The sequence below is a fragment of the Monodelphis domestica genome, chromosome 3, assembly GCF_027887165.1.
Source record: "Monodelphis domestica isolate mMonDom1 chromosome 3, mMonDom1.pri, whole genome shotgun sequence".
Taxonomy (NCBI): Eukaryota; Metazoa; Chordata; class Mammalia; order Didelphimorphia; family Didelphidae; genus Monodelphis; species Monodelphis domestica.
This window is the reverse complement of record NC_077229.1, coordinates 26,944,115-27,014,402: the sequence shown is the minus strand read 5'-3', so window position 1 is coordinate 27,014,402 and position 70,288 is coordinate 26,944,115. Positions and strand designations below refer to the sequence as shown.

Sequence of the window (70,288 nt, the reverse complement as noted above, 5' to 3'; positions counted from 1 at the left end):
AGGAGGCTGCTGGGTCTCTCTCTCTCGGTGGCTGAATTTAGTTCAGCTCAGAAGCTAAGCTGGGGGGTCTCTCTGAACACTAGAGTTTTGCTTGGAAAAGATCTTGTGGTGAGTGGATTAAAGACTGGTCTCTCTTAAGGCTTTGGCCTAGGCCATTCATACTATATTTCTCTCTCTCTCTCTCTCTCTCTCTCTCTCTCTCTCTCTCTCTCTTTCTTAATTCCTTTATTTGTATTAATTAAAACTCCATAAAACCCCAGCTGACTTGGATATTTAATATTTGGGAATTTTTCCCATGGCAACCACTTTTATTTTTAATATAAAATCAAAACACTGTCTTGAAACCATATTTTCACGGTCACAGTTTAAGCCAACCACTCTTATCTGTCACACTATCCATCCATCCATCTATATCTATCAGTCTTTCTGTCTATCTATCGATTTACCTCTTGATCAATCTATTAATCCATCTATCTATCTATCTGTCTGTCTGTCTGTCTGTCTGTCTATCTATCTATCTTTTCTATCTATCTATGTATCCATCTATCCATCTGTCTATCTCTCTCTATCTACCTATCTTTCTATTTACCTCTTGATCGATCTCTCTGTCTATTTATCTATCTATCCATCCATCTATCTATCTGTCTGTCTATCTCTCCATCTCTGTCTATCCATCCATCTCTCCCTATTTCTCTGTCTCTCTCTCTCTGTCTCTCTCTGTCTCTCTCTGTCTCTCTCTCTCTGTCTCTCTCTCTCTCTCTCTCTCTCTCTCTCTCTCTCTGTCTCTCTCTCTGCATGTATGATACGTGATTCTATTACTTCCATAAGGTAGACAATTGCCTGAGTTTATTTTGCGTAGAGAGGAAGCCAGTTGAAGGCCCTGCCTTCATCCGTGGCCCACAGCGAGTATCTGCCCCCTGGCTAACTGGATTGCTTCCCTCCTAGGTATAAGAATGCTGAAGTCTCATTAACAGAAGCCTTAATTGTCCAATCCTGAAGACAAAAGTCCTGCTGCTCTCGTTTGCTTCCTGCCTCTGCGGTTAGGTGCCTGAAAGGCCACGAAAGCTGCTTAGTATTTCGAGTCCAAGATGGGGAGACGCTCTTGTTGGTTCCTAAAGGGAAGGAGAGTCGCTGTGGAGGAGGTTGAAGCCAGAGCTGGCCCTTCTGAAGGCTCCCCAGGGCTGCGGAGAGTTCTCTGTATTCCCTTGTTGTTGTTGTTTTAAGTGAAACCCCTCATTTCCCCCCACTTCAGATACCTTCAGCGGCCGCAGAGACCATCACCTTCCTTGAGCATCTGACCGGGCTGGGGTGAGGAGGGAGGCTGGCCTTGTCTCCGTGGCCTCTGGACCTATCTGAATTGGGACTGTGCCCATTTCTCCCTGTTGGAAAGATTTGAGTTTCCACGGGGCACGGAAGGACCAGTGGGCTTCCTGCCATGCCCGTGGCGCCAAGGGCACACGCTGATTCTGTAATATAGTGTTTTTTGATCAATACTCCCACTGGTTTCTTACCCTCAGAGATTTGCAGGCCTGATTGTAAAATGCACCAATGAGCGGAGGGCCAGCCTTGCTGCGTGGGGAGCGTCCGTGGCAGCAGAGCTTGGCCAACCGCATTGTTGGATGGCCATTTTCTGGTCTTCAGAGGTGAGGGAGGGGGACAAAGCAATAATCCCACTGATTCTCTTTCCCGCCTGATGTGTAGATAGATGGGCTTTCTTTGTGAAAAGAAGGGAAGGCATGCGTGGTGTAGGGCTCGGTCTCATGTCTTCCAACACCTCAGGTTCTTCCCACCCGATTCTTTTGGTCATTGTCTTTGTAAATACCTTTTGCTTCCTTCCCTCCTGGCTCCGATTTTGGTGGCTTAACCGATCTCCCTGGGGTCTCTAGCCTTCTCCAGAGGAACTGCAGACTAAGCCACATGGGTGTCCATTTAGCAAGAGGGGAGAACGTTGGCTGGCTGGGTTCCCCCCTTCTCCCTGGAGCCATTTCCATAGTCAACATGTCTAGAGACTCCATGTTAGTTATACTTTGGGCTTCCTCTCTATCCTGCCCCCACTCTTTTTTTTGTTCTACTCTGTTTAAAGAAAAAAAAAGTGCTCTTTTCAAAGATCCAAATGTAAGTAGAACGAGCTTCCTGAAATTCCCAACCTCTCCCCGGACCAGAGCCAAGACAGGGATGGAGAGACTGGTCTAGAGGATATGGGTTTTCTTTGTCTACTCCCTTTCTAAAGCAAAGTGCCCACGAACTGCCTTCTTCCACAATCTCTAGGGATCCTGGCTTTCCCCCCAACACCTCTGCCTTTTGGGTAGCTCAGTTTTCTCCTGGCATCCCCCTCTCCTGATGCCCAAGATCCCAGCTAACCATCGGGGACTGCCTATACCCACAGCCATTTTGTGGGCCATGAGTGGCCACAAACTTCGTGCCAACCCCATTTGAAGGAAACCATGGAGAAGCAAAGGCTGGCAACTGGCACAGTCTCAGAGCATCGTGGGGCCGAGGTCTTCTGAGAAGCCCTCGAGGAGTGTGAGGTCTTCTCTGGCCCCATCTTGAGAGTGGAAGGAGACTCCAGACCGCCACATGGATAACTTGAGCATACGTGTCTCCGCCTTGTCTCAGGGTAGGAAGACAGAAGGTGCCAGGAAGTCTGAATTTATCCCATCCCCTCAAGTTCATTCATGGTCATTGAACTCTCAGCAAGGAATTCCTGGTGAAACCTTCCCCCGCCTTCCATCCCTCCTTTCCAGTGGAAGAGCCTCCAACATCGACACTCTAGACTTCCAGTCAAGGCCAAGAATGTGGGATGAGATCATTCCCTTTAAATCCTCTGCTGGACCCGTTAAGTGGCACTGTTGACTCGTCTTTAGATTCATTTATTTCTGGACCATTCATTAGCCATTGGCTTTATGGGGGCCAAAGTTCTTTTCTCACCCCGTATAGCACTTAGCTTGGTGTTTACCCAACAACCAACTGCTCCAGTGGCCAGCTGGTGTATATTTAATGGGGATCGCCCCTCAAGGGACCTCATGTTGGAGTTGACCTCCATGGAGGATCCTGGCTCTGAGGACCCTATAATACAGAAATAGTCTGGATGCAGAGAAGGGGGGCTGCTTAGTGAGGAGTCTCACCCCCTGCCCGCATTCCCTGCTCCAGCCAGGTGATCATTTTAAGGCCCAATTTGTATCTTTTCTCATGCATCACTGTGGAAATCATTACTATAGGAGGGCTTTTCCACAGTCAACAATCCCATTAAATGGCTCCCACGTAGCTCCTCAGAGAATTATCTTCCTTCCAGGCTGGGATGAGATCAAGGGCCATTTGGCTGTACAGAACCCTCATTGAGATGTGACCCTCTGTGTTTGGCCAGTTTGGCCACCCACTGGACAGTATTTTAATTGAGAGTGAGAAATGTTAAAGCATGAGTGTGTCCTTCACTCCAGACCTCACTGGCCTTCAGAGTGAGATTCATGGCCAAGAAAAAACAAAACAAAACAAGAAACCCTCCATTTTCTTCTTGGGCTCCACCATCTAAAGTCACAGTAACCGAACTGTCCTTGGGGACTTTACCTTGAAGTCCTGGGTATCGACAACGTTCTGTTTTCAGCCTTCCCTAGTGCTGCGAAAATGGCTCACGCTGGAGACGTGCCCTTTTGCTTTCTCTTAATTTTTGTTCTTTGCTGATACAGCAATGGTGATATTTAGAAATCCATCAAGAACTCCCCGGTGACTGATCCATTTCTGCTTTTGCTAGGACATACCCAACTTTTGCTTAACTTGGGCTTCAGGGCTAGACTGAAACTCTCTCTCTGACTACCCAAGAACCCCCACCAGTGTCCAGCATGAGCCCCCTTTCATGTAGATTTGGAGCTCCGTTGCCTTAATAGCTCTTGGTCATTTGCAAGGCAATTTAACTATTTTCCACTTGACCAACACTTCCCTATTTGGTAATTCTTCCAGGAGCCCATAAGCCATATTCAGAATGTAAAATTATTTTCGCTTACAAGCTTTCTCTTCCCTCTTTTCTCTTCCACCTTTTGGCAGCAGCCAGCTGCTGGAGGCTCCCGGTCCTACTGAGCAGAGATCATTGTCCTTTACCATCCTCTACCACCTAAACTCTGGAATTCTGACTTGGGAAACCCCAGTGGAAATCTCCAACCTTGCAATAACATGGATCACAACTTCCAGTTGGGGCTCTCCATTTTCCTGAGGAATTCTCCCCAAACAGAAATCTGATTTAGTTTATTTTGAGCCCAAGAGCTTAGGTTTATTAGTTGCCTGGTGGAACAGCCATCAACTTGGAATAATTTCGAAGCCGCAGGGACCAACGGGATCTCTTTTTTGGTAGCAGTTCTGCTTGTCTCTTAAGTGGCCTCCATAAATGTCATCAGGCAGAGAGACAGAGAGAGAAAAGAGGCCAAGCCAGGGGCCTGATGTCCCTAAACAACCATTTGAGCAAGCGATTCCAAGAAGCCGTAGAAATAAATTATCCAGAAGAGACGTCAGCCCTTCAAACTGTTGCTGCTGACTGCTTTATCAATTTATGGTTTTAATCTTTTAGCAGAGTCTCTCTGGGGCTCCAGGACCAGTACATAATTACAAATATGCAGATCCTTTAATTGTGCAATAGATAACCCCAGAAACTCCCCCTCTGGGGCCCAGGGAGAAGAGGGGAAACATGACTAAATTCTGACCTAAATGTCTGCACCAAGGACTCCGCAGCCTCTTGGACCAAATTGGGAAATGAGTCCCCGGTGAAAGAAAAGCTATAAATAGAATAATCCTTCTCCTTCCCAAATGCTCCCAGTGGCCCAGCCCAAGAGCAGACGAGCCCATTGGTTCTGCCGCTGGACTCTTAACTCCGTTGTTGTCTTCAGTGTGTGATTTGGGGGATCAGGAAGGAGCAAGATGGATTAATTCCATCTGCACTCTTTGGGAGATCACCTTTAAAAACTGGCCACATTTAGATGGGCCGAAGAAGAGACGTCACCTAAAAGCATCTCGGTGTGCCTTTTTCTTTAGAGTCCACAGCTTAAAATCCCCATGGTGGGTGGCTGTATCATGTCAGGACAACAGTATTGCAGAGGGGCTAGAAATGAGTGGTTGACGAGGGGAGGGAGTTGAGTGTAGCTTTCCAGTATTCTCAGCAGGAAGCCAGGAAGGGACCCATTGGTGGGCCGCCATCTTTGAATGGCTGGGAGTCGGGGGCTATCGTGGGATGACAAATGTGCCAAGAAGGCGATGCCCAAGTCAGAGCAGCACCTGTGCCCAGCGCAGGCAGACCCAGAATCTTCCCAGTCGTTGCCGAGTCATTCCTGTTCCTATGGGAGTAGCTGCTCCATCCAAACAGAAGAGGCTGTGAAGAAGTCCATGTTGGGCCTGACCTGGCCGGTTATTTTTGACTTTGATTTCCAAGCCTGGCTCTGATGGTGTCCTGTGGAGCAAGAGATGAAGGCGGGTGGGAATAAAGCCCAGCGCTAACCTCGGGAAAGGTACTGGAGGAGACTTCTCGGATGTTAACTCTGAAAAGCCAGAAAAGCCCGGATCCACGGAGACGTTCTCCCCATCTCCCTTCTCTTCCCCACTCCCCAAAGCACTGGGGAGCTCATGTCCGGAGTGGCCACTCCAAAGCCCGGATCCACGGAGACGTTCTCCCCATCTCCCTTCTCTTCCCCACTCCCTGAAGCACTGGGGAGCTCATGTCCAGAGTGGCCACTCCAAAGCCCGGATCCACGGAGACGTTCTCCCTATCTCCCTTCTCTTCCCCACTCCCCGAAGCACTGGGGAGCTCATGTCCAGAGTGGCCACTCCAAAGCCCGGATCCACGGAGACGTTCTCCCCATCTCCCTTCTCTTCCCCACTCCCTGAAGCACTGGGGAGCTCATGTCCGGAGTGGCCACTCCAAAGCCCGGATCCACGGAGACGTTCTCCCTATCTCCCTTCTCTTCCCCACTCCCCGAAGCACTGGGGAGCTCATGTCCGGAGTGGCCACTCCAAAGCCCGGATCCACGGAGACGTTCTCCCTATCTCCCTTCTCTTCCCCACTCCCCGAAGCACTGGGGAGCTCATGTCCGGAGTGGCCACTCCAAATTCCTGGGAATGAGAATTAACCGGGTTTCTTGGTGGGGAGGAAGGAGGGAGAGAGCAGCGACCCCTCTTTTGAGCAGACTGGGCTCTCCCTGCCAGCATATTACATAGAGTGACTGTACAGAGCATCTGTTGTTTTTAATAATCTCATTCCAGATAGCCTTATAGTCCCTGTAAATACGGAGCCCCCCCCCAAATTAATATATTGTGTTATAGAAAATATTTTGTACCACATTGGTTTCCTAAGTAATGCCACCCTCCTTGGTGTTGCGTCCTCGTATGAATATGACTCCCAAGAATGCTTTGTCGGGTTTTTAAAAATATATATTATATATATAAAATATTTTCTAACATTTCTGCTGTGATCATTCCTCAGATTTAGGCAGTGATGGCAGACAGAAATTGAGTTCTGCTAGAAAAAAAAAATCTATGCTCCCAGCACCCTCACTTTGTATTGTTGCCTTATGGGTAAGCAGGCTAGCTCTGTGAGCTCTGAACAAATCTAAGCCAGATTCTGGGCACTTTAGTCTTCCTCGAAAGGACCCCCGGTCAGGTGATAGAGAACACATCCGTACACAAAGGCCTATATTTTTAATGTCCAATCAGAAGAGAGTATCTTAGCTTTGGGATGCCAGCAAGTTGTTCCCAGGAGTTCCTTTGCCCCAAAGAATTGGATGTAAAGAAGACCTTTTATATTTTACCACTGAAGAGTTTCCTATTCGTAGAAAAAAAAGCTGCTTTGAAAATGTGATCCAGGACTGCAATAAAGAGATGACCAAGAGAAATGATGGCCTCATCCTGTGGGTCTTTGCATGTGTAAAAAATGTTGCATTTGAACTCTGAACATAGAAAATAAAGCTTTGAAGCCAGTTGTATTTCATGAAGCTTGGATGTGGTTTTTAAGCAGTCGACTCACAAGGGAAGGGGGGGGCTCCACAACAGCCCACCCTTCTCCCCATACCCCTGCCCAGCAAGCTGACAAGGGCTCGTGTTTGCCCAACAGCATCTGAAGAGAGAAAGAGATCTGGACCTCAGTCAGAGACGTACTTAGGAATCCCAGCTGCCCACCCTCAAGTCCAAGGTTCAAATCCTACCTCCAACCATAGTAGCGGAGTGACCCTAGGCAACTCACTTCATTTCCTTCATTGCCCCCCCCCCTCCGCCCCGCAATACCCTAAGACTAAATTGTGGGAGTTGGAGAAGGGGAAGATGTTCATTCATCTGCATTCATAGGGGAGATTTCTGGGGGCTCACAAATCAATGAAATCGCAGATCTGGTTAGATTTTTAAAACAATGATATAAATGTAAGGAGAGGTTTCAAATGTACAGCCCAGATTAAAATATAATTGGAAAGTAGTTTTCATAATAAAATATAGATAATGTTAGTATGTGGTTTTCTAAGTGGCTCTATTTCCATTTGATTTAAAAAAAACAACAACTCTTACCTTCTATCTATCTTAGAACTAATACTGTGGCTCCCATTGCCCGCTCTTCTGTCTTGAAACCAATACACAGTGTTGATTCTATGAAAGAAGGCGAGGGTTAAATTTCTTTTTAAATGTAAATAGCAGTGGTAAGTAGCAGAGTGGCTAGAGAGCCAGGCCTGGGTCCTGGGTTCAATCTGGCCTCAGACACTTCCCAGCTGCATGACCCTGGGCAAGTCATTTCATCCCCAATACCTAGCCCTTACTGCTCTTCTACCTTAGAACCAATACACAGTGTTGCTTCTAAGATGGAAGGTGAGGGTTTAAAAAAAATACTATGTAGTGGTTCTGAGGCAGAAGAGTGGTAAGAGCTAGGCAATGGGGATTAAGTGACTTGCCCAGGGTCACACAGCTGGGAAGTTTCTGAGGTCAGATTTGAACCCAGGACCTCTGGGGAGCTGCTCATTCCATTTGAATTTGATACTACTGTTTTAGGTAACTCAAAGACTTAAGATAGAGATTTTATTTTTTTAGTCAATTTAGAACATTATTCCTTGATTACAAGAATCATATTCTATCTCTCCCTTCCTTCCCCTCATCCTTCCTGTAGCCAACACGCAATTCCACTGGGTATTACATGTTCAAGACAGAGATTCTTAACCTTTTTTCGACACCACTTCTCTAGGCAAGGGGCAACTAGGTAGCTCAGTGGATAGAGTGCTGGGGCTATAGTCAGAAAGGCTCTCCTTCCCAAGTTCAAATGTGACCTCAGACCCTAACTAGCTGTGTGACCCTGAACAAGTAACTTAACCCTGTTTGGCTCAGTTTCCTCATCTGTCAAATGATCTGAAGAGAGAAGTAGTAAACCACTCCAATATCTGCCACGAAAACCCCAAACGAGGTCACAAAGAGTCCGACACAACTCTTGGCCAACTCAAAGGCTCAAGACAGGTTCTTAACCTAGAAGACCCCTTTGGCTGGCTTGTTTAAGCCAGTGGTGGTTGCCTTCTCACCTCCTAAAATAAACTACGTAGCAATTCTAGGAAACAAGTTCTACTGAAATCAATTTTCAAAACTGTTTCCTGAACCCCAGTTGAAGGGTTTTTGCCCTAAAGGGAGCCAGCCTGCACCGGGAGAGGGAGTTTCCTTGGTTGGGAGTTCCCCCTGCTCATGAAATCTCTGGTCCAGTCCCTGTCTCCTAGAAAGATGAGCCATTGTGTAGCAAGTAAGGTTTTCCAAGCACTTTTCTCGTATAATATGAGATAAGGGTTATTATTCCCACATTATAAAGAAGATCATTTTTTTAAACCCTCACCTTCCATCTTGGAATCACTACTGTGTATTCCAAGGTGGAAGAGTGGTAATGGCTAGGCAATGAGGGCCAAGTGACTTGTCCAGGGTCACCCAGCTGGGATGTGTCAGGTCAAATTTTAATCCAGAACTTTCCATCTCTAGGTCTGGCTCTCCATCCACTGAGCAACCCAGTTGCCCCCTACAAAACCTATCATTGAGAGACCTTACACAAGTCCCCCAAAGTCACTCATTTAGAAGGTGATGAACTCAACCCAGGTCTCCTTGTCTCCTGGTCCAGGCTTCATCTCAGCATTTCAGAAGAGCCCCTCCTCTCTCACTGCTGTGAAGAGTCAGCTAGATTGGATTGGCTTTGGGGTCCCTTCCTGCTTCACGCTCCCAACTAACCTTCAGAAGAATCCTCAGTCCAATAGGACACACCTTTCTCCCTCTTTCAGTTAATATCAGCCATGTGCTTGGGTCCTGAGCAGTTACAGAGCTGAGCATGTTGGCTTACTGTGCCCCTGCCAATGGGCCTTGCCAAGGAGGTGCCCCCACTTGGTCTTATTCAAACTCAGCGAATAGTGATTCTCAAGGACTAAGAAACGTGAACCAGAGATCACAGAATATGAGGGAAAGTTTGACTAAGAGTTCAATTGCTAGAGAGTCTCCCTTCTGCCACTGCCGGCCCGTTGCCCTGCTACCTTAACCCTTTCTTGGAGTCCACTTCCTTCCACCAATGCCATGGAGGCATGAGGACTTCCTAGACTGCCACAGAGAGGAATCCCACTCCCCAAGTGGAAGCACGCCCGCCATTGAAAGACCCAAGACCCAGGTTTAGCCACTCAAAAAGGTGAGCAGAAGCAGAAGTTTGTTGTCTCTGTCCGAGTTAAGGGCAAGATGGCTACCTCAATCCTGCAGATCTTACAAACGCAATCTGACCGATGTATGTTTATCGCAAAAAGGTTTAATGATGCTAAATAACAAGGATTGGGTGAGGGAGGAGGGCCACGGAGGTCCCTAGTCTGTAATAACTATGTCTATCCCACAACTAAGAGGTCTTCCCAAACCTTTCTTCTTTTTCTTCCAAGCTATCTCACGCCCTACCTGGCTATGCTGTATCCCCCAAACCCATGACCGCTGCTTCCCTAAACTATGGCCTCCAAACAGTCTCCAGAAGAAAGTTGGCTGGATCAGGTTGGCCTGATCGCCAGGTAGAGTGGATAGTTTATGCAAAAGCTTGTGACTACGTAGGGAATGTCAACTATAGGTAGCAACAAGAAGGCTGGGACAGAGTACAAAGGGGGGAATTGTGGGATTATGATTGAATTTAAAGGACAAGCTGAGGAATTTGTTTAATAACCAATTAACAGTATAAAACCACCAAAGACTCTGGAGGAATTACATGGTCGGAATTGCATTTTAGAAATCATAATTTTCCAGTTGTGTGGCAGGATTGAGGATGTGAGAAACCAGAAAAGAGTAACCAAGAAACTGCTTTGTAATGGGAAAGAGGACATGTAAGGCTGTTACACAAATATTCCGTGACCTAAGCACTGATATCTCCAAAGTTGTGTCAGTGGCGATAGATAGGACACCAAACAATGGTGGGGAAAAAAGTCAGATTTGTCAAATTGTTTACGGAACCTATTGGACATCCGATTGTGCCTTTTTTGTTGTATTATCCATCAGGAGGCTTTATGTGCCAATGCAGGATTCAATGCATAAAGCAATGGCTTTACTCACAATTTTTCCCTCTGCACATTTTTGTGAGACCTTATTCTCAGTGTTAAATAATATCAAAACAACTTAATGTCAGTTGTAATAAAAATAATTAATTTAATAGCTGCTCATCCCCTTCACAAGCGAGAATTTTCTGCACTTCTACTGGAGGTTGATTCCACCTATAGTGGACTGCTGATGTACAATAATGTAAGATGGCTGAGCCAAGGCAAAGTTCTTGAGCGCTTTGTGGAGTGCTTTGAAGAAATTAAGGGATTTCTTGAGGATAAGGATCTGGGAAACTCTTTGGCTCAATGATGATAAGTGGGTCAACACCCTGATGTTTTTTTAGATCTCTGTTCATATTAATGAACTGAACTTAAAGTTACAAGGTTTTGGCAAAAATATTGATATGACTATGTTTGGATACATAAAAGCTTTTGAAAGAATACTTAAAAATTTCAAGCGAGATGTAGAAACTAAAACTTGTAAGTATTTCCCTTGAGTAACAAAGTATTTTGAGAAGGGCAGTGCAGCTGTACAAAATGAAAAGGAACCCTTGCATATAAAGTACTAGCATGTTTTAGACTCATTACGTGACCAGTTCAGTGATAGATTTAATTAATTCAGAAGCCTAGAACAGACCATAAAAATAATTAAGTACCCTGATGTAGTAGTCTACAGTAGTTTGAAATTAAATGGTTTCCGATGGATGCAAATTGATGATTTGGAGATGCAACTTGAAGAATTTCAAGACAGAATCTAGGCTCAGGTGTTTGTTGACATGAGGTCAAAGCTTGAGAATCTGGAATGGTGCCTCTTGGAGAATCAAGAGGAGTGCCACTACAAACAGGAAATTTGGAGTGCCTGGAACTGATTGCCAGACACCTAACACCCTGAAAAGTATAGCAATGACTTTACTCACAATTTTTCCCTCTGCACATTTTTGTGAGACCTTATTCTCAGTGTTAAATAATATCAAAACCAACAAAAGAAACAGATTGACAAATGAAGTTAGTAGCGCTTGCTTGGGCTTAAAATGTACAAAATACTAACCTTCAATTAAAGATTTAGCCAATGAAATTCAGTAACAAAAAAGTCACTAATAGGTAAGGTAGTTAAAGAATTCCTCCTCCTCCTTACTTAGTTCATGGCACCCCACACAAGTTAAATAATATCAAGAACAACAAAATAAACTAATTGACAGATGAACAAAGAAGTCACTAAGCGGGTAAGTTAAAGAATTAATTTTTGGTTTATTAAATACAGTTATATATTACAATTATATGTTTTTGTTATTTAAACTATAAATATTGTGAAATTATGGTTTTTTTTCTCAAAGTGACATGCCACCTGAGTTACTCTTTTTTTTTTTTTGGTGAATTTTGACACACCACACTCAAAAGGTTGCCCATCATGTGGCTAGGCAAGTCAAGTGACTTGCCCACGGTCACACAGCTAGGAAGTGTCTGAGGTCACATTTGAACCCAGGACCTCTTGTCTCTAGGCCTGACTCTCAGTCCACCGAGCCACCCAGCTGCCCCCATTAATTCACTCATCTTATTTAATTCAACCCTAATAATTATACTAAAACAATCACAAAAGACCTACTAAAATCATCACGTGTGCTAACATTATTTAACTGTCTTAGAATTATGATTATGATTGGTTCAACATTACTGCTCACATTAAAATCTAATCCTCATAAAAGGGGGGAGGGTTTTTTTAATTCATACTGGTTAACATTCTGGAGAGCAATTTGGAACTATGCCCCAAGGACTTTCAAACTGTGTGTACTCTTTGATCTAGCAATGCTTCTACTGGATCTGTATCCCAAAGAAATACAAGGAAAAGGCAAAGGCACCCAGATGTGTACCAAAATGTTTGGTGTAGCTCTTTTTGTGGTGGCAAAGAATTAGAAATTGATGCGTTACCAATCCATTGGGGATTGGCTGAACAAATTCTGGCATGTGACTGTGACGGAATACAATTGTGCTGTAAGAAATGATGAGCAGGACAATTTCAGAAAAAACTGGGAAGAATTCAAGGAACTGAAGTGATTGGAACCAGGAGAACAGTGAACACAGTGACAGCAATCTTGTACAATGGTCAACTGCAGATGGCTTGGCTCTTCTCAGAAGTACAATGATTCAAAACAATTCTGAAGGCCTATCTATGACAAAGAATGCTATTCACCGAGAGAGAGAGAGAGATGGAGAGAGAGAGGGAGAGAGAGAGAGAGAGAGAGGGAGGAAGGGAAGGAGAGAGAGGGAGGGAGAGAGACAGAGACAGACAGAGACAGAGAGAGGGAGAGACAGAGACAGAGACAGACAGAGACAGACAGACACACACACACACACACACACACACAGAGAGAGAGAGAGAGAGAGAGAGAGAGAGAGAGGATTCTAAGAAGGTAAGGGTTAAAAAAACTCAAATATAATTTAAAAAAAGACAATTTAATAAAAAAAAAACAATTCTGAAGGCCTATCTATGACAAAGAATGCTATTCACTGAGAGAGAGAGAGAGAGAGAGAGAGAGAGAGAGAGAGAGAGAGAGAGAGAGAGAGAGAGAAAGAGAGAGAGAGAGAATAGAGAGAGGAGGAGGAAGGAGGGAGAGAGTGGGGGAGGCAGAGAGGGGAGGAGGGAAGGAGGGGGAGGGAGAGGGAGAGAGAAAAAGTGGGAGAGGAGGAAAGAGAGGGAGAGAGAGGGAGGGAGGGAAAGAGACAGAAGGGAGAGAGAGGCAGAGAGGGGAGATGGGAGAGAGGGAGGGGAAGAGGGAGGGAGAGGGAGGGAGGGGAAGAGAGAAAGAGGGAGAGAGAAAAAGAATGGGAGAGGGGGAAAGAGAGGGAGAGAGGAAAAAAGGGAGGGGGAGAGAGAGGAGAGGTAAAGAGAGAGAGAGAAAGAGAGGGAGAGGAACGAAGGGAAAGAGACAGAGAGGGAGAGAGAGAGGGAGGGAGAGGAAGGAAGGGAAAGAGACAGAGAGGGAGAGAGAGAGAAAGAAAGGGAGGGGGAAAGAGACGGGGGGGGGGGGAGAGGCAGAGAGGGGAGGAGGGAGAGAGGGAGGGAGGAAAAGAGACAGAGAGGGAGAGAGAGGGAGGGAGGGAAGGAGGGAGGGAGAGACAGAGGGGGGAGAGAGAGGCAGAGAGGGGAGGAGGGAGAGAGGGAGGGAGGGAAAGAGGGAGAGAGAAAAAAAGAGGGAGAGAGGAAAAAAGAGAGGGAGAGATGGAAAGAGAGAGAGAGGAGAGGTAAAGGGAGAGAGAGAGGGAGGGAGAGGCAGGGAGGGAGAGAGAGAGGGAGGGAGGGAAAGAAAGAGAGAGAGAGAGAGAGAGAGAGAGAGAGAGAGAGAGAGAGAGAGAGAGAGAGAGAGAGAGAGAGAGAGAACCAATGAACTTTGAGTGTAGATTGAAGCAGGTTTTCATTTTATTTTTCTTGCTTTTTTTGCAACATGGCTAATATGAAAATATATTTTGCATGACTTCACATGTGTAATTGGGATAAAAATACTTGTCTTCTCAATGTCTGGAGAAGGATTGAGGGAGGGAGAGAATTTACAACTAAAATTTTTTTAAATGATTGTTAAAAATAAATAAATACATAAATACAAAATGAATGAATGAAGCATTCCTCACTCCCAATACATCATTCTTCTGGAATGGATGGAACCAGCAATCATCAGTTGTGCTCCAAGGCTTGCCATTAACTGGATCTATGACTGTGGTCAAGTCATTTGGGACCTCTGTGGACTTTGATTTCCTCTACTGTAAAATGAAGGTTTTGGACTAGGTATTCAACAAGGCACTCTAGTTCTGACATTCTCTGTCCCAAGATCTCTTTAAACCCTGACACCCCCTCTTCTAAGCTCCCCTCCAGCTCTGACATTCTGTGTTCTGAAAGCCCTCAGTCTTCCCATCTTTCCAAATTCCAAGACTAGCATGGTCACTGCTATCTCTAGATGCTCAGTCTTCTCTTTGGGTTCTCATCATGGGGCTCGGGGCCAGTCTTTCCTGTAATATACCCAATTGGAAGGGAAGAGAGACAGAGGGGCCCTTTCTCTCCTAGACCCAGAGCAATTTCTTCTTGGAGGCCTGGATCCTTTTGTTTTATTTTATTTTTTAATCCAAGGACCATAGTGTACAGGTAGGGAACAGCTTCTATCCTAGTTAATTGTAAAAGCCCAGACATTGAATGGATTGAAAATTAATGAATTGAATCAATTAATCAACATTAAATTGGAAAATGTGTGGGAAACAGGGATAAACGTGCAGAGGATGTGACAGTGCTGCATTGCTGAATTTGGGGACCTCAAATCCTCAAAGCTCCTTTTGGCTTTCCCTGTCTCTGATTTATCACTCGATTCCCAGATCCCTCCCTGCAGCTACCTGAGTTCGGCCTCTACCCAAGTCCTGGCTCTTCCAGAAATCCAAAGTTTTTCTTATTCTTGCTATATTTTTTGGAATATTTTGTTATTTCTTGCCTTTTCCCCCTCTTATGGACTGAGTTCTCCCAGGCAGGAAAGAGCAGGTCTTCAGTCATCTACCCAGATCCGAGTTCTGGCTGCATCACCTTCCTAGCTGCCTGATTCTTTGAGAAACTGGGCTCCTCTGGCCTCGCCAGGACACAGCGTCCAGTGGCTTCTCCCAATGTTTTCTGAACTCGAGGAGACAGGGTGTGTAAACCATACTATGGCCACTAGGTGGCGCAGTAGATAAAAGGTTTGAATTGGAGGCGCCTAGACCTGGCTAGAGAATCTATCTGATTCTCATCAGCTAAAGGAAACCTGGGCAAATCGCTTACCCTTTCTCACCTTCAGTTTTCTCATCTGTAAAATGGAAATAATAACCAACTTCCCATTTACCTGCCAGGATTGTTGGGAGGAGAAAATGAGGCAATATTTGTAAAGAACTTTGCAAACCTTAATGTATTAGGATAATAATAATGAACATTCATTTTAATAATACAATAACAGTGTGCTTTATTTTAATAATCTAATAATAATTAGCATGCATATAGCACTTTATTTTGATAATATGATAATATTGTGCTTTGTTTTAATAATTTTATAATAATGAACATCTATATAGTGCTTTATTTTAAAAATACAGTATAGTGTTTTTTAAATAATTTAATAATAATTAGCATTTATATGGCACTTGATTTTAATAATATAATATAGTGCTTTATTTTAATAATATAATATAATACATTATTTTAATAATTTAATAATAATTAACATTCATGAAACACTTAATTTTAATAATATAATACAGTGCTTAATTTTAATAATTTAATAATAATGAATACCTATATAGTGCTTTATTTTAATAATTTAATATAATACATTATTTTAATAATTAACATTTATGAAGCACTTAATTTTAATATAATATGGTGCTTAATTTTAATAATTTAATAACAATGAACATCTATATAGTGCTTTATTTTAATAATACAGTATAGTGTTTTTAAATAATTTAATAATAATTAGCATTTATATAACACTTAATTTTAATAATTTAATAATAATAATGAACACCTATATAGTGCTTTATTTTAATAATATAATACATTATTTTAATATTTTAATAATAATTAACATTTATGAAGCACTTAATTTTAATAATATAATAATATGGTGCTTAATTTTAATAATTTAATAATAATAATGAACCTCTATATAGTGCTTTATTTTAAAAATACAGTATAGTGTTTTTAAATAATTTAATAATAATTAGCATTTATATAACACTTAATTTTAATAATTTAATAATAATAATGAACACCTATATAGTGCTTTATTTTAATAATATAATACATTATTTTAATATTTTAATAATAATTAACATTTATGAAGCACTTAATTTTAATAATATAATAATATGGTGCTTAATTTTAATAATTTAATAATAATAATGAACCTCTATATAGTGCTTTATTTTAAAAATACAGTATAGTGTTTTTAAATAATTTAATAATAATTAGCATTTATAAAGCACTTCATTTTAATAATTTAATAATAATGAACCTTTATGTAGTGCTTACTATGTGCCAGGCACTGGACTAACTGCTCATAGTTATTATCTCATTTGATCTCCATCACAGAGAGGAGATGCTATGGAAGCCCCCATTTTGCTTCCCATCTAGGCCTGGGTGTGCCCCCCTTTTTTAAACCCTTCCCTGCTGCCTTTGAATCGATACTAAGTATTGGTTCTAAGGCAGAATACTAAGTATCAGCTCCAAGATACTGTGTATTGGTTCTAAAACCGTAGGGAAGAGCTAGGCAATGGGGGTTAAGTGACTTGCCCAGGGTCACACAACTAGGACATGCCTAAGGCTACATTTGAACCCAGGACCTCCCATCTCTAGCCTTGCCCTCAACCTCCGACCCCCCCCCCCCCCCCGTCCCCAGCCTTGGGTTCCCTTTTGATCTGTTTCCCCCTGGTATATTCTATTTAAGTTATCTCTCTGAGTTGTGCCAGAGATGCCCTTTTTGCTGTTACTTTGGACAGTATCAATAATATTTCTTTGTTCTGGGTGGTGTAGGCAGCTCAGTGAATGGAGGGTTGGACTCGGAAGCTGGGAGACCTCCCGTCAAATGTTGCCTCAGACATAGATTACTTTGTGACTCTAAGAAGGTCCCTTAGTCTCACCCCTCTTAGCCTCAGTTTCCTCATCTATACAATGGGGATGCTAATAGTACCGACCTCCCACGGTTAGTGTGAGGGTTAAATGAGATCATCTTAGTAAGAACACAGTAGGTGATTAATAAATGCATGTTTCCTTCCTTGCTTTCTAGTCGCTTCCCCTGCCCGTCCTGGTCACCCGCCATAGTTCTTCTGAGACCTTGGCATCCCATGATTCACCACCAGAGAGCACCTAGGGGACGGCGTTTTCTGGTGTCCCCACCGGATGGGTTCTCGGGCACTCTTGGCACCCTGCTTCAGCACCCAGAGAACCCGTGTGTAGCTTTTGTGGCTCAGCCACCAGGTGGAAAGTTGGGAAAATGAGTTCCATGTTCCAAATAAGCTTTCATCACACAACCCACAGAGGGTAGAGTTAGCGAAGGCATAGGACCTCGATCCAAAAGATCTGGGTGTGAATCCTGCTTCGGATAGTTGTTTGCTGTGTGCCCCTAGGTGAGTCACTCAATCTCTCTGTGCCTCAGTTTCCTGATGTGTATCATGAAGGAATTGAATTTAAAGCCTTCCAAAGTCCCTTCCTCTAAATCTGGGCGTCCTTTGAGGCTTGCTCTATAACACATTTCCTACAGATGTCTCTATGAGAAAACAAGTCCCATATCCCAAACCAAAAGGCAATGTGGGGAAGTGCCTACGGCTAGGATTCGAACTCATCTCTTCCTGACTCTAAGGCTGAAGTCCTCCATGAGGTAGGGATTAAGGTTGGTCATCCCCTCACACCAAATGGAAGAAACAGTGTGGAACAGCGGAGATCCCACTAGATAGGAAATCAGAAGATCTGGGTTTGAATCCAGGGTGTTTGACCTTTCACTTTGCCACTCTAGGCCTCAGTTTCTCTATCTGTAAAATGAAGGGGTTCCCTGGGGGACCCATAAAAAGAACCGGGTCTCCCCCTCGCCTCCCCCCTCCCTGACCAGCAGGAGCGTGGGGAGCTTCTCTCTTTGTGGTGGCAGGGGGTGCTGTTACCCCCCCTCAGGGCTTCCTTCTCCCACCCTCTTGCCTTGAAATAATGCTGATGGAGTGAGATGGAGGCGTCGGGAGAGGCGAGAGCCAGGGAGAGCCCGGGCTCGGGGGCGCTGGCACCTGGGCCCCTTCTATTCAAGTGAAGTCAAATGGAGGGAATTTGGTGGACAGGGCTGCTGTGACAGCAGGGCGGAATGTGCTGGCGCTGGGCAGAAAGCGGCCATAAATAGGGCCCGAGGGAGGGCCAGCCCCATCCCTGCCGCTCCATTTCCCCCCAAGAGGTAACAGGGCCCAGGTGAAGGCTGGGGAGCGGGAAGGGGCTTCGCTCTTGTCTTGTGGGTCTCCGGATCAGTTCATCAGGCTTATTGGGGGGCTGGTGCTGGGTAGGGAGACCTGGGAAGGCCAGAGCGTGGCCACCTTCCGGTTTGTATCTGGAGGCGGCGGGGGCTCACTAAGAGAAGGGCCGGGAGGGACCGTCTCCCTTGGGGGCGCCCCTTCTGATTTCAGGGGTGCCCAGGGGCGGCGACCCAGTTTCTGTGGTCATTTAAGGCTGAAGCTGTTGTGACCCCACTTGGTCCCTTGGAAAGTCTGGGAAAGTGGGACATTCCATTGTGTGGCCCTGAATGCCAGCTGGGAGCTGGGCCAGTCCCAAAGGCCCATGAATGGGGAGACTGACTCTCGCCACCCGCCGCAGAACAAGTCCAGTTTGCTCGGGTTCTGGCCATCACGGGGGACCCAGGCCTGAGGCTTCCTATCGTTGTGTGTGTGTGAGTGCCCAGATGTGCCGGCCACGTGTGTCTGTGTCAGAGTGTGGGGCCGTGGCATCTCGGGGGGGGGCTCCCACGCTGAAAGCTCACCAGCTTTGGGCATGACTGGGCGCAGGGAGGAGGGCACGGGTGCCCTTTCTAAGTGGGAGCCTGAGCGTCTCCCCCCCCCTCCATGGGATTCAGAGGGGCTCTTCCCACCTCAGAAGGGCTGGCCACGCTCCTCAGTTTGCAGCTTTTGTTTTCTAGCCTCTGGACTTTTGTTCGATAAGATGATGGAGGAGCAGAGCGTCCCCGAGCAGGCGGCTGCTGGGAAAAGCCATGGAGGCTTGGGAGGGAGCTTCAAGGTACAGCGAGGGGCTCATGGTGGGATGAGCATCCTTGGGCCTAGATTGGCAGCGAGGCTCCAGGCTTTCTCTCCTGGGCAAGGAAAAGGGACAGAAGGCTGAATTTAGTGCCTGTACCTCTGGGGCGGGGATACATCCTCTGGGGCATAGATTTATAGCCCTGTTCTAGCCCCCTCTCAGCCCTGACATCCCCTGTTCTAGCCCCCTCCAACTCTGACATTCCCTGTTCTAGCCCCCTCTCAGCCCTGACACCCCCTGTTTTAGCCCCCTCTCAGCTCTGACATTCCCTGTTCTAAGGTCTCTTCCAGCTCTGACATTAGTTATTCTAAGCCCCCTCCCAGCTCTGACAGTCCCTGTTCTAAGCCCCCTCCCAGCCCTGACAGTCCCTGTTCTAAGGTCTCTTCCAGCTCTGACATTAGTTATTCTAAGCCCCCTCCCAGCTCTGACAGTCCCTGTTCTAAACCCCCTCCCAGCTCTGACTTTCCCTGTTCTAAGCCTCCTCCCAGCTCTGACATTCCCTGTTCTAAGCCTCCTCCCAGCTCTGACAGTCCCTGTTCTAAGCCCCCTCCCAGCTCTGACAGTCCCTGTTCTAAGCCCCCTCCCAGCTCTGACAGTCCCTGTTCTAAGCCCCCTCCCAGCTCTGACAGTCCCTGTTCTAAGCCCCCTCCCAGCTCTGACAGTCCCTGTTCTAAGCCTCCTCCCAGCTCTGACAGTCCCTGTTCTAAACCCCCTCCCAGCCCTGACAGTCCCTGTTCTAAGGTCTCTTCCAGCTCTGACATTAGTTATTCTAAGCCCCCTCCCAGCTCTGACAGTCCCTGTTCTAAACCCCCTCCCAGCTCTGACTTTCCCTGTTCTAAGCCTCCTCCCAGCTCTGACAGTCCCTGTTCTAAACCCCCTCCCAGCTCTGACAGTCCCTGTTCTAAGCCCCCTCCCAGCTCTGACAGTCCCTGTTCTAAGTCCCCTCCCAGCTCTGACAGTCCCTGTTCTAAGCCCCCTCCCAGCTCTGACAGTCCCTGTTCTAAGCCTCCTCCCAGCTCTGACAGTCCCTGTTCTAAGCCCCCTCCCAGCTCTGACAGTCCCTGTTCTAAGCCCCCTCCCAGCTCTGACAGTCCCTGTTCTAAGCCCCCTCCCAGCTCTGACAGTCCCTGTTCTAAGCCCCCTCCCAGCTCTGACAGTCCCTGTTCTAAGCCTCCTCCCAGCTCTGACAGTCCCTGTTCTAAGCCTCCTCCCAGCTCTGACAGTCCCTGTTCTAAGCCCCCTCCAGGCTCTGACAGTCCCTGTTCTAAGCCTCCTCCCAGCTCTGACAGTCCCTGTTCTAAGCCCCCTCCCAGCTCTGACAGTCCCTGTTCTAAGCCCCTCTGAGATTCTTTGATTTTCATCAAGTCAGCCAGTTCCTGGCCCAGGAGGCGGCCCGAGGCAGTGGGCACGTGGGTAGCAGGAAGCTCAGGTGCCCAGTCGGGGCAGCAGAGGGGAGCAGCTGCCTTGTCCTCCAGGAGCTGCCTCATCACCGCAGCCCCTGTCAGGGTGGGGGAGAGCCCCGAAGCGCCGGGGCCTGTCCAGGTGCTCACGGCACCCTTCTCGCTCCAGGTCTCCATCTTTGAGCTGGAGAACTTTCAGGGAAAGAAGTGTGACTTGTCCACGGAGTGCCCCAACCTGACAGAGAGTCTGCTGGAGAAGGTGGGCTCCATCCAGGTGGAATCTGGCCCGTAAGTGCTGCAGGCACAAGGAGGCGGGGGGGGGGGGGGGGGGACTGGCTGCCATACCGGGTGCCAGGAGCCCGGGCTGCTGAGAGGGAGACGCAGGGACCAACCGCCCCCTCCCCCTGCCTGAAGTCTAAGGAGGGGGCTGGTCCAGGCCTGCTCGGCCCCAGCCATGGGATGGGGCAGACGCTTCGACCTTGAGATCTCAGTTTTGTCACCTGTAAAATGGGGAGATGGTGCTGGATGAACCCGGGGCTCCTTCTAGCCCTGATACTCTGTGCTGGAGGGCCCTGGCCCTGCTCTGCCTTCTCCAGCCTGGGCTCTCTTACCTTCAGATGGGTGGCGTTTGAACGCTGCGCCTTCCGCGGAGAGCAGTTTGTCCTAGAAAAGGGGGATTACCCCAGGTGGGACGCCTGGTCCAGCAGCCATCACAGCGACAGTCTCCTCTCCCTTAGGCCCCTGCACATCGTGAGTACGGCTCCTCCCTCCCCATGGGGCAGGGCCTCCCCACTCAGAGATTCTGGGAAGGGGGACGGGGAAGCTTGTGGGTCGGGCTGGGATGGAACGCTGCCGGGCAGTCCCACGCTCCAGGCCACTTAGACGGCCTCGATTAAGGGCTGAGAAATCCTTTGTTGGTTCTGACGTGTCGTTTGGGAGTTTCCTTGGCAGAGGTACTGGACTGGCTGGCCTTTGCCTTCTCCGGCTCATTTGACAGGTGAAGAAATGGAGGCAAAGAGGATGAGGTGACTTGTCCAGGGTCACTCGGCTAATAAAATGTCCAAGACTGGATTTGAATTCAGGTCTTCCTGACTCAAGTTCAGAAACCCTAGGCATAGGTGTAGGAAGATTGTCAGTCCTGGGTGGACATTTTTGGAGTTCCTCCATTTTTCAGTTGGTTCCGTTCAGCTCAATTCAACAAACATTTATTTATTTTTGTTTCACCTTCCTGAGTTCAAATCTGGCCTCAGATGCTTGCTAGCTGTGTGATCCTGAGCAAGTCACTTCACCCTGTTGGCCTCAGTTTCCCTGTGAAATGAGCTCAATAAGGAAATGGCCAACCACTCCAATATCTTAGCTGTGTGACCCTGAACAAGTCACTTCACCCTGTTGGCCTCAGTTTCCCTATAAAATGAGCTTAATAAGGAAATGGCCAACCACTCCAATATCTTAGCTGTGTGACCCTGAACAAGTCACTTCACCCTGTTGGCCTCAGTTTCCCTGTAAAATGAGCTCAATAAGGAAATGGCCAACCACTCCAATATCTTAGCTGTGTGACCCTGAACAAGTCACTTCACCCTGTTGGCCTCAGTTTCCTCATCTGGAAAATGGGGATTATAATAGCACCCACCTCTCAGGTGTTAAAGGGATTTTCTTCATCTGTCTCCTTAAGAGACTAGAGAGCAGAGTTTCTAAGTAGATCAGAACTGACAGGAGTCAGGGAGCCAGAGCTGAAGATTCCGTCACCAGAGAGACCAGGACTGAGGAGAGGAAGTAACCTGCCCTCTGACAGGAAGTTAGGGGGGCCAGTTGGTCAGTGAGGAGATAAAGGAAGCAGCTGCTGACAGCTGAGGGTCTTCTGCCTCTGGGGTCTCTAGAGAGCTGGAGGTCTGTCTCCGGGGCAAGGATCTGTTGGCAGTTGGCTACTGACAATTGGGCTGCTGTAGAAAACTGATTGAAGGAGTGAGTGAGTGAGCGGTGGCTGGCTATTATTTCAGGAGTTAGTTAGTTAGTGAATCATTGATAGATAGATAGAGTAGGTGAGAGCAGGCCTGCTGTGCCAGGCAGAAGTAACTGTCCTCAGAAGATAGTTAGAGATCGTTTTCGGCAACTTCGTTGGTTTTGGGAATTTTAGGTATATCTCTAGGGTAGGAGATGAACCATCTCTTTCCTCGTTTCTCTCTGAACTTCTTCCTTAAATTAAACAAGGTGTCTGTTAAACGGCTCTCCTCACTTAGTCCGACTCCTTCAATTAACTCCTACACAGGGTTGTTGTGAGAAATGATGAAATGATACTTGTAACATGTTTAGCTTAGTGCCTGGCAGGTAGTAGGCACTGTATCAATATTGGTTATTATTATTGTTTTCATCATTAAGTAGGCCAGTAGTTAGGATCAAGCATTTTTCTATTGGCACTGGGGAATCATTGAAGGTTTTAGAGGAGAGGAGCTACAGAGTCCTAATGGTACATTCAGATTCCTTGGGCGATGGCTCTTCTGGGTTAAGTGGCCTCTAAGCAGAGCTTCTGCTGCCGCCTCATTGTCCCCCTTTGAATGCCCCTCTCTGGGGGTCCATTTTGTCCTGGTGGCAGGTCGCTGGGGCGTGGGAGGGGGTCTGAGTCAATGGTGATATTTACTCCGAGGCTTCCTTCCAGGACAGCCCAGAGCACAAAATCCACCTGTTTGAGAATCCAGGCTATGGCGGCCGCAAGATGGAGATCGTGGATGACGACGTGCCCAGTCTCTGGGCCCATGGCTTCCAGGACCGGGTGGCCAGCATCAGAGTTATCAATGGAACGTAAGGACAGGACCTCCTTTCCTCCCTCCTTTCCTCTCCAGCCCTGACTTGGACCCTCAAGAAGTCTTCCTACACCCTTGACTTCCTCTCACCCTTGGCCAAGCTTGGATCCTTCTTCACCTTGAAATGGAAAGGATAAATCCTTGCTGGTGGCTGGGGGGCACAATGCATAGAGCACTCGACCTGGGAAGACTCCTCTTCCCGAGTTCAAATTTGGCCTCAGACACTTACTAGCTGGGGGACCCTGGCCGTGTCGCTTCCCCCTATTGGCTTAGGTTATTATCTCCATTTTACATTTGGGGAAACTGAGGCAGACACTGGGGAATTGCCCCAGGGCACACAACTCCTAAGTGTCTGAGACTGGATTTGAATTCAGGTTTTCCTGACTCCAGGCACAATCTGTTGCATCACATAGCTCCAGCCCTGGGTGTGTCAGGCATTTCCCCCTTCTAGCTCACCTCTTGGGCTCATCCTGGCCCCCTCTTCATAGGATTAATGCCCATTTCTGTCTCTCCCAACCCCACCAGGTGGGTAGGCTATGAATTTCCAGGCTACCGAGGGCGCCAATACGTCTTTGAGCGGGGAGAGTACTGCCACTGGAACGAGTGGGATGCCAATCAGCCCCGGATCCAGTCTGTCCGGCGTATCCGGGACCGCAAGTGGCATAAGCGTGGCTGCTTCCTCAGCAGCTGAAGGAGACTTAAGGGCCCCCGTCCCCCACCCTCCCCAGGCAGCCGACCCACCAAGAAGAGAAAGCTCTAGGGGTTCTCCAGCCTGCCGGACTCTCCTCTCCCCCTTGCAGCAGAAACTCCTCAATAAAGCCCTGGCGCTCCCAGGTCCCGTCACCCTCCACGGCTCCGTCGGCTTCATTAAACAATGAGGGTGGCTCCCTAGGGAAGGGTGTTGCTGCTCCTCTTTGGTCCAACTATGAGCAGCCCAGTTGTTAATGGATACTGGTATTCCTGGGAAGCCCAGGGTCTGCCACGCAGGTCTTGGTCACCTTGAGTCCCACTCAGACTCAGATCAACAGAGGGGTTAGTCATTCATTCTATTCTAGTTATCCACCTTCACAAGCCACTATTTTACCAGTCATATTTACCAAATGGGGGCTGGATTTGAACCCAAGACCTCCCATCCCTAACCCTGGCTCTCAAACCCCATTTTATAGTTACTCATTCAATAAATATTTATTAAGGGACAGTTAGGTGGTTCAGTGGAAGCCAGGCCTGGAGATGGGAGGTCCTGGGTTCAAATCTGGCCTCAGATACTTCCTAGCTAGGTGACCCTGGACAAGTCACTTAACCCCCATTGCCCAGTCCTTACCCCTCTTCCACCTTGGAACCAATACACGATATTGATTCTAAGATGGAAGGTGAGGGTTTAGAAATATACAAATGTATATGCCAGATAGAGGAAACTTCCAGATCTCTCTCCTATCCACAGAAGGGTTTGGAAGTCTATGTGGCCCTCCTAACCTGAGCAGAGGGACCCTGAGAGGGTTGGCCCTTGGGAAGCCTTCTGGTTTGCCCCCAGACTCTGAATCCATGTCATTGACTTCCTCAGTTTACAAGCTTTGCTCCATGAGGTGCCCTGCACTGTCTGATCCCTCCCTGCCTCCCTCCTGGGTGATAACAGCCTGTCTGTGTGTGTGGGCAGGCTAAGGAGGTGGGGAACAGAAACTGAAAAGAATATAGCAATTTCCCATCATTTCAATGTGACTCTTTTCAAGTCTACATCAGAGAAAGCACCCTGGCTTATTTCCCCCCAATATCTAATAGGCAGCAGCCCTTTAGGTGCCGTCTGAACCACTTAGGTAGGGGAGGAGGCACAGGAAGGCAGGGAGGAGGAACTCAGACAGGGCAAAAAGGTACTTCGACTTACTTAATCTTGCTTCAATCAATCAACAAGCATTTAAGTGTCTACTCTGTGTCAGGCACTACACTAAGTTCTGGGGATACAAAAAAGGTAGATTCAACCTATTAACCTTTATGAAAGACCTACTCTACTAGACAGGCAGCTAGGTGGAATAGTAGATAGGGCACAGAACCTAAAATCATGAAGACCTGAGTTCAAATTCAGTCTTAAACACTTCCTAGCTCGGTGATCCTGGGAAAGTCACTTAATCTTGTTGACCTCAGTGTCCTCATCTAAAATGAACTGGAGAAGGAAATGGCCAACCACACTAGTAGCTTAGCTGTGTGACCCTGGGTAAGTCATTTAATCCTGTTGACCTCAGTGTCCTCATCTGTAAAATGAACTGGAGAAGGAAATAGCCATCCACACTAGTAGCTTAGCTGTGTGACCCTGGGTAAGTCACTTAATCCTGTTGACCTCAGTGTCCTCATCTGTAAAATGAACTGGAGAAGGAAATAGCTATCCACTCTAGTATCTTAGCTGTGTGATCTGGACAAGTCATTTTACTCTACCTGTTTTCTCATCTGTAAAATGAGTTGGAGAAGGAAATGGCAAACTACTCTTGTAGCTTAGCTGTAGAACCCTGGACAAGTCACTCAGAACAAGTCACTTTACCCTGTTTACCTCAGTTTCCTTATCTGTAAAATGGATTGGAGTAGGAAATGGCAAGCCTGTCCAGTATCTTTGCCAAGAAAATTCCAAATGGGGCCATGAAGAATCGGGTGTGATTGAAAGATGACTGAACATGACCATGTTGGCCATTGGAGGAGATACAATGCTTTGATACAATTCAGTCCCTGTTCTTCTGGTGTAATAGGGAGAGCAGCGTACCCTGTTAGCTATCATTGCATGATCAGTGATGAGATGCAAAGTAAAGGGCCTGGGGAGATCTGGGGGAGCTTTGGGGACATCCAAAGGATTTTTAGACATCCGAGGAAGCTTCCCAGAAGCTTCTAACCATCTAAGTTGCTGGTTAAATGATGGGCAGGAATTTGTTCTCATTCTCCTTCCTGGCCTCCAGAGTCATCCAAGGTCCAACCGGACACCTACACTGTCTAGAGCACACATTAAAAAATCCAGCCCAGTTTCCTTTGAGAGTATATACACCCAGTTTCCTCTGAGAGGGTATACACTGAACAGGAGAAGGCCAGGGCAGTGGCCAATCTCAGAACTCAGGTATTCCTAGACTTTTTTTTTAATCCTTACCTTCTGTTTTAGTCTCAGTTCTAAGACAGAAGAGCAGCAAGAGCTAGGCAATGGGGGTGAAGACACTTGCCCAAGGTCACACAGTGGGGAAGTGTCTGAGGCCAGATTTGAACCCAGGACCTCTCAACTCCTGGCCTGCCGATCTATACACTGTCCTGCTTCTAGACTTCTGAATGCTCGAGTGGTCCCTATTTCAGCTCAGTGTGACACACCTATAATTTTTTGCTGCCCTCCCTCTCCCTCACAATCACTGATGGGAAAAGCAGAAAGGGGAACTGTAGCAGGTGCCTAGCTTAGATAAGCCTCTCTCCAGCCTGGGTCCAGGAGAACCCTGGAGGAGCAGCCAGATGTTCCTCCCTCTCCTGATGGGAGGAGAAAGACCTTTTGGACCCCTCAGAGTCAGTGCTAGGATCAGCCTTTGGCCCTTGGGGTCCAGATCATTGCCTGGGCCCCTGCTTGAAGCTCTCCTGCCCCATCAACAGCTCCAGAAATAGCTGCTCCCCAGCAAAGACTGAAAAGCAGGGAGGCAGCCCTTCTCCCTTTCCCTGGCTCATTCACTTTGGCATCCTCCTGACAGACAGTTGCTTAGCAACCCTCCTGGTTATTGCCTTCCCTTTGTTATCCCTGCTATCTGGGGGAAGAATGATTCCCAGGCAACTCCCTCCTTTAATGACAAATCCCTTCTCCAGGCCTTTGCTGATGAGAGGGAGGGAGGGTGGGCGGGTTGCAAAAAGGGACTTAAGTATGTTGAGGAATCAGAACCCCAAGCCACAGAGAAGCAGGGGCCCCATCGCTCATGTGGTCCAGGATAAACCCAGTATCATCTGCCCCTTGTCCTTCTGGGCCAAATTGGGGCAAGTTTTTTTCTCTCCTGCTGAAAAAAACTGGCACAGATCTCTCCAGGGATCCAAGGGCCTTTTGTAGTTCTCATGATCTTGAAGGTCTAGTTTTAGCATCTGTGTTCTAAGGTTCCTTCCAAGTCTCATGGTTTAGGTTCTGGTTTTTGGAGTCCTTTCTGTCAGTCAATCAATGAACATTTATTAAAGAGGAAGCTGGGAAGCTCTGTGGATGGAGAGCCAGACCTAGAGATGGGAGGTCCTGGGTTCAAATCTGACCTCAGAGACTCACTAGCTATGTGACCCTGGGCAAGTTACTTCACCCTATTTGCCTCAGTTTCTCCATCTGTAAAATGAGCTGGAAATGGAAAAGAAACCAGTTCAGTATTCCTGCCAAGAAAACTCCAAATAGGTTTGTAAAGAGTCAGACATGACTGAAAAATGACTTAACAAGAGTCACATCTGCCAATGGGGATAAGGGGTCAGTGTAAGAAGCCACAAGGACTTAGACGACTGGGGTCTAGAGACCTCTGCTAGAGACTGGACCCACAGCCCCTTTCCAAGTGATGGAATTTAAGGAAGGGCCTGGAAGGATTCGTCAATTCTAAGGCTAGGGAGAAAGGTGCCACAGTTCTGGAAGTGACCTTAGAGTGCATTTATGCTAACCCCCTCATTGTCCAGGTAAGGAAAGTGGGATACAGAGAGAAATGACTTGTTCAAGGTCACCCAGTCAGCTAATGGATGGGCTGGACCTTTGGTCTTTCCAATAACACTATGAAGTGAATAGCATTGAAATCATTATACTCATTTTACAGATGAGTGTGAAGATTAAAATTTAGGGGAGACTGAGGCAGGTAGAAATTAGTTTCTCTCTGCAAGGAGTATTATATTATGAGGTTTATTAAAGGTCAAGGGTTAAAGAAAATACAAGCAAGAGAAGCACATGCTAGGTGGGCCATGAGGCCCACCCAAATTTCACTCACATCATGAGACACGTCTGTTTGTCAGTGGAGCCAGGAAGAGAAGAGCCCCTGCCATGCGCAGAGACCCTTTAAATAATGATTTTGCTCTCGGCCCAGGTGAGAACCCAGTGAGATTACAAAGCACTCTGGGGAAATGGAGCAAGGATTTCTGGGGATTGAAGTCCTGGATTCGAGTCTATTTTTACATGAGGAAATAAATTTAGTGGTCATTTGAATGACCAAAGATTAAGTACATCAAGTAAGTGGTGAAGCCGGAATTCAGATCCTGACCTTTCTTTTATCTCCTAATCCAGTGGCCTTTATGGTACCCTCAAGTTCTTTTCTTCTTCTTCTTCTTCTTCTTCTTCTTCTTCTTCTTCTTCTTCTTCTTCTTCTTCTTCTTCTTCTTCTTCTTCTTCTTCTTCTTCTTCTTCTTCTTCTTCTTCTTCTTCTTCTTCTTCTTCTTCTTCTTCTTCTTCTTCTTCTTCTTCTTCTTCTTCTTCTTCTTCTTCTTCTTCTTCTTCTTCTTCTTCTTCTTCTTCTTCTTCTTCTTCTTCTTCTTCTTCTTCTTCTTCTTCTTCTTCCTTCTCCTCCTCCTCCTCCTCTTCCTCTTCCTCTTCCTCTTCCTCTTCCTCTTCCTCTTCTTCTTCTTCTTCTTCTTCTTCTTCTTCTTCTTCTTCTTCTTCTTCTTCTTCTTCTTCTTCTTCCTTCCTCTTCCTCCTCCTCCTCTTCTTCTTCTTCCTCTTCTTCTTCTTCTTCCTCTTCCTCTTCCTCTTCCTCTTCCTCTTCTTCCTTTCTCTTCTTCTTCTTCTTCTTCTTCTTCTTCTTCTTCTTCTTCTTCTTCTTCTTCTTCTTCTTCTTCTTCTTCTTCTTCTTCTTCTTCTTCTTCTTCTTCTTCTTCTTCTTCTTCTTCTTCTTCTTCTTCTTCTTCTTCTTCTTCTTCTTCTTCTTCTTCTTCTTCTTCTTCTTCTTCTTCTTCTTCTTCTTCTTCTTCTTCTTCTTCCTCTTCCTCCTCTTCCTCCTCTTCCTCCTCTTCCTCCTCTTCCTCTTCCTCCTCCTTCTCTATGTCATAGATTTAGGGCTAAAGGATTTCAGACTTAGAGCTAAGGCTGGTGGAGTCTACTCTGTCATTTTACAGAGGAAACTAAGTCCAGAAAAGGAAAGATGACTTATCTAAGGTTATACTGGCAGTTAGGTGGCATCCTAATGCACAGAACACTGGGACCGGAGTCATGAAGACCTTAGTTCAAATCTTGCCTCAGACACTTTACTAGTTGGATGACCCTGGGAAAATCACTTAACCATGTTTGCCTCAGTTTCCTCATCTTTAAAGTGAACTGGAGAAGGAAATGGCATACCACTCTAATATCTTCTCTGGGCAAGTTACTTAATCCTGTAAACCTCAGTTTCCTTATCTGTAAACTGAGCTGCAGAAGAAAGTGGAAAACCACTCTAGTATCCTTGTCAAGAAAACCCCAATGGGGTCATGAAGAGTCATACACAACTGAAAATGACCAAACAAGAAGGTTACCTGGTAGTAAGTACCAAAGCTCAGTTTTAGGGATCCAAGAGATGAAGAGGAGAAGAGAAGCCTGGTGGGGTGGGGCAGGAGGATGAGTATTTTGATGATGTCATTTGAGTATTTGAAGAGTTATTGTGTAGACAGTGGGGTATAGTCATCCTATTCAGAACCAGAATACAAATATGGAGCAAGGGGGGAAGTGAAGAAAGGCACATCTGGGTTGGGTGTCAGGGAAGACATGTCTTCCACAGGGGGAAGGGGCTACCTCAGGATGTAATGGCCTCCCTTCCACTAAAGGTCTTCAAGCAGTGGCAGGATGATTCCTTAGTTGTGTTGGACAAGATGGCTACTACAAAGGAAATAGCTAGGCGGTGTAGTAGATAGAGTGCTGGACCTCAAGACAGGAAGATCTGAATTCATAACCCTGATTCAGACCCTTACTAGTTGTGTGATCTTGGGCAAGATACTTAATCTTTCAGTGTCTCAATTTTCTCATCTGTAAAATGGGGATAGTAATAATAGAGCCTACCTTACAAAGGTTGTTATGAGGATCAAAGGAGGATATCTGTAAAGTGCTTCATAGGTTTTAAAGTGTTGTATAAATTCTAGATATTAGGATGTAAATGTCAGTTATTATTTGGAAAAAAAACAAGATAGGATAGAAACAGACTGAAAAAAAATAGATTATGCCCCCCTCCCAACTCCTGTCCAAGGTCCTTTTCTCCTGATCTCATAGCACTATAGCAGAGACAGTGAGGACTGAAGATGTAAGCGATCCCAATGTATTAGATATCGGAATCCAAGTATCAATTGTATTCCAGTCATTTTATGAAAATCACTTGTAAAAGATAATATAAGCCTTTGTTAGGGCAATGCTTCTGGGTGATCCTGAGAATTTATGGGTATGAGCAGGAAAGTGGATCCCCTGGTTTTGGTGTGACTTACATTGGGAGAGGATAAGGAAATGACTCCTTTTTCCTACCCAGAAGACTTTTTCCAGTTTCTGGTACTTCTCAGTGACTTATGGAATGAGACAGGAAAAAATAAAGGTATGGTATATTCTATGAAGTTCCTCTCTGTATCTCTGTCTACACTAGCAGGCTGAGTGTCCAGAGTTTGGCTGCTGTTCAGCCTGTCAGAATCTAGGGGTAGTCATGAGGGGTTGGGGTAGGGATATGATCTTTCTAGTTCTATTATTTATGAGCCCCCATCGGTGTGCTTCTCTATGATTATTCATTGATATCAACTAGCCATCAGGTTTAACTAGGTTTTTCTTTTTTTTGTAATTTTTTCTAGTTACTTGGTTCTTGTTGTCTTCCTCCCTTCTCCCAGACTTCACAAGCAGTTTCCCTGGGTTATACATATATTATCACTCAAAACCCATTTCCAAGTTATTCATTTTTATAATAGAGTCATCTTTTAAATCCATAGCCCCAAATCATATGCCCATACAAACAAATGAGAAATCACATGTTTTCTTCTGGATTTCTGCTCCCACTGTTCTTTCTCTGAATGTAGACAGCCTTCTTTGTCATAAGTCCCTTGGGATTGTCCTGGATCACTGCATTGCTGCTAGTAGCAATTGAATAGCTTTTAGAAAAGATAAAAGTGATGGTAAGATGAGTTGCATGAGATATTTCCTCTGAAAGTCTGAAACACATTCTCCAACCAGTAGATAAATGATCCAAGGGAAAGTGGGCTCGAGATTAGAGCACCTGAAGTAAAGGGGAGATTCTGCTCCTACAAATCTTTGACCTGGGAATCCTCAAAATGTCCCTCTTTGGTAGGTTGTACATTTCCTGCTGGGCTCTTTGCAGAGCCTTAAGCTGCCTTCCTTCGCGTCATTCACTTTCTGTCTTCTGATACAGATGTTGCTCTCAGTGGTTCTGGCAGACTTTGCTAAGAACAAGACAAGAAAATGAGGAATTCAAAATCCTCTGGATTCTTCCAAGCTAACAAAGTTCCCCACTGACCAAGGGAGAAGAATGAGGAAGCCGAGGCTGAAACTGAGGAGCTCTCCTCCCTGCAAGGGGTTTCTTCTCAAGGCTTTGGCTAGCTTACTCTGTCCTGGCTCAACACTTAGCAGAACCTCCAATTCCAAATAGCTCATGCATACACAGAAGGCATCACCAAACTCCTTATCCCATCCATTCAGTCTTCTTGTCCTGGCTAGTGAGGTTCTAGATCTTGCCCATCCTTGAGGGTAATCTTTACCTTTTCTCTTAGAATCTGCTGGGAGCCATCAGGCCATGACGCCTTGACAAAGTCATGCATGGTAGCTAAGGGGGCCACAGAGTGGCCCTTGGCAAGATGTGATTGCCCATTCAGTACCCCTTGCATGATATCTCTCATTAACATCTCTTTCCTATGGAATTGACATGATTACTATTCCCCCTAGTCTCAGAAGGAATAATGCAAGAGCAAAATACCTGTACCCTAATTCTCTAAAACATCACCAAAAGATCAGACCCTCAAACCCTATCCCTAAAGATTATCATGGGTTAACTTTTACTTAGGTACATAATCCCCAGTGAAACCGCAACTACAGGCCAAGCCCAGAACTTTCCCACTCACAGAAACTTATTATCATGAAGCCAGCATAGAAATCAATCATAAAGGCCCATACAAAATATACAGACACGTTAAGCTTCAATATGCCTCAGTGACTCGACTTCACAAACCAGTAACTAGCTAGTGGGAAGATCTCTAGTGAACCCTGAGAAATGACCAGTCTAATATTAAATTTGAATTGTGTTCCCAGTACCCCTCAACCTCAATGGTATGATTGTTGAATTGTCTTTTAAGAACTTCTGATTAATTATTCCATTTTATTAAAAGCAATAAGCAAATTTCCTGGATTGTCTAGAAGCTCAAAACTCCTTACAGGGTAATGAGAAAATTAAGCCACCTGTGATTAAATCATTTATCTTGTAGGCTGTCTGTAATCACAATATAAGAATATAGAATGTTAATCAAGTGATTTGTTAAAAGTTAATGCATCACTTTTCCAATTATCTCCCTTTGAACATGTGTGTTGGGTAATGTATCTGTGTGCCAAGAAAAATGGGTATAAAAATAAACACCAGGCCTGGGGATGTTGGAGCAGCTATCAGATGCAAAGCAATCCCAGGGCCATAATGATTAAGTTATCTTCCATTTGTTATTTTTTTTTTGACTGATTGTTCACCACCTTTTGGGAAACCCTGGAGTCACGAGTAGGCTGGACCTTGCCTGTGGCAAGAATCAATATTGTGTATTGATTCTAAGGCAGAAGAGTGGTAAGAGCTGGTTAAAGGAGGAGGGTAAGTGACTTGCCCAGGGACCCTCAGCCAAGAAGGGTCTGGGTTGAATTTGAACCCAAAACCTCCTATCTCTAAGCCTCATTCTCAATCCCCTGAGTCACCTAGCTGCCCCCTCCTCCAGGTTGTAATAGACAATCCTCTTGGAGATCTAAGGTGGCTTCCTCTGGGTCTCTATATCAAAGGATCACTTGAAATTTCCCTTAGTAGATCACTGCCACTTTAAGGACAATTGGAATGTCTAATGCATCCCTCCCTAGGACAAACAAGTGAATTCAAAGCAAAACTCAAGGGTACAAGATTTTAAAAGTGGGATCAGGCACTTAGAGCTGATTGCTTAGTGTTTCTGGGCCAACCTGTAGTCCATAATGATCTCAGATAAAGTGTCAGGACTCGCGTCACAAATAAGACAAGCTGCTTGGGATCCTTAAAAGCAAAAAGCAAAACAAAAGGCTATTTAGGAGCCACCAGAGCATCCTCTGGGTGAATTTTGGGGTACTGGTATTTTAGGGATGTCAAATCCATGCTTCTTATATTAGCTATGCAGTTCCTCCTGAGTATAAGAATACAACAGATAGTAGTAGTGAGTAAGCATCCAGGCAAGTAAAGATTATTTATAAAAATGAACTGGAATATCCCCAAACTGGCTGCTGTCCAACTTCAATTTCAAACAAAAGAAAGAAAAGTGCTGTCCAGTGCATCCGAAACTATAGCATCCAGTAAAAAGACTTAGAAGTCCAATTACGTCTCCACAAATGCAAAGGGACTTGGTATTTGTCCCAGGTCAGGACAATGCATTTATCACTTTCTCCTGAGCTATTATCCCATCTCCCACTCATAGTGGTAGTTTAGGATCCCAGAACCCCGTTACCTCCTCCCCTCAGGACTCCAGGGTTAGCTCTGAGACACTGGAGTATAGCCTTCTAGTACTATAACTCACGAGCCCCCATCAGAGTGCTTCCCCTAAAAAGTGTCTGATACATTTTCCCATAGGGACATAGATTCCAGGGGGAAGTGGTCTCAGGCTTAGAAAGTACATCTCATGGCTCCTGAGCTCTCAAGATGTTCTCCTTGGGTACACGGCACACCCACAAGGATTGAACTAATATTACTTGCTTTCAATTATTCCTAATAGTTTCATGAAAGATCAAAGTTCCCATCCAAGTCTTCTGTTCTATATTCTAAGGATCTCTCTGGTTTTTGGTTATGTTCTGCTGACTCTTTCAGCTCTCACATTCTACGCTCCTCTATTCTAGAGATTCCTTCCAGTGCTGACCTGTGACGGTGCTATGATCATTAAAAGAAACAAAACAAAACCCTACCTTCTGTCTTGGAATCAATACTGTGTTTTGGCTCCAAGTCAGAAGAGTGGTAAGGGCTAGGTAATGAGAGTTAAGTGACTTGCCCAGGGTCACACAGCTAGGAAGTGTCTGAGGTCAGATTTGAACCTAGGACCTCCCATCTTTAGACCTGACTCTCAATCCACTGAGCCACCTATCTGCCTCCTGCTATGACCATTTCACTAAATGCTAGAGCCATCTTTCGGATGCTATGTCATTGCTTCCTTTCCCTGGAATCTGCTGCTCTTTATGGGATGAGGGAATCACTGGTGATTGTCATAATCCCCAAGCACTTACACTCCATTTGTCTGTGCCTGGTTCAAGAATGTACAAAATTAGGGGTAAAAGAAGTTTGTGGAATGTGTCCTGTATGGTATGATTTCGGTTCAGGTCAACAAATCCCTGGGGCATCCCTGTTTAGAATGAGAGGAGGGAGTTGGAAGAAGGAAGAGAACACATATTTATTAAGTACCTACTATGTGTCAGTCAGGCTAAGCATTTTGCAATTATTATCTCATTTGATCCTCATAACAACCCTGGAAAATAGTTGCTATTATCATCCCTGTTTTACAAATGAAGAAACTGAGGCAGGCAGAGGTTAAGTGATTTGCCCAGGGTGACACAGCTAGCAAGTGTCTGAGGTCTTCCTGATTCCACGAATGGTTATGCTGTGAGCCACAGTCTTCTTGAAGACCAGCTTAGGACTCTGTTTTCTACATTATAAAGGAGACAATTCTGTTATAGTCAGACCATAAGCATTTATTAAACACCTACTATGTGCCAGTCACTGTGCTGAGCTGTAAAAAAAGAGAGCCGTGGTGAGGTGGCAAGGGCATTCATTGATTTTCGAGTCCAAAGGATCTGAGTTTGAATCTCGGTTTTGCTACCTACTAGATATGTAATTTAAGGAAAATGATCTTGCCTCTGTAGGGTCTCAGTTTCCTCATTTGTAAAATGGGAGGGTCAGATCCCATGACCTCCAAGTTTCTTTCTAGCTCTAAATCCTTCAATTTTCCCAAGAAGGAAACATCAGGGGATGTGTGGTATTGGAGGACGCTTTTCAATGAGTAAACCAGGGTTTGAGTTTGAATCCTGATAATCCTTTCCCAGTGGTCACTTCCCTTGTTTTCATCTCAGCTTCTTCCTCTGCCAGATCAGAGAGCTGGACCAGTCAGTCTCGAGGGTCCTTTTTGTCTCTGACATATTTCTTCTCACTCTGACATTCTCTGTCTCTGTCCTTGACCTGGCTTTTGGGAGATCTCACCCCTTGGAAACCCTGAACTAGGCAGAGTTCAAATGCAGGTTGGGACGGAACTTGGCATCTGTGACCGACTTGCTCTGCAAAACCAATCCCAGGTCAATTCTGGACCACGAGGCTGCTGAGATGTGCCCCTGGTGCGTCCCGGTAGCCAAATCCCTGGCTCCACAAAGGCTGAGACGGGCTTGACGCCTGCATTGTCCAGAAGAGGGGCTCTGGGGGTTGGCACCCAGAGGGCTGATGCAGGCAAAGCTCTCCTCTTCTTGCCTATGCCCTGGACAATCCCAGCCTGGTCAAATGTGAAAGCTAATGAAATAAGCTCACTGGGACACAAAGACTAGCAAGCATCAGCTGAATTGGGTATTCACGGTGGGTTTAATCAGGCATTCTCCATTCGCATCATGCTGGAATGATTTTTGTAACCTATCTTGGCACCAGGCACCTCCAGGGCAGTATAAATGCCACCTCCCAGCCGGAGGGCCTCCATGGGCAGGAGCGGGTACTGGTATTGCTGGTAAGAGTTTTTCTCTTGTGTTTTTCTCTCACTGGAAAATCATTGGCTACCATTTTGGAACAGGTGGGAGGTGAAAGGGCTCTGGGGCTGTACGAAATCAGTCTGGTGGAGAGGAAAGAGCTTGGTATTTGGGGTCAGAAGTGTTGCATTCAAATCTTGGTTCTGATACTTATTAGTTACATGATCTTGGGTAAGTCACTTCCCTATTTTGCTCTCAGTTTCATCCTCTGTAAAATAAAAGAATTAGAAGAGAGCCTCTCAAAATCCTATAGTCCTTTAAGATTTTTTTTGGGGGGGGAGAGGGCAGTTAGATTAAAAAAAAATAAACTACCCCACCCAAGATTAAGTGTTTGCTGCAGATACTGGGCTAGTTAATATCCTCAGCTTTCTAAGGTCAATGCTGATTGAAGACTCCAGCAGGTAGGTTATTCCTCTAAAGAGGACCACCGTCAATGGATAGAGAGGGGCTTTGGGAGTGAATCTTGAAGATCAGACTCATGAGCAGATAGTTATGTAGAAAGTGGGCAAGAGGACTGAACTTGAAGTCAGGAAGACTTGAATTCAAACCCTGCCTCAGATACTCCCTTAGCTCTGTGACCCTGGAGAAGTCAACCTTGGTTTGCCTCCATTTCCTTATCTCTAAAATGGAAGTAATAATAGTATTGTCTCCCAGGTTTGTTGTGAGCATAACAAAGGAGATAACATGTTTTTTAGTGCTTTGTAGACCTTAAAGCATTATATAAATGCTATTCGTATGCTTGTCAGTTGGCCTAGGCAGGAAGGCAGCTAAGACTTTGGTCTTACCCCCTTGGATTGTTTGAGTTTCTTCTCTGATGGCTGTTCCTGATGGCCAGTGAAAAAGGCAGAGTTTTGCTTTGAAATGACTGGGGAACTCAAGGGCCCTGAGGTAGGAGGTGTGTGAAGACAAAGGAGAGAGGAAGACAGTTGCCTTAAGACAGATCCTTAACCCTCCATGAATTATGGACCCCTTTGGCTGTCCGGTTCTACCTAGGGATCTCTTCTCAGAATGATGCATATGATGAAATGTCTAAGATCTCCAAAGAGGAGATTTTTCTTCAATAGAGGAGAATGACAGTCAAGATGCCATCTTTTCCCATCCAAGTTCACAGACTCCCTCCCTACAGTCACCCCTTCTCTTTGAACATCCAGAGACCTCAGACTTGGCACAATAAAGCAAGCTGGCATGGCTGTTGGGGATTACTTTTGCCTTTAGGACTCTATATATCCTTTGCTCCTCAAGGCAGACTTGAGCCTAGAGTCTTCTTGGGATTTTGAGGGGAACCAACCATCCACTTATTAAAGTCCAATCCCTCCACAGCCTGTGCAAGTGCAGGAAATCACACTCTTAGAGTCCCAAAGACCTCCAAGAATGCACTAGAAGAACATCAATATCTCTAGGAGGCACAGAAAGTTGGGGAAGATCATTTGACCCCCAGTAGGGAGGAAGGAATGACAAGGACTGAGCCTGGAGAGGGGTCTGGATTGTGAGAAGGAATCAGAGGGGCTGGAGAAAAGAGTAATTCCCTGGTGCAGAAGGAGAAGGGAGGAAGGCTACATAGGGACAAAGGGTCTGAGAGAAGGAGAAGGCTGGTTGGAGAAGAAGGAAGGGCTCACACTGGGAAGGCAGAAGGATTCCAAAGCTGAATTCTGCCTTCTCCGGTGACCCCAAAGCCCTGGGTGAAAATGTCTGGAGGAGTTATGAGTAGGAAACCTAGATTGTGGTAGAGGAGAGAAATCCTTAGAGGACATCAAGTCCAACCTTCTCATTTTACAGATGGGGAAACTGAGGTACAGGTTGGCAAAGTGACTTCTGCCCAGGGGCACACATCTAGGATGTGTCTGCTCCATGCTGGTGCCTGTGAAAGGATGCTTTGATAGCATTTCTTTTGGACTCTGTGTGCCATATAGGAGTTAGTGCATGACTCAGTAGGTAGATAAAGAGAAGGAGATCAGAGGTGGCATTAAGAGAGGCAGAACTTCCCAAAATGAAGGGGTGAGAGTTTCAATGTACCCTGGCCTGCTCAGACTCTCTCTGGGGTCTGTGTGATGGGAAGGATGCTGGAGAGCGCCCAGAGAAGAGGGCACTCACTGACCTGCCTGGTGAAGTTCACAGTCTCTCAGTAATGGTCAAAGGAACTGGAGCTGTTTCACCTGGAGAAAAGAGGGGTCCAGAGAGACATGATCATCATCTTCCAGGTTTTGGGGGTCTGTCACAGGAAAGAGGGACACGAGCCTTCTTCAGCCTGGTCCCAGGGAGCAGAACCAGGGACTCAAGCTGAAAAGGGACAAATGTGGGATTGCATTCATGAAGGATCTGGGCTGCCTTGGGAGATAGTAAATCCTCAACCTTTGGAGGATTCTAAGCAAGAGTGAGGTGACTCTTGTCTGGTATATGGTAGAAGTTATCCTTTTTTTCCCCAAGATTATACCAGATGGTCACTGAAGTCCTTTTCAAGTTAAAAAAGATGGGGTTCAGGGGCAGCTAGGTGGCTCAGTGGATTCAGAGCCAGGCCTAGAAGACAGGAAGTCCTGGGTTCAAATCTGGCCTCAGACACTTCCCAGCTGTGTGACCCTGGGCAAGTCACTTCACCCCCCTTGCCTATCCCTTAGCGCTCTTCTGCCTTGGAACACAGTATTGATTCTAAGATGGAAGAATAAGAGTTTAGAAAATAAAAAGGTGGGAGTCTACAATTCTGCCCTACTAACAGAGAATCTTTATCCAGGCTGCAGAAATCTGTCCAGATTTTGTTTTGGGGAGGAGGGAACCTCTTACCTGTCTCTTGTTTCCCCTCAGTTTCCATCCTAAGTGAGAAGGTGATCATGGCATCGGACCACCAGACTCAGTCCTCTAAACCGCAGCCCCTCAATCCCAAGGTGGGTACCCAGCAAGTGGGTTTCTTGGGTAAGGAACACAAGTAACTCTGGACAAGGCACTTTCCTCTTCTTGGCCCCAGTATGCTCCTTCATGAAAAGAGGAGATTGAAATAAGGGGGGGGGGGAGGCGGGCAAGGTTTAGCCTGATAATTCTTACTAAGACCGTACTAATTTGTGGACTCTCCAAACATCAGGGCTAGATGGGACCTTAGAGCTCATGGAGTCCAAATCCTTTATTTTACAGGGAAGTTAGATGTCCAAAATCCCAAGCTACCAAGTAATGGAGCCAAGGCTGGAAAGCAGATGCCTTGATTGCCCTTTCCCAGCTCTCTTGCCAGTCCCTGTCTCAGTAGAATGAGTAGACAAAAGAAGGAGGTGGGGGAGAGGGAAGGAATTTTCTCTCTGCCATTCAGTTCTTGGTAGATCCAGGAGGAGAGATGTCTTCTGGAAGGTAGAAAGGGGCAAAGTATTAGCCTAGGGACACATTTCCTGGTGTGTGAATGTATGTATTATGTGTGTTTCTGCACATGTGTGCGCCTGCCCACGTTGGACAGGGAGAGTGGATGCCTCCAGACTTCTCTCTGTGTATCAAACTATTCATTAGACTTTTCCTAGGACAAGGCCATCTTCCCCAACTCCTATCCCATCCCCCAAATGGCCCCATTAGGGATGGGATGATTGTTCTCCCTTTGGTTGGGTTAAGGTCAGAGAATGTTGGGTTGGTCCAAGGAGCTAATCTGATTGAGGGACTGGGGAAGGCACAGCTGAACCTGCAGAATTATGCAGAGTGGCAGATAGTTCATCCCTCTCTGCAACCCCCCCCAACCCCTCAATCCTGGTCTTTCTTCAGGATGAGAGTAAAGTCGGTCCTTGGACATTGCTGATGAAAGCCTTTCGTTGACCACGTCCTCCCCGGAAGTCTTTTTTTTCCACAGCAATTCATGAACCATCCCAAAGGGTCATGGGACAAAAGCTGGAAGGGACCTTAGGGGACATCACGTCCAACCCCCTCATCTAACAGTTTAGGAAACCAAGGTCCAGAAGATTATAGTATCATAGATAGAATGGAACCTAGACATCGTCAAATCCACCCTCCCCCATTTTACAGGCAAGGAAACTGAGGTCAAAGAAGATTATGAGGTCATAAATTGTGAGATGGGAGAGACTTTAGAGGCCTTCAAGTCCAACTCCCTCATTTTACAGTTTAGAAAACTGAGGTCTAGAGGGATTATAATATCATAGCTAGAATGGAATTTAGAGATCCTTAAATCTGCCCTCATTTTACAGATAAGGAAACTGAGACCCAAGGAGATTATGAAGTCATAGATTGAGAGCTAGAAGGGACTTTAGAGGCCTTCAAGTCCAACTCTCTCATTTTACATTTTAGAAAACTGAGGTCTAGAGGGATTATAATATCATAGCTAGAATGGAACTTAGAGATCCTCAGATCTGCCGTCATTTTATGGATAAGGAAACTGAGACCCAAGGAGATTATGAAGTCATAGATTGAGAGCTGGAAGGGACTTTAGAGGCCTTCAAGTCCAACTCCCTTATTTTACAGTTTAGAAAACTGAGGTCTAGAGGGATTATAATATCATAGCTAGAATGGAACTTAGAGATCCTCAGATCTGCCGTCATTTTATGGATAAGGAAACTGAGACCCAAGGAGATTATGAAGTCATAGATTGAGAGCTGGAAGGGACTTTAGAGGCCTCCAAGGCCAACCCCCTCATTTTTATAGATAAGGAGGTCCACACTCTGTAAATGTCTGAAGTAGGATTTGAACTCGGGTTTTAGTGACACCACTGTCCATTGCCAGCCCTAGGGATCTGAGAAGTTTCTTGTTGGAATTTCAATAGTAGGAGGGGACTAAGGAAGGGTCAAGAAGAAGGAAGGCCCAGGTACATTTGTAGTAAGGCAGATGGAGAAGAGGATCCTAGGGAGGGGCTTCTGAGTTGAGAAGACCTCACCAACTCAGGATCAAGCATCTTCCTGTTTCTATTTTGTTTTGGGTTTCTCTGAGAGGTCTTAGAAGCCTGGGGCCATAGAAAAATCTTTTCCAAACCTCTCCTTTTATAGGATAGTGCTGAACCCTCCAGGCAGGTAGTGACTTGTCTAAGGTTGCATGAGTAATAATAATTGGAGTTAGGATTTGAACTCAGATCTATTAGTTAAAATATAACATTCTTTTGAGTAGACCATACTGATAGGAGGCTAGGGCTCTGTTCTTAGCTTGACTGACATCAGGACTTTGGGTGAGTCACTTCTTTCTGGAGTTTTCTCATCTGTAAAATGACAGAGTTGGATTGAAGGGTATCCAAAGCCCCCTCCCAGTTCTGATATTTTGTAATTTTCCAAGGTAGACAATTTCTAGAATGGGAAACCTGGAGCTGGTCATGAGAAATCCTTCCCCTTCTCATCCCCTAGCTCAGTGGAAGGTACTCAAAGCCAGGGCATCCAGAGTCAGCAGAAGATTGGACCTACAGTGGTTTTCTCTTTTCTCTGGTGCCTAGATTGTCATCTTTGAGCAGGAGAATTTCCAGGGTCGCTCCCATGAGCTGAGTGGGCCATGTTCCAACCTAAAGGAGACTGGGATGGAGAAGGCGGCCTCCATTCTTGTGCAGTCGGGACCGTAAGTGCCTCTTGGTCTAGCTAGTGATGAGGCTGCTGGAAGTAGCTTTGGGACAAAGGCAGGATAAGCCTAGAGGGCAGTGTGGGACAGGGACCTGGGCAACTGTCCCCCAATCCTGGGGAAAGGGAAGGGCATGGCTTTGAGCCCCTAGAAGTTTGGTCCAAAGGCCCAGCCTCCCAAAGAGACAATCCTAGTCTACTTGATGTAGTTTGACAGACTCTTATTCACCATCTATTCTGCTCAATGACCTGGGAGTGTAAAGATGAACATAACGAAGAAAGGGTCCTTGCTGTCAGGGAGCTCACATTTGACTAAAGCGATACATTCTGCTCCTGAAGGAGATTGTGTACAAAGATGCAGAAGAGATGTGAACAGTAGCTACAAAGGAAAAGAGAATTCACAGAGGGAAGTAGATGAAAAATTCAGAAAGATTCATGGGATCCAGGTTGCAGAGTCTTGAGCAAGAGGAGAGGAGAGTAGACAGACAGGGAAAGAGGAGAGAGAGAGAGAGAGAGATGGAGGAGATAGAGAGATAGACTGATGATAAGGAGATAGATGAAAATCAGCGATAGATGGATAGAGAGAATGTTGGATAGATAGATGGAATTATAGATAGATGCATACATAAAAATCTGTAGACAGACAGTAAGATAGATAGGTGATGGATGAATAGAAGATAGATTGATAAATGGATCAATAGAGAATTTTTCAAGTGTTTATTATATACCAGGCATTGTGCATTTTATTTTCTTTTTTCTTTTTTTTCATTTTTCATTATAAAGATATTTTATTTTACTAATTACATGCAATAACAAATTTCCATGTAAGGTTTCCAAAGTGATATGATCCAAATTGTCTCTCTCCCTTCCTCCCTTCCCTCCTCTATCCTGGAACTGGCAATTTGATCTGAGTTATACATGTATTATCATGTGCATTTTATTTCATAAACAACAGGGAAGGGACAGCTAGGTGGTTCAGTGGATAGAGACAGGCCTAGAGTTGGGAGGAACTGAGTTCAAATCTGACCACAGATACTTCCTACTGTTTAATCTTGGGCAAGTCAGATAACCTGTTTGCCTAGTTTGTGTCCTTCTTTCTTATAGTTATAAAAACAGAAAGTAGTTTTTTTAAGGGAAAAATTAAAAACAGAGAACCGATGGGAGCAATAACATTCTCTGTCCTATGTCCTCTGACCCTTTTCAGCTCTAACATTTTCTAAATATGATTCCAAAGTTCCTTTTAAACTATAAATTTGTGTGCATTGGATATATTTAGCTTGGAACATTAAAGAAAACTTCAGCAAAAAGACCTGGGCTGATTATCTGGTAGAAGTCTTTGTTTAGGGCCCCCTGGGAGCACCCGGAGGTTCCGAAGTCTTTCCGCTTCATTCTAAGGTTTTAGGTTGAGATAAAGCAGTTTCTGGAAGAAAAGAGAGTCATCTCTCTGGGTGGCAAACAGCTGGAATCCTCCTCTGGAATGCCAAGAAGGATGATCAATACTGTTCCTGGTCCTGGATGATCTAAAGGAGGCCTCTTCCTTTTTTTTTTTCCCCCAGGACATGGGCAACAATAAATAAATAAATGAGTGCTTGTGAGTCAAGCAAGCCCCATGTGCATTAATAACTCATGACTAGGCCCACCCCTGAAGGCCCTGACTTGGCCTCTTAGCCATCAGGTCCTCCCGGATGTCAGGAGGATCACTCTTTCCTAGGGCCTGGATGCAGGTGTTGTTGTGGGGCTATTTATAGCAGGGCCACAGTGACTCACTGGTGCCTGATTAACCCCTTTCTCTAGCCAGAAAATAGCCATGTATAACTTTTTGGTTCCTTTTCCTCTCCTCTCCCAATCCCAGCCCTAATTTCTCTAGGTTGGTCTCCATTCTTTTCTGTAGAAAAAAAAGCTTGAATTTAAAGCCTGTGCTCTCTTGTCCCTGGTAGGGGAATGACAGAATTTGTTTGTTTCAAGCATCTTGGCAGGACTTTAATCAGCCAGGCAGTTGGGAGGTAGCAGAGAATGATTCTTGCTTTCAACCACTTAGAGGCTATCCCCAAGACAAACTGCCCACACACTCCCTAGATTAGCCCTAATTAGGGACAGGGTGTTTGTCTTCCCTTCTGATTTAGTCAGTCTTGCTAAGCCTAGAGAAACCCAGGTTCTACTCTGATTATCTAGTTAAAAGATATGGGCTTCAGGGGAGGGCATCTCAGTGGTTCAATGGATAGAGCACCAGGTTCAGAGAGGGGAGGCTCAAGTCTGGCCGTGTGACCCTGGGAAGGTCACTTAACCCCAATTACTTACCCTTTACCACTCTTTTGCTTTGGACCCACTACTCAATATTGATTCTAAGATTGAAGGTAAGGGTAAAAAAGTTTTAAAAATATGTGGGCTGCTTGCATTTCTTTAGGAGGTACAGTGGATAGAGTCCTGGGCATGAAGTATAGAGATCTGAATTCAAATTCCACCTCAGATACTGTGTGACCCAGAGCTAGGGGCTTGAACCTATGTATGTTTCAATTTATTCATGTATAAAACAAGGTAATAATAGCAGTTATCTTTCAGGGTGTTTGGGAGGATAAAATGTGATTATTGTAAGGAAACTGAAAAGTCTATAATATAGATGCTAGCTAATATTATTAAATGGTAGAGCCAGATTTGAACGGTCCTAGGTTCTCTGACTTGAAATCCAGAATTTCTTCCACTAAGCCACACTGTCTCTGTAGCTCATACCCTTTGTTTTTACCAGCATTCAGTGATTTTATTAAGGAAGATTGTGGCATCTCTTCCTTTGTGGATTTTCAGGCAGTAACAGACTGGGCTTCACATCCTTTCCAGACCTCCAGGTCCCTGGTTCTATGCCATATAAGCTCATCTCCAGGCTTTATCACTTCCATCAATTACTTAATCATCAAATGCCAACAGGAAGGGGCCTTGGAGGTCATCAACTCCAATTTATCATTTGTCAGATGAGGAAACTGAGGTTCCAGGAAGTTCAGTGACTTGTCAAAGATAATGCAGATGGCAAAGCTGAGATGAATGATTCTGCTTCCAGCCGTCCTTTCCAAGAGCTATTAAGTATGGAATTTCCTTTGGCAAATTAGAGACAGCAGACCTCGGACTCCAATTGCAGAGCAGAGAGCCTTACATCCAGAAAGATCATAGTACACCCTTAAAAGAAACTTATTGATTGATTGCTATGAGATTGGCAGTAACGGACTCTTCAGGTTATCTCAGGCTGACCTTAGTTAAGAGCAGAGATCCCAAAGCCAGGCCTAGGATGGGGTCTGTCCCTGGCAGGCTCCTTCTGTGACTAGGGGAACACAATATAGAGAGTGGAATAGAGGAGGGCCTCCAGCAATCCTAAGATCAGCCTATCCCTGGCACCCAAGTTGGGACTGCACTGGGCTGGGCTGGGGGTTTCCTGGCAGGGGTAAGACAGAGAGGATTATGGTCTGGTGCTTGGATTTTCTCTGGACATGCAATGTGGGAGGGAGATGTGATGTGTCAGGGTCTTTTATTTAATATAGTTATGAATTTATAATATATCATATGCATCATATAATCTATTTATGTTTGTATGTATCTGTTTATTTTACTATTTGTATATATACACATATATATATTTAAAACCTTTATCTTTCCACCTTAGAATCAATGCTGTGTGTTGGTTCCAAGGCAGAAGAGTGGTAAGGGCTAGGCAATGGGAGTCAAGTGACTTGCCCAGGGTCACACAGCTGGGAAGTGTCTGAGTCTAGATTGGAACCCAGAACCTCTTGTCTTTGGGCTCTCAATCCACTGAGCTACCCAGCTGTCTCCTATATATTATATTTTATAAATATATTTATTATGTTTTAAATTTAATATACTTATATTGATAAATATTAATCTATTTGAGGATTTGCATAAGAAAAAGGGAGTTATTGATGTGGGTCTCTCAGGAGAGAGACCGCACTGATGTGGGTTCTCTGAATGTGTTAACTCTCTGCCTTTGTCTGTCTGTCTGTCTGTTTGTGGCAGCTGGGTCGGGTACGAACAGGCCAACTGCAAAGGAGAGCAGTTTGTGTTTGAAAAAGGTGAGTATCCTCGATGGGACTCTTGGACCAACAGCCGCCGGACCGATGCACTCAGCTCACTGAGACCCATCAAAGTGGTGAGTGCCTTGTCCCCTTTCTGCCCCACCAACCTTCTCCTTCAAGGCCCAGGACCCCAGGAAGAGGCCAGGAGAAAATGACTCAGCCATTTGCCTCTTCTGACCTTGCCATGAAAGACAGGGAATTAGTTTTCTGTCTTCTTCCTGTTTCTTGTGTTTCCGTGCTCTTAGTTCTGGTGTCTTCCCTCTGTTAATCATTTCCTATTTATCCTATATATAGTATGCTTGTAAACATTTGCTTGCAAGTTGTTTCCCCTGTTAGATCATAAGTCCCTTGAGGGTAAGGACTGCCTTTTGCTTGCTTATTTTTGTGTTTTTTTATATCGTTAGCACTTTGTACAATGCCTGGCACATAGTAGGTACCTAATAATAAATATTTGTTGATTGATTCCTACAGGCTCTGAAAGCTCTTAGATTCCTTCCTAGCTACCCCAAACTCTCCCCTTGTTCTATTCCAGGAATTAAGGCGATACCTCAGCCTCCATATAGCATTACTCCATGTATTCTTATCAGTTCTATACATCATGACCAATAGGCCCTGTCCTCCCCAAATGTTTCTCTTTTTATTTATTTTTGGTGAACCTTGGACAAATTGCTTTCTCTATGCCTCACTTTTCATCTGTGAAAGAAGAGAATTGGACTAAATCCCAGGTTCTTTTTTCTTTTTAAACCCACCCCTTCATCTTAGAATCAATACTGTGTACTGGTTCCAAGGTAAAAGAGCAGTAAAGGCTAAGCAATGGGGGTTAAGTGACTCGCTCAAGGTCACACAGCTAGGAAGTGTCTGAGGCCATATTTTTTTTGTAAACACTCATCTTCTGTCTTAGAATCAGTACTGTGTATTGGTTCCAAGGCAGAAGAGTGGTAAGGGCTAGACAATGGGAGTTAAGTGACTTGCCCAGGGTAAAAAAAAATGCTAAATTTTAGTTGGAGTTGAATGAAAATAAAGATAAATTTTTCCCCATCTAAATTTATGGATTCCCTGAAATCTATCCATGAGTTGAGAATCTCTAGTCTTGGGGACACCGAGGACCTCTCTCTCTCTCTGAAGCTCAATTCCTTGCTCACAGGACAGCCAGGAACACAAAATCATCCTTTACGAAAACCCAAACTTCACTGGGAAGAAGATTGAGATCATCGATGATGACGTGCCTAGCTTCCATGCTCATGGCTACCAGGAGAAAGTGTCATCTGTGAGGGTGCAGAGTGGGACGTGAGTATTGACCAGGTTGGGGTGTCACTGGGACTGATGGAAGCCCTCTATTCTGATACCTCACTGGACAGATGAGGAAAACGAGGCAGTCATGATTAAGTGACCAGTGTTCCACCACTTAGCACTTGCATGATTTTGGACAAGTTTCCCTCTTGGTAAAACAGAAACAATAGTCTCTGCCTTGCCTACCTTCTGTGGTTGCCATTCAGGCGTTTCAGTTGTATCTGACTCTTCCTCATCGCATTTGGAGTTTTCTTCCCAGAGATACTGGAGTAACTTTCCATGTCCTTCTCCAGTTTATTTGAGAGAAAAGGAAACTGAGGCAATTGGGGTAAAGGGACTTACCCAAGGTCACATAGCTAATAAATGTCTGAGGCTACATTTGAACTAAGGTCTTCCTGACTCCAAGCCTGGTACTCTATCCACTATGCTGTCACCTGCCTACCTTCAAGTCGGTCAACAGGCATTTATTAAGCCCCTGTCATGTGGCAGGCATATGAGGAAAGGCTAAAGGCAGTCCTTGACCTCCAAGAGCACATACACAGTTTAATGGGGAAGACAACAAGCCACAGAAAGGCTCAACTGGAGAATCACAAAGGGACGGCATTATAAAATATTTATATTTTTTATATGGAGAATATAATATATAATGATATAATATAATATAATATAATATAATATAATATAATATAATATAATATAATATAATATAATATAATATAATATAATATAATATAATATAATATAATATAATATAAAGGGGACTGGGAAAGACTTCTTCCCAGAGTCATCGGGAAGAGAGTTTCTCAAAAGTCTGCCATTCCTTCTTTGGGATCAGGCCCCCTTTGGGAGATCCAAGGAGAGTGTCCGTGAGGCTCAGAGGACAATATTCTCAAGCCCCCCAAGGCTCACCCATGCTTCCATTCTCTCTGTCTCTGTCTGCCTTTCGCAGCTGGGTAGGCTACCAGTATCCAGGTTATCGAGGCTTCCAGTACCTATTTGAGAAGGGAGAGTACAAGGACAGCAGTGATTTTGGGGCTCCCCACCCCCAGGTTCAGTCTGTACGGCGCATACGCGATATGCAGTGGCATCAGAGGGGCGCCTTCCACCCAACCAACTAGAGCCCAGTCACCCCAGCACCGCCATCCATCATGCAGGGATGAGGCCCCAAGCTCCTCTCATCACTCCCAGTCCAGGCCATTGGACTGTCCAAGCAAGTGAATAAAGTGTGAACGGCAAAAGCTGTCCTCTCTCTGTTCTTTGTTCTCTCTTGGGAATGGGGGAAACGTCCAGTCTCGGTGACAGGGCTTGGGTGGAAGCCAAGAGAGATCTCAGTTCTTCTAGGTCCAGATTTGACAATGAAAGGGTGAACTGCTCGACCCAGAGCAAGACTCTTGCCTTCTCTGCCTTCAGTCATCTGTCAAATGGGCAAAACGACAGCTTAACCTAAAGTAGATTGGTTTCCCAGGGGGCCGAGCACCTGAGCTGATCTCCCAAGAGGGTGGCTACCTATGTAGGATCCAATGGCAGAACCCTTCACCCAAAAGAATGGTTCCACCATGATAGCCTTGGGCACTGATCATTTCAAAGCTGATGACCAGAATCCTCAGCGAGTGGGGGAGGGAATGAGGCAGAGGGAGAGAATCTGGAACTCAAAATCGAGAAAGAAAAAAATATGAAAAGAAATCACATTAAACCAGGGATAACCACAAAGCCAAGTTGGTGACCTTCTTGAACAGTATTGCCTGCAACCTCAGGGTCTCTGGTTGTCCATTTCAGGGAGCAGTGAGCTCTCCAGCTCCATCAGAGAAGCCCTTCATCCTTTTTCGGGACTTGGCTAAAAGTTCAGGCTCTTTTCGTTTTCTCATCTCACTTAGCAGCAGGCTTCTCCTCCTGTTATTAACCAATTTCCAGACTGACCACAGTGTGTCAGCACAGCTTCGGGCACTACCAGTCCTGTTTCCAATCAAAGCACCTAATGGCTTTCTTGCCTTTTAACTCTTTATTTATCTATTTATTTATTTGAATTTCTCTGATCAGAGAGAGTCATAAATGTATTTTCTCTCTCATTATCCTAAAAATCAGCTGCCTTGTTGGCTGATCAAGGATGTCAGGCTGAAGTTGTGATGTCATCGATTGTTAGAAATGCAAGGGACTTGGGGGTAGCTGGGTACCTCAGTGGATTGAGAGCCTGGTCTAGAGATGGGAGGTCCTGGGTTCAAATCTGACCTCAGATAATTCCTAGCTGTGTGACCCTGGGCAAGTCACTTCACCCCCATTGCCTATTGCTCATTCTTCATTGGAATCAATACATAGTATTGAATCTAAGATGGAAAGTAAGGATTAAAAAAAAAGAAGAAGAAATAGAAGGGACTCAATATTATGGAATGCAGAATATCAGAGCTGGAAGAAGCCTCAGAAGGCAAAGGGCTAAAGGGGCTCTTAGAACATTGAACACAGAACATTAAAACTGGAAGATAAATTATTAAAGCTGGAAGAATCTTCCTCATTGCATGATGAAAAAAGGGAGACCCAACAACTCTGACTCTGCATGCGCTTGGGAATTTGGCTTCGCCTCAGTTTCTTCACCATAAAATGGGATTAATTTTTCAAACCTAAGTATAGGACTGCACACTTATCTCTAAACTTCACTAAGAAAATGGAGGTCAATGAAAATTAAGCTTCCTCTTTTTTCTTTTTCCATTTTCCAAGTTCATCAGTATTATCAATCTCTCTCTCTTTTTTCCCTCTGGTCAAAAAAAAATACTTGGACTTTCACATAGGGTCATTGTAAGGAAAGCTAGTTAGTATATTGGATAGAGTGCTTGACCTGTAGTCAGGAAGACCTGAATTCAAATCTAGCCTTAGATAATTAAAATCTGAGACCCTGAGCAAGTCACTTAGCCTCAGTTTCCTTATCTGTAAAATGAGAATACGAATAGCACCTCTCCCTTAAGGTTATTGTTACTATAAATTGAGATAAGATTTGTTAAGTACCTTCCAAAAGGGCAATATTTAATAACAAATAATAATAAATAAGTTAAACAAATAATGACAAATAAGTTAAAGGGCTATATTTAATAACAAATAACAAATTGCTATTAGTAATAATAATGAAAAATCTGAAAGGACTTTGGAGATCTTTGGAGATGTAGCTATTATTGGAGAGGCCAAGTGTTTTTGCCTAAGGTCTCAGAGCTGGCGTTTGGTGCCAGGAGTTTTGATTCTAAGTATCCTTTTCATTTCCCCTTAAGGTCCCATCTCTCCTCTGGGGTAGACACTGCCCTCATTTGGGAAGAGAATCCTTAGCACCAAATCTGGAAGATCTTAATGATTTCATGACATTCCTTCCCTCTATGCCAGGAGAAGCCTGGGGCCAGAAGGGACTAGAGAAAGAAGTGGGTGGGGAAAGGCTGATGAGAAGAGAAGGTGGCACTCAACATGGACGTTGGACAATCTCAGTTTTTCCCTGCCTTCTCAGGGAGGAAAGCTGGGACTGTGGTCCCTCGATTGCAAATATCCAAGGGAGTTCCCCTGCCCTTTGTCGATTGCCAAATGCCAGTCTGGGAGGTCCCCGATGGTGGATGCTGCATTACTGGACCAGTGTCGATGTCTCTGCTTTCTGCCTTCTCCCAGACATGGAGCCGGGCTCTCTGTGGGGCAGCTCTTTTATACAAGAGATCCCCTTGGCACTGAGTGCTGCCTTTTCATTCCTTGACTTTATTTCACATCATTTCATGCTCTGGGCAGAAGCTGTTTCACATGGTACTATTGTAAGGTTTTCATCGGACTAAAAACAGCATTGTCTGTGCTGAGGCTGGGACTTCCTGACCCTGGCCCTTGCTGGATTGCTGCTTGTCATCTGAGGGATGCTCCAAGGGAGGGAGGGAGAGGGAGAAAGAGGAGAAATGAGTGAGGAAGTGGAGAAAGGAATAGATTAGATGGTAGGAAAATGGGAAAGAGACAATGGGGGAGAGAGAAAGAAATTGGGGGAAAGAAGAAATGAATGAGGAAGGTAGAAGGGGAGAGAGATAGAAAGAAACAGATACAGAGAGAAAAAGAGATACCCAAGAGTAGAGACAAAGAGAGGGAAAGGGGGAGAAAGAGGAGAAGAAAAAGGAGATGGAGGGGGAGGAAATGAAGGAAAGAGAGAGAACGGGGAGAATGATGAGAAAAGAAAGAACAGAGGAAGAGAGAGCCAAGTAAGGAGAGTGGGAAGAAAGAAGGGAAAGAGAGCTTAGTTGGTGGGAAAGGGGAGATGAGGCAGAAAAGTGTAGGCAGAATGGAAAATGCCATGGAGAGAGATATGCTAGCTGCAGGGGAGGGTGAGAAGAGATCAGGGGAAGGAGGTGGGGAGAGAATTTAGGCTAAATAAAATGGCCATATCTAAAGTCCTGTCTTCCTAAGTTGGTCCCTGGGTACAGGGAGCAGCTCTCTGTGATGCTAAGAGTGGGGACAGGGGATAGGAAAACCCAGGGGAGATGGGTTGAGCCTCAGTCTCTGCAAGGAACGCATTTTCAGCAATCTTCCCTGAGAGCCATCACGAATCTGGGGCAGGAAACATTGGCAAGGCTGAACCTCTGCAGTCCTGGCCAGCTTCCTGCTGGGGCCCCTGCACTCAGAGAAGTCACCCCCACCTCCACTCTCACCCCTCTCTCGCAGCTCCTGCTGGGGCATCGAACCTTGAATCCAGGCTCTGCACCTTCCCAGGAGAAACTGCTTTTCAATACCAGCAAAGCACAAAATGGTGCTGGGGGTGGGGAGGGAAGCATTGCTCCCCCAAAGTGTTCTGTTGCTTTAGTCAGCTGCTTCTTTCTTTTCCAGACACTTTCCTAATCTCTAATCTCATTTTAGCCTCACAATTATAGTCCTAGAAACCAGATAAAAGAGGAGGGATCAATAGGAGCCAGCCACAGCCCAGAGGTGAAAGGATTTGCCCCAGGTGAGAATCCTGGAGGCTAGAGGGGCTCCCTTTACCTCCAAGGACAACTCCTTCACTGCCACTCAAGTGGGTCAGATGCTCCAGTGAAGCCAACAGAACTAAAGGTTAAATTGTCAGTGGGAGCATTTACACCGAGGAAATCTGCAAATGCTACAAATCGGGACTCTTCTGTGGATTGCCAAGACTGAAGAAAGTGATGGAGAAAATGTTAGTGATGCAAATTAAACTTTAAAGTGTGTCCTGAGGACAATTTTGGAGAGCCTGTTGGCACGCCCTTGGCTAACTGCGGTTTTATTCAGTTCTATAGTGCTGATCCAGCTTGAAGAGGGAGCTGGCTTGATTTTTTTACTGTGGCAGTTCATAAACCTTCAGTCACTCCCTATTGCCTCCAGAATAAAATCTGGATTTCTTAGTTTAAGCATGGAGCTTTATAATTTGACCTCAAGTTGATGTCATGAAAAGAAGTCTAGAATAACGAATTGATAATAAAACATTCCCATAGTGTTTACAAGTATAATACTTACTGTAAACCAGTTTTGGCTCTGTCACTACCTGTGTGACCTTAGTCGAGTCATTTCACTACTATGTATTTTTCAAGTATTGGGATTTTTAGTTTTTAGGATTTAGAATCTTCCTATTTAGACCTAATAATAATGATATTCAGGTTAGGGTTACTACTACTACTGCTACTACTACTACTACTACTACTACTACTACTACTACTATTACTACTACTACTAGCATTTATATAGAGCCTACTAGGTAGCAGGCTTTGTGCTAAGCATTTTACAAATGTTATCGCACTTGAGACTCACAACACTGGAAGGTTAGTGCTATTATTATCCCCATTTTACAGGTGAGGAAATAGAGGCCAACACTCTAGGGTCATATAGCTAGTAAGTATCTGAGGCATGATTTGATCTCAGATCTTTCTGACTCCAGGCTGGTGCTGGTAAGTGCTCCATCCACAGCACCACCTAGCTCCCTAAATTGTATGTAATAGATTTTTAATAAATATTTGTTGAGAGGCAGCTCGGCAGCTCGGTGGATAGAGTCAGGCTTGGGGATTAGAAATCCTGGGTTCAACTGTGACCTTAGACACTTTTTAGCTGTGTGATAAGTCACTTAACCCCAATTACCTAGCCCTTGCTGCTCTTCTGCTTTGGAACCAATACTTGATATTGATTCTAAGATGGAAGGTAAGGGTTTAAAAATGAATGAATGAGTGAATGAATGAATGAATGAATGAATGATTTGTTGACTGAGTGAGCAATGTTATAAGGTCCATTACAAGTCTATATTGTGGGATCTTACCTTTTCCTACGTGCCTCTCCCTACTCTGTTTTTTCAGCAGGGGCTGATCATAGCGTGCCCTTTGGTTTAGCCTTTTAGGGCTGGACAGAACTTCAGAAGGACTAGCTCACTGGGGTAGTAGGATACAGTATTCCCTAATCATTTACTTTCTATCAATCAGTAAATTTTTATTAAGTGGCCACTATGTATCAGGCACTGTGCTAAGTGCCTGGGGTACAAAAAGGCAAAAGACAGTCCCTGCCCTCAAGGAACTTACCATCTAACAGTGGAGACAATAAGCCAACAAATATATGCAATGCAAACTTATGTAGCATAAGTGGGAAATAATTAAAGGAGGGAAGGAATTGGAATTAAGAGGGGCTGGGGGAGGCTTCCTATAGAAGGTGGGATTTCTAGGAAGCCAGGAAGATCAATAGATGTAGCAGAGGAGGGAGAAAATCCCAGGCAAGAGGGACAGTCAGAGACAATGCCTGCTACTGAGAGATGGAGACTCTTGCTCCTGGACTAGGTAGGAGGCCAGGGTCACTGGATCTGAGAGTACCAGTTGGAGGGGTGTAAGAAGACTGGAAAGATAAGAGGGAACACATTATGAAAAACTTTGAATGTCAAATAGAGAATTTTGGATTTGATTCTGGAGGTGATTGGAACTCATTAATCCTAGGAGGAGACTCAATAGGCTGCCTATAATTCAATCTTCAAGGACAGATAGAATGAAGGACCTGGAATCAGGAAGACTCATCTCAGATACTTAGTAGCTGGGTGATTCTGGGTAAGTCACTTCACTCTGTTTGCCTTGGTTTCCTCATTTGTAAAATGAGCCAGAGAAGAAAATGGCAAACCGGTCTACTCTCTTTACCAAGAAAACCCCCAAAAGGGGCCACAAGAAGTTGGACACGACTGAAACAACTGAACAAATCTTTCAACCAGTTAGTAAGCATTTATTAAGCACTTGCCTTGTGCTGAGGCACTGTGTTAGGTGTTAGGGACTGAAGTACCAAAGTGGGACAGTCCTCCATCTTGGAGGAGCTGTATTCTTGGGATCAGGACCCATCTGCTTTAGAAGGAAGGCACGAATTGAACCCCTGGGAAGCTGTGAAGAGATCTTTAAGATTGTGAATCTAGTGGAGCAGTCAGGGGTTTGGAGGGTTGGGTTGTCATGAAGGAAGGAAGAGGAGTATCAACAGAGGGAACAAAATCTGGGAGAATAAGCCAGGAAACAATGGATCAAAGTACTACCGAATGGTTGTTTGTCCTTCATTTTCCAAGAGGACCAATGACATTGTGGGGTGATGCTTTGACTTGTGCGTGAATTGGTTTTAAGTGAGACAGAATTGCACAGTCATCAGCAGTGAATATAGTGAATTTCTGTACTCTGGGGATGGGGATAAAGGGAGGGGAGATAACCTCCCCAGTGGCATTTGGCAACTTGATCCCTTGTTACCCTCTTTCCAGTCACTTCCCTTCACCTTTTTTTTTAAACCCTTCCCTTCTGTCTTGGGTTCGATACTGTGTATTGGTTCCAAGGCAGAAGAGTGGTAAGGGCTTAGGCAATGGGGGTCAAGTGACTTGCCCAGGGTCACATAGCTGGGAAGTGGCTGAGGCCAGATTTGAACCCAGGACTTCCCATCTCTGGGCCTGGCTCTCAATCCACTGAGCCATCCAGCTCCCCTCCACTTCCCTTCACCTTTTGCCCCACCCAACTAATTCCATTCATTAATGAATCTGGCAGGTTGGCCATTGCATCTGGGTAGCCTCATTCCCAAGACTTGGCTTCCCTCTTTCTATGTTTTGCTCCCAGGGTCAGGGAGGCAGTTATTCACAGGATAGAAGCTGAGCTAATGACAGGGTAGTGGCAGAACCAGGCTTGGCTCACACAGACCACCCTTGATGCAAGCTGGGGGTTGTATGAGTCATCGAGGACCTCAGAAAAGGTTACCAGAGCAGGTGCAAGACATTTAAGCCAGTCAGCTCAACCAATGAGCAAGCTCCGACCAAGGGGGTAATAAGAAACTGATTGGTAAAGTCTTGGTATATGAGATTAATGGGATTTGATTGTGTTGTAAGAAATGACAAGCTAGATGAACACAGATAAGTATGGGAGGATTTCCATGAACTGATGCAAAGAGGGAAGCAGAGTTGGGAAAACAATATATACAATGCCTATGAGAATATGCAATTTAAATGCTCTACAACCTCAGAATGCTATGGATGTATAAAGAACAAAACTGATCCCCAAAAAGAGATATGAGAAGAAAATATCTCTCCTTTTTTGGGGGGGAGGAGGAGGTTCACTGAATATACTGTCAAATTTTTTTCAATGTATTGATTAACGTCGATGGTTTTTTTCTGTAATTTATTTTAAGGCATTTTATGGGGGAAATATGGGTGATATAAAACTGAAATATATCAGTTAAAACTTGGGAAAATGGATTGTTAGAGGGTAGTCCTATGTTTCTATCTCTATGAACTCATTACTCTTTGTCATTGTCATTGAGAGGGAAACTGAGGAAGGAAGGAAACTATCTTGTACTTTTAAAGAAATTCCCAGGTACCCAGGTCTCCCAGGAATCCCAGGTACCTAGCACCATCCTGAGGTTAGGGCAAGCCAGGACAATGGCTCCATGTGTACCGATCCCTTCTATGGGTACCAGGCTGGCTTTGACTCAGAACCACAACTTCAAGGAAGAAGAATCAGCTTCTGTTTCCCTAATGAATCACCTATTAAAAGGCCTGAAACTGCTCTCTACAATTCCAAATCCGGATGTTTTTATTTTTAGTTTTTGTTTTTCTTCATCACACCAAGCTCCTTCCCAGACCTCAGGGTCTTTCCCATCATACTGTGCCACAGGCTAGGTGAGGTGAGCTTTGCCCCAGGCAGGGGAAGAGGAAGGATTCCACTGGGAGGGAATGGAAGCATTCCCTCCAGGTTGACTTTCCACCTCCCTTGGCAATTGTTAATTGGCTAATTGTTCTCTGAACCCCACCCCACCCCCTCTAGCCCTCCAAGAAGCAGATGTGGGGCTAAGAGGAGACCAGTCTATAAGGAATAATCTGCTGACAATGTTGACTCTGTCCTGCAGCCCTTCTAGAGCTGTCCCCTCCATGGCCCTGCTGGAGGCTGGCAGCTGCTGCTCTGAGCTTGTCACGGGATCCTGTTCCCAGGAGAGAGATTCATCTTCAGGGTTGGCTGCCTGGCAATCTTCTGTTTCCTGCATAAAGGGCTACTTGTACCCGGCTGGGTTTTGCCACCTCTGGGATGGGGTAGGAGCCAAGGGGCGAAAGAGAGTGCAGAGGGAGGAGGGAAGGAAGGAAGGAAGGAATAGTTAGGAAGAGGGAAGGAGGGAAAAGAGGAGGAAAGATAAGAGAGGAGGAAAGGAGGGAAGAGAGGAGGAAAGGAAAACAAAGAAGAAGAGGGAAGGGAAGCAGGAAGAAAGGGAGGAAGGAAGGAGGCAATAGAGGAGGAAAGGAAAAAGGAAGGGAGGAGGGAAGAGAGGAGGAAAGAGAAGGGAAAGAGGAGAGAAGGGAAGAGGGAAGAAAGAGAGGAAGAGGAAAGGGAAGAAGGAAAGGGAGGAAGGAAGGAGGCAATAGAGGAGAAAAGGAAAAGAGACAGGAGGAGGAAAGGAGGGAAGAGAGGAGGAAAGGGAAGAACAAAAAGAGGAGGGAGGGACTAAGAGAGAAGAGGGAAGGGAGGAGGGAAGGAGGGAAAAAGGAAGGGAGAAAGTGGGTGGGGGGTCAGCAAAGTCAGAAGGGCAATCTGTAGGGATTTTAATTCAGAATATCTGACTCCAAATTCAGTGCTCTGTCCACTCTCTCATGCCCCCTTCTCCTCCTCCTCCATGTTTCCAGCTCTGGATGGAATCCTGTGACATTCTGGGAGCCAGTGTCTGCCTTCTGAAAGTTTAGAATCTCCCTATTCAGATGAATAACATTGACAGTACAATATAAAAGAGGGTATAGTGAAGCACCGAGCCTAATTTTAACAGCCTCTGAGCCTGTGCTTTGGATCAGGTCAAAGACAAAGGACTTGAGAGGAAGAAGAATTTACTGGAATAGTCAGGGAGAAAGTGTGATTTGAACTGGACCTTGAAGGATGGGTATGAGTGGGGTGGGGGAGGAGGGAGGGGAAGAGGAGCTTAAAGGAAGAAGGAAAGAAATGCAGCCTGAAGCCATTTTCCATTAAAGAGCTAGAATAGCTAATAAGAGTATTTGGAGCACTGAGAAAGTACCTTTCTTAGATAAGGTCTTATTTCGGGGCAATTAGAATATGGAGATTAAAGGAAGAAGCTTCCATGCCAAGAGTCTAGGAAGCCCCAAGGCAGGAAAGGGCCAAGCTAAGAGCCAGAGCTGAGATCTGGAAGGCATCTCACCCTGAGTGACTCAGTGAGTCAAAAGCAATTATTTTTTCTTAGAATACCAGAATTAAATTAAGCAGAGAAGGAAAACAATTGAAGTTTAGTTTAAAAGGTACTTAACTTGTCCCTAGGTAGATAATTATCTTTACATTTTTTAATTATATTTTCCCCTGAAATACACCCCCCCCCCATTAGTAATTAGGGATTCACGAACTCTTTGGGGTTTTGTAATAGACTAAAGGAGGATAGACTCATAGGGGGCCATTCCTCCCAACATGACAGTCTGTTGTCTGTCCTGCTTGGTGCTAACCCCTGGAGGGGCTCATGCAGAGCCAGCTTCTGGAATGGAGGGGAGCTGACCCCAATTTTGAGGATGCACAGGTGAACTCTGGCTATTTCCTGTCGACTTACTGAGTAGTAAAGAAAAAGGCTTGTGGATGGCCTGGAACTAAGTGAGTATTTAAAAGGCAGTCAGTGATCAAACTTGCTTTTCTGGTGGTGATGGAGGAAAAACAGGCTGTAAATGGCTAGGTGGGGAGAGGGGATTGAGAGCAAGCAAGAGAGACAGAGACCGACAGAGAAAGAGAGACAGAGAGAGAAAAAGAGACAGATATAGAGACTAACAATGAGAAAGAGAGAGAGGAGACAAAGACAGAGAGACAGAGACAGAGAGAGAGACAGAGAGGAGACTATGAACTTTTGTTTTACTCCACCCTGCTTAGTCTTTAGAAATTCTAGCAACCCGGAATGTCTACACCCCTACTTAAGGATTAAGTGTTGAGGAGGATGACCTATGACCAACATGTGCTAGCAAGTGACAAATAAGAAACAACTGACAGACCCCCCTGGGCTGTCCTAAATCAAGCTTAAGTTACCATTGGTACATGTGAGATGCAGGAAGTGATATAAAGAATGGTCTATATATTTTTTGTGTCACTTCGTCTCTCAGGGCTCACTCTCTCTCTCTCTCTGTCTCTCTCTCTCTGTCTCTCTCTCTCTCTCTCTCTCTCTCTCTCTCTCTCTCTCCCTCCCTTCCTCTCTCTTTCTCTCTGAGTTTCTCTCCTCGCTCTCTCTGCCCCTCTCTTTCTCTCCTTTGTCTTTCCTCTGTCTCTCCCTCTCTCTCTCTCTCTCTCTCTCTCTCTCTCTCTCTCTCTCTCTCTGTCTCTCTCTCTCTCCCTCCCTCCCTCTCTCTTTCTCTCTCTCTCTCTCTGAGTTTCTCTCCTCGCTCTCTCTGCCCCTCTCTTTCTCTCCTTTGTCTTTCCTCTTTCTCTCCCTCTCTGTCTCTCTCCGTCTCTCCGTCTCTCTGTCTCTCTCGCTCTCTCAGACGTTGGGCTTCTTTTCCACATTGGGGGCTCATGGCAGTGTCTTGGAGGTTTGGTGTTTGAGGAGTCCATACCAGTCTGCTGGCAGTTGAGACCAGTGTGAATTACAATCTGGCCCAGGAGTGGATCAATCCAGCACCCAAGATACCATGTCCTAAAATAAGGGAAAAACTCATCCAGATAATGAGCTCCTTGAGGACAGGGACTGTCTTGTCTTGTTTTGGACCCCTGGGGCTTATCAGAGTGCCTGGCACATGGGAGATGCTTAATAAATATTTAGTGAGTTTTGACTGGCTGCCTTGGCCAGAGTAGAAGTAATCTTGGTGGAGAGAATGTCCACAGCAGCTTCTTTTGGTTTGAGCCCACTCTCTCCAGGGGACAAGCAGCTGAAAGAAAGAGTGTGCCCTGGTTTGGGCTACTTTGATCTTTGCTCTATTTCTTTGGTAAACATCCCTTCCTAAAAGCTCATTGATCGGCTCCTCCTTTCTGCTTATTGCCTACGAGCAGATTAATAGGGAAAAAAACAACTTGGCAAGAACTATATGAGATAACAAAGAGTGAATGAGTAGAACCAAGAACATTCTCTAGAGCTACAGATTTCCTATTTGAAGAATAACTTGGGAAGCTTCACCTCCGGAGAATGAACTGAGAAGGGGAAACACGAAAGACATCAACTATCTGTTTTGCCAGAAGATGCTTTCTATGGTATGAAGAGGGGAGAGAAGAGCTGAATAAAATGAATGAATGAATTGATTTTTTAAAAGCTCATTGGTATTAAGTGGTTGGTGATGATGGCGAGTGCTAATCACCAGCTAGTGGTAACTGGGGGGAGGATACCCCAGAATGGTCCCAAAGGAAAAAAGATACAAATAGGAAGAATTTACAAGTTTGCCTATGACGCCATATGCTGGTGGCCCAGTCCTCGGAGTCTCAGAGAGTCATCTCTGTACCCTACAGCCAGCAAGAAGGATAAAAGGTTGAGTTTCTCTGGTGGAGAACTTGCTTACATACTCAGTCCCAGTTTAACAGCTAGCTAAAAGACTTTTTTTTCCCTCCTGTCATGCTATAATGGACAGGAAACAGTCATACAATATTTGCTGATGCTCTGACTTAAGAAGCAAGATCCCTCATTCCCCATCATCCTGCATTTCCAGAAACTGGCTCCCTGAATCCTGTCCTCTACTCTTTCCCCTACCACACAAACCCCACATGGGTTGGCAGGTGGCAAAACTTATTGTCTATGCTCCTAGGATTGGGCTCATGTTGGCCAGGCCCCCTTGATCATAGCTGTAGAGTTGGAAGCCCCTCAGAGGCCCTTAATAACCCCAACCTCCCTGGTTTATGGAGGAATCCCAGAGAGAAGAGAAATGATTTGAACAAGTTTATAGAAGTCGTGTCAGGCAGGATTTGAACCTGGGTCTCCTGATACCAAATCAAACACATTTTCCACTTCACTACACTGCTATATTTTATTTGACATGCATAATTTATTTGCTTCTGTTCTCCTTCAATTATTGATACCTTGACAAGGCCAGGCCCCAAGATCCAAGATATTCAGAGTCAGATATTGACTTTGCAGAGAAAAACAGACTCTACCTGTCACTTAGGAAATCTTGCCCAGTGATCCAGGGTTACTCTGTGACTTGTCCTCAACTTCAGCCTGCTGACCTGATCTGAAAAACGGAACAGCCCCAGAAAAAGCCTGCTGTAGGACTACTGAGTGAAACCTATGAATGAAGAATCTTCCTTTTAAAAAGGTGAAGGAAATGGCACATTTTGGTTAGAATTTAGGGAAAAAAGGATGTGATTCTCACCGTCACCCCCCTTCCACATCCACAAACTCTGAAATTTATCCATGTGTCCATAGGGGTTTGTGGACATTAGGTTAAGAAGCTCTAATCCTGCCCAGCCTTGAGGAATCTGAGCCTAGAGAGGGGAGTTATAAAATGAAGAGACTGGATTAGATATTAGTTTCAACTGGCATTTATATTAGCTAAGATTTGCAAAACACTCTTCCTTTCCTTTCCTTTCCTTTCCTTTCCTTTCCTTTCCTTTCCTTTCCTTTCCTTTCCTTTCCTTTCCTTTCCTTTCCTTTCCTTTCCTTTCCTTTCCTTTCCTTTCCTTTCCTTTCCTTTCCTTTCCTTTCCTTTCCTTTCCTTTCCTTTCCTTTCCTTTCCTTTCCTTTCCTTTCCTTTCCTTTCCTTTCCTTTCCTTTCCTTTCCTTTCCTTTCCTTTCCTTTCCTTTCCTTTCCTTTCCTTTCCTTTCCTTTCCTCTTGGAATCAATACTGTATGAAGAGCGGTAAGGGCTAGGCAATGGGGATAAGCAATTTGCCCAGGATTACATACCTAGAAAGTATCTGAGATTAGATTTGAACCCAGAACCCCCAGTCTCTAGGCCTGGCATTCTATCCCTCCCAGCTGCCCCTTCAAAGGACTTTGAAAATATTATCTCATTTTGTCTTCACAATAACCCTGGGAGGTACATACTGCTATTATTCCTGTTTTACGGAAGAGGTAAAAAAGACTGAGCAAATCTAAGTGACTTGCTAAGTCGACATGGTTAGTAAGTGTTGTAGGATTTGAACTCAGGTCTTCCTTATTCTAAGTCCAGCACTGATTCCATTGGTCACCTCTCAGTCTAGTCCTTTTACCAGATCTTCTAGTAGCCTTCTCATTACCCATAATCAATGGTGATTAAGTAGCTCATGTGCCTGTGGAACCCAAGTCCTCTGGGCAGCTCCAACCCCAGAGAAGCTCCTCTAGGAGTTGGCAAGTAATATTTTGGGAGCTCCGGGCTCAGCGTGTGCTCTGATCACCATGGACGGAATGGTCCAGCTGAGTGGAGGCAAGGCTAAGTCTAGAACGGAAATCTCTTGATGTCCTCGGGCTGGAGTACTTTCCATCACATTATGCTGGGGAGAGCAGAGTGAATCCTTTGAAACTTTGGGACTTGAGGGTGGGGAGGAGGATGGGCAGGAAACCCTGACCCTGACTTTAAAAATAGGGAGACTGAAATAGCTTTTTCCATGTCTTTCTTATTGTGGCCTCCCATCAGGGCTGGACATCACATCCTGCTGCTGCTTCTGGGTGACAGCCTGGGTTCGGAATCTGGGCCTCCTGCCAGGGCAGGGTCAACGCTTGGAGTGATCAAAACAGTCTTCTCCCAAAGCCCAAATGTTTACTTGCAATCTCATGGAGGGAGCTTATCTGGTGTTGTATCTGGGTTCCACTGCCTGCAAATGGGACAGGCCTGGCCTCCTGGCCTTGGGGAACTCCTGTTAGGAAAGAGAATTCCTCTTCAGCCCGGGCCCAGCAGATTTTTAAGAGGGTTTGTTTCAGAAGGGAAAGAGAGTCTCTTGTCACTAGTGTGGCTCAGCTCATTAATCCTTCATTAATATCTCCTGCTTCTGTAGTTTTAAAGCATATAAAATACTCCTGGTCTTGGAGATAGTAGCATCGAGAAATAGTATACCCATTTTTCAGAAAAGAAAATTGAGGCTCATAGAACCCAAATGACTTACTTAAGAGTCACACAGCTAGTAAGTCACAGGACTATGGATTCTCAGAGTTGGAAGGACCTTTTTTCTCTCCTCTGTTTTACTCATATTGACTAGCATCCTTTTCACTGATGGCATTCCAATGGGATCTCCATCAGCTGGCCCCTTCCATCCTTCAACGATTCTTTTTTTATCACTTTATACAAGTCTTTCCAGGTTTTCCTGAAAGTATCCCCTTTATCATTTCTAACAGCACAGTAATATTCCATCACATTCATGTGCCATAACTTGTTCAGCCATTCCCCAATTGGTGACGAGCCTTGCCTCAGTTTCCAATTCTTTGCCACCACAAAAGGAGCTACCATAATACTTTTGTATACATGCGTCCTTTCCCTCTTTCTCTTCTCGTATTGGGGTATAGGCCTTGTAGCAGTATTTCTGGGTTAAAGAATATATAGAGTTTAATAGCTTTGGGAACATGGTCCCTAATTGTTAAACACCTACTCTGATTAGACTCTGCAAAGGTTACAAAGAAGAAAAAGTAGGAAGGAATGTCAACTTTATTGGCCACAAAAAGAAATAGTCTATAGGCATGGGAGCTAAAAGAAACCAGGTTGCAGGTCTAAAAAAAATCAGGCAACAGAGATTAAATAATGACCCTTGAAGAAATTTCCCAATCTGAATTTCTGTCTGTCTCTTCCTGTCTTCATTGTGGATTTCATTAAGGATTTGTCTTGGAAAGTGTAATGGTTTCACTGGGGTGGGTTCCTTGGGGAGTAGTGTGTCTGCTTCTTTGTCACCCCATTGGGATTTTCTTGTCAAAGAGACTGGTGTGGTTTGCAATTTCCTTCTCCAACTCATTTGAGAGATGAGGAAACTGAGACCAACAGAGTTATATGACTTGCCTAGGGTCACACAGCTAGGAAGTGTCTGAGGCCATATTTGGACCCAGGACCTCCCATCTCTAGGCCTAGATCTCAATCCACTGAGCCACCCAGCTGCCCCCCAGATTGTCATTTTTGAAGCATTTAAACTCTGGTCTTCCTGACTTCAGGTCAGGTCACAGTACTAGGTTCCTTGTTAGAAGGGAAGAAAGTGGAAAGGATGGATGTAAAGTCAGAGAACCTGGGTTTGAAGCTGGGCTTGGGCACCCAATGACCTTGGGCAAGTCATTTAATTTTAGATCTCTGGTTCTTCTTCCAAAAATGCTGGGGTTAGACCAGATGATTTTGAAGGTCTCTTGTAGCTCTAACTGCCATGATTGTCTCTTGGTCTATGGTTACTATGAAGGTATAGGTAGGTGAGAATAGGAGTTTGGAATTTCAAGGTTTGGGCAATGGCCATGCTTTTCAAATCCTGGTCCCACTCTACCAAGGTAGGCTTCATGCAGGGAAAGGAAGACCCCCACTTCCATGTACTGGTCCACCAGTATTGTTTTCTGCCTTAGTTGAGAGCTTCTCTCTGATATAGCTACTGAAGTGTAGACCTTCTAACAATGCTTCCCATTTCTGTAGCATCTTGAGGATACAAAGAGACTGCTTCACAAACAGATGGGGTAGATAATGAGGGACTGTTATACCCACTTGAAACATCAGAAAAAGGAGGCTCAGAAAAGGCTAGTCACTTGCCTATAGGCACTGAACTAAAAAGCGACAGTGAGGATTTCAATGAAAGACTCCTGATTCCAAGTTTGTATTCTTTCTACTGCCATATAATAATAAAAATAAAAAAACAACAACAATAACCCTTACCTTTCATCTTAGAATCACTACTGTGGATTGGTTCCAATGCAGAAGAGTGGTAAGGGTTAGGCAATGGGGTTAAGTGACTTACCCAGGGTCACACAGCTGGGAAGTGTCTGAGGCCACATTTGAACCTGGGACCTCCCATCTCTAGGCCTGGATCTCAATCCACTGAGCCACCCAGCTGTCCCCCAGATTGCCATTTTTGAAGCAGGACTAAAAATGCAAGAAAAGTAGAGATGAGATGAGAGATGAGAACGCTGATCATTTGGTATGTTTGGCCATGTCTGTGATTTCAATGGTGTTCCTGGTGAGGACCACCAATATCTACTCTTCACCTTATAGGCTTGGAGAGGTTAAGTGACCTTCCCAGAGTCACACAGCCTCTGTCCTTCTGTGTGTCAGAGGAAAGACTATGAACCAGCTTTTTTTTGACTCTGAGGCCAACTCTCAATCCTCTATGACATGCTGCCTCTCCCCCTACCTTTAAATGAAAGGCCCGAAAGAAGTGGCCTTTGAGCCTCTCTTGTTGAGCCTCTGTCAATGTTCTTTGGAAGATTCTGGAGAATGGGAGACTGGGAGACATGATTCAGAATTGGAGAAGGACAAACAGGGACCCAATTTTCCCCAAATGGAAGAGAATAGCCTCTTCAAACTAGAGGTCAGTGAGTTTGGTTTCTATTCCTGGAAGAAATGGTTTTTAGAATGTATTATTAAGGGGTTGGTTAGTGAACTGGAAATTATGGAAATACCCATCATTGTTGTTTATCCTTCATTTATGAAGAGGACCAATGACATCATGGGCTGGTGTGTGTTGACTCACAAGTGGTTTGGATTTCAGTGAGGCAGCGTTGCACAAGTCTTCAGCCTCCCTGTCTCTTCCAGAGTCATCCAAGCCCAGTGGCAGGACAAAAATCGGGATGACTGACGATGGCCCTTATTGCAGGGGATGGTCTTGGCATCTTCCATGTCTGGCCATCCTCTAAGTGCTCCAAGTGTCTGCTTCAGCTTCCTTTATGGCCATTGGAACAAATTGTTCTCAACTTCCCATTCTCCCAGGGGAAGTCTTCCTTCGCATGCTTCGGGGAGAAATCCAACTAACTCACTGACTGGTTTGAGGCCCATCCATCACCCTCACCATTAACTGCTACCCTCAACTGGTTTAGCCTGCCTGCCCAGAGGCTTTAATCAGTGTGGCTGATGGGTATGCTACAGCCTCTTAAAGCCACAGGCGAGAGTCGGGACAGGTGGCCACCAAAGATGAAGGAGCAGCCCTGAAAAGAGCTTGGCAAGCCCTCCCACCAGAGAAGCGAGTCCTTCCGACACACCCCATCCTGGCCAAATTGTGGCGTGTAAATCCAATAGAATATTATTGAGCTGCAAGATAATAATAACAACAAGAGCTAACATTTCTAAAGTGCCCGCTGTATCAAGGTCCTGTGCAAAATACTTTACGAACATTGACTCACTTAATCTTATCAAAAAACCTATGAAATAGGTGAGGAAAAAGAGAGGTTCAATGACTTACTCAAGGTCCCACAGCTAGTAAATGCCTATGGCCAGACTTGAATTCAGGTCTTCCTAACTCCTACCCCAGAGCCAAAACAAAGGGGACTTGGGAAGACTTACATAAATGTAAGGATGCAGAAACAAAAGCAGAATGAAGTGGGCAGACCCAGGAGAACAATTTCTATACGTGTATATTTATGTATACATACATATAATCTATATAACTGTATGACTATATCATTTATATAACTGTATGTATTATATAACTATATATCATAACTATATCATTTATAATTATATATCATATAACTATCATTTATACAAATCTATAATTTCTATAACTATATATCATATAACTATATCATTCTATAACTATGTCACATAATAATATAATTTATATAACTATATGGCATTTAATAATATAATATATAGAACTATATATCCTATAACAATTTATATAACTGTATATGTGATATAACTATATTATTTGTATAACTGTATATGCCATATAATTATATCATTTATATAACTGTATATGTTATATAAGTATATAATTTCTATAACTATATATAACATAATAATATAATTTATAGAACATATATATGATATAATTATATAATTTCTATACTGTATCCATTGTATAACTATATAATTTATATAACTGTGTACCATATAACTATATCATTTATAGAACTATGTATCATATAACAATATAATTTCTATAACTATATATCATATATTCATATAACTATATATGATATAACTATATTATTTATATAATTGTATATACCATAATTATATCATTTATATAACTGTATACATTATATAAGTATATAATTTCTATAACTATATATCACATAATAATATAATTTATAGAACATATATATGATATAATTATATAATTTCTATACTGTATCCATTGTATAACTATATAATTTATATAACTGTGTATCATATAACTATATCATTTATAGAACTATGTATCATATAACAATATAATATCTATAACTATATATCATATATTCATATAACTATATATATGATATAACTATATTATTTATATAATTGTATAAACCATATAATTATATCATTTATATACCTGTATACATTGTATAACTATATAATTTCTATAACTATATATCATATAATATAATTTATAGAACTGTATATATGATATAATTATATTATTTCTATAACTGTATATATTGTATAACTATATAATTTATATAACTGTGTATCATATAACTACATCATTTATAGAACTATATATCATATAACAATATAATTTCTAGAACTATATATCATATAACAATTTATATAACTATATATATTAAATAACTATATTATTTGTATAACAACATGTACCATATAATTATACCATTTATATATATATATCATATAACCATATCATTTATAGAGCTGTATACATTCTATAACTATATAATTTATAGAACTATGTATCAGTACTATATCATTTCTAGAACTGTATATATATCACATAACGAAATCATTACTGTAACTATGATGTTCTAAAGACAGCTGTGGGAGATGGAAGAGCTCTGCTAAAGCGCTGACCAGCCGTGCCTGCCAGGGGCCTGATGAAGAGGCCAGCTGCCTCACTCCTCATGGAGGGATGATGGACGGCTGCAGAATGAGATGCATTTTTGGACATGGCCAATGTGGGAATTTGTCTTGCTTGACTGTGCATATTTGTTATAAGTGTTTTGTTTTTCTTTTTTCTTCCTAATGGAGAGGAGGAAGAGGGAGAAAAATAGACTATTTGTTTTTTTCATTAAAAAACAAAACAAAACCTCTTGCCTTTTGTCTAGGAATCAATACTGTGTATCAGTTCCAAGGTAGAAGAGCGGTTTAAGGGCTGGGCAGTGGGGGTTAAGTGACTTGCCCAGGGTCACACAGCCAGGAAGTGTCCTGAAGTCATATTTTAATGTCTCCCAGCTATAGCTCTCCATCCCCTGAGTCATGTAGCTGCCCCTTAGACTTTTGTGAAGTTAAAAAAAAAACAATTCCATTAAAACAATTCTAGTGTTCTGTTAGTTTGACACGAGTGACCCTCAGTTCATGATTCCCAGGGTTCCCTTTCTTTCTGCTGAGACCAGTCTGGGGGATCGGAATGGGCAGGGCCCTGCTCCTGAGTGCCTGCCACTCCATAGGACCAAGTCACAGTCTTCTGCCCTGGCTATCAGAACCAGTCACCCGACGCTACTGTCTCTTAGCAACGATGCCATCCAAACAGGTTATTATTAAAAGACAAAAAAAGAGAAAGCCAGGAAAGGACAAAAAGCTCCTGCCTGTCAGCCCAGCTCCCACCTGATGCCAGTGTGTGGTCCGTAGACCTTCTCCTGAAGTGTTTTTCAAATTATTTCCCATTCTGTGACTAAAGGGCCAAGGCCCAGAGCAGGCGGCAGATTAAAAACACAACAGAAAACTTGGGCTGCCCAACGAAAAGGTCATTAGTGGAGGCTGATTTATGGGCCCATGTCTGGCCTGAGTGGGCACACTGCCCTTTGGGCCGGGGCCAAGGGAGCAGAGGCAGACATTGCATTTGCCCAGCCTCTTGTCAGATTCTAAGCAGCCTATTTCCCTGAATGACTCGGGCCTAGGCACACCCATCACTTGGTTATTAATAATGTCTATTATTCACTTATAATTATTGTAACAGTCATGGATGATTTATGATAGCCCACATTTCTGGAGAGCTCCGCCATTGATACGATGCTCTCTCATTCATTAGGGCTGCCCACAGAAGGCATGATGATCCCCATTTGACAAAGGAAGCCTCTCCCTGGAGCTCAGAAAAAGTGTGACTTGCTTATATTTGTACAGCTAGGTGAGTCAGATTTGAACCTGGGTCTTTGGATACTGAAACCAGGACACTTTCTTGTTTTTATTTATTCTAAGACAGAAGGTAAAGGGTTAAAAAACAAACAAACTCCACAACAATTTATGAGAGGAGACTATCACACAGGATGGATGAGTGACCAAAATTTTGGCAGCAATTGATAAATAAACATTTATTAAGTGCCTGCTATGTACCAGGGACTCTGCTGAGGGTACAAAAAGAGGCAAAAACCATTCCTTGCCCTCAAACAGCTTATGATCTTAATGGGAGAGGCAAAGAAATATTTACAAAGCAAGCTATATATAGGATTAATAGGAAATAATTAATGGAGGGAAGGCACCTTCTGTCTTAGAATCAATATTAAATACTAAATATCGGTTCCAAGGTAAAAAGAGCCATAAGGGCTAGGCAATTGGGAATAAGTGACTTGCCCAGGGTCACACAGCTAGGAAGTGTCTGAGGCCAGATTTGAAATCTGGACCTCCCATTTCTAGGTCTGGTGCTCTGTCCACTGAGCCACTTAGCTGCTCTTTCTCTTGTAAGCTTTCCACATAAGGGGTAGCCAATATGTTAGAGATTTCATTTGCTTTTTTTCCTGACATTATAAATGGGGAATTTGAGAGGTCAACCTGTCATCTCTTTCCTTTGTCATATAAATGTTAATTATTATAGTTATTTTAATTTATAGAGCTGATTTTGGGACTTAGTATAATGTGTAAGTTTCAATATCTACATTTTATAGATGGGAAAACTGAGTCTCTAGAAGAGAAAAAGTTAAGATCTGAACTTAGATCTCCCGACTCTAAGCCCAGAAAGAACACTTTGTTTCAGGATGTGCTCTCTCGTCTCTCTCTCTCTCTCTCTCTCTCTCTCTCTCTCTCTCTCTCTCTCTCTCTCTCTCTCTCTCTCTCTCTCTCTCTCTCTCTCCTTCTCTCTCTTCCTCCCCTGCCTCTCTCCCTCCCTCTGTCCCACTCTCTCCCTCTCTTCTCTTCCTCTCTCTCTCTTTCTCTCTCTGTCTCTCCCTCTCCTCTTCCTCTTTTCTCCCTCCCTCCCTCCCTCCCTCCCCCCTCTCTCCTTCTCTCTCTTCCTCCCCTGCCTCTCTCCTTCCCTCTGTCCCACTCTCTCCCTCTCTCCCTCTTTTCTTCTCTTCTCTTCTCTTCTCTTCTCTTCTCTTCTCTTCTCTTCTCTTCTCTTCTCTTCTCTTCTCTTCTCTTCTCTTCTCTTCTCTTCTCTTCTCTTCTCTTCTCTTCTCTTCTCTTCTCTTCTCTTCTCTCTCTCTCTCTCTCTCTCTCTCTCTCTCTCTCTCTCTCTCTCTCTCTCTCTCTCTCTCTCTCTCTCTCTCTCTCTCTCCCTCTCTCTTCCTCTTTTCTCCCTCCCTCCTTCCTTCCCTCCTTCCCTCCCTCCCTCTCTCTCTCTCTCTCTCTCTCTCTCTCTCTCTCTCTCTCTCTCTCTCTCTCTCTCTCTCTCACCAAGTCAATCAGTCTTCTGCCCTGGCTATCAGAACCGGT

At 44.6% G+C, this 70,288-nt stretch overlaps 3 protein-coding genes across 6 annotated transcripts in view; all 3 read left to right on the top strand.

The window, feature by feature from the left end:
* Nucleotides 1-6,961, top strand: part of LOC100009818 (uncharacterized protein KIAA1671) — a 267,176-nt gene extending 260,215 nt beyond the window's left edge. For both annotated transcript variants that reach the window (XM_056821576.1, XM_007490054.3), the window contains exon 13: nucleotides 946-6,961. The gene's annotated coding sequence lies outside the window, so the exon portion shown is untranslated. The remainder of the gene's footprint in view (nucleotides 1-945) is intronic.
* An 11,336-nt stretch (nucleotides 6,962-18,297) lies between these two features.
* Nucleotides 18,298-24,352, top strand: CRYBB3 (crystallin beta B3). Of its 3 annotated transcripts, none has more exons than XM_003340800.4 (6): nucleotides 18,298-18,460; nucleotides 19,193-19,290; nucleotides 20,878-20,996; nucleotides 21,326-21,458; nucleotides 23,362-23,504; nucleotides 24,032-24,352. In XM_003340800.4, the coding sequence occupies exons 2-6, from the start codon at nucleotides 19,216-19,218 to the stop codon at nucleotides 24,195-24,197; spliced, it is 636 nt and encodes a 211-aa protein (XP_003340848.2). In that variant the 5' UTR covers nucleotides 18,298-18,460; nucleotides 19,193-19,215; the 3' UTR covers nucleotides 24,198-24,352. The 3 variants fall into 3 exon arrangements, with proteins under 3 accessions (XP_003340848.2, XP_056676808.1, XP_056676807.1); XM_056820830.1 differs by lacking the exon at nucleotides 18,298-18,460 and adding an exon at nucleotides 18,883-18,946; XM_056820829.1 differs by lacking the exon at nucleotides 18,298-18,460 and having other exon boundaries at nucleotides 18,935-19,290.
* An 11,929-nt stretch (nucleotides 24,353-36,281) lies between these two features.
* On the top strand, nucleotides 36,282-48,482 carry CRYBB2 (crystallin beta B2). The gene is made up of 6 exons (XM_001362629.4): nucleotides 36,282-36,355; nucleotides 39,171-39,250; nucleotides 41,764-41,882; nucleotides 45,896-46,028; nucleotides 47,099-47,241; nucleotides 48,194-48,482. Exons 2-6 carry the CDS (start codon nucleotides 39,197-39,199, stop codon nucleotides 48,360-48,362), a joined length of 618 nt encoding a protein of 205 aa, XP_001362666.2. The 5' UTR covers nucleotides 36,282-36,355; nucleotides 39,171-39,196; the 3' UTR covers nucleotides 48,363-48,482.
* The last annotated feature ends 21,806 nt before the right edge of the window (nucleotides 48,483-70,288 follow it).

Excerpts from the sequence above, each read along its gene's own strand:
- CRYBB3 (XM_056820829.1), top strand. The coding sequence starts at position 19,048 with ATGACTGGGCGCAGGGAGGAGGGCACGGGTGCCCTTTCTAAGTGGGAG. Across the intron at positions 21,459-23,361 it reads CCCTTAGGCCCCTGCACATC|GACAGCCCAGAGCACAAAAT; the intron begins GTGAGTACGGCT and ends GCTTCCTTCCAG. Across the intron at positions 23,505-24,031 it reads ATCAGAGTTATCAATGGAAC|GTGGGTAGGCTATGAATTTC; the intron begins GTAAGGACAGGA and ends CAACCCCACCAG.
- CRYBB2 (XM_001362629.4), top strand. The coding sequence starts at position 39,197 with ATGGCATCGGACCACCAGACTCAGTCCTCTAAACCGCAGCCCCTCAAT. Across the intron at positions 41,883-45,895 it reads ATTCTTGTGCAGTCGGGACC|CTGGGTCGGGTACGAACAGG; the intron begins GTAAGTGCCTCT and ends TGTTTGTGGCAG. Across the intron at positions 47,242-48,193 it reads GTGAGGGTGCAGAGTGGGAC|CTGGGTAGGCTACCAGTATC; the intron begins GTGAGTATTGAC and ends TGCCTTTCGCAG.